This window comes from Arachis duranensis, chromosome 1, assembly GCF_000817695.3.
Source record: "Arachis duranensis cultivar V14167 chromosome 1, aradu.V14167.gnm2.J7QH, whole genome shotgun sequence".
NCBI lineage: Eukaryota > Viridiplantae > Streptophyta > Magnoliopsida > Fabales > Fabaceae > Arachis > Arachis duranensis.
Genome location: NC_029772.3, coordinates 95,431,188 through 95,487,192, shown reverse-complemented (window position 1 = coordinate 95,487,192; position 56,005 = coordinate 95,431,188). Strand labels below are relative to the sequence as shown.

At 32.9% G+C, this 56,005-nt stretch overlaps 9 protein-coding genes and 2 non-coding genes across 15 annotated transcripts; 4 read left to right on the top strand and 7 right to left on the bottom strand.

The window, feature by feature from the left end:
• Positions 1 to 3,095: 3,095 nt before the first annotated feature.
• On the bottom strand, positions 3,096 to 3,639 carry LOC107464300 (nuclear transcription factor Y subunit B-5-like). The gene has a single exon (XM_016083233.3). The coding sequence runs from the start codon at positions 3,637 to 3,639 to the stop codon at positions 3,250 to 3,252; it is 390 nt and encodes a 129-aa protein (XP_015938719.1). The 3' UTR covers positions 3,096 to 3,249.
• Positions 3,640 to 9,286: 5,647 nt separating this feature from the next.
• Positions 9,287 to 13,793, bottom strand: LOC107464281 (cullin-1-like). Its single transcript, XM_052258879.1, has 11 exons — positions 13,636 to 13,793; positions 12,910 to 13,009; positions 11,578 to 11,763; positions 11,356 to 11,403; positions 11,078 to 11,281; positions 10,911 to 10,988; positions 10,608 to 10,697; positions 10,430 to 10,510; positions 10,276 to 10,338; positions 9,996 to 10,082; positions 9,287 to 9,911 (listed from the first exon to the last, which is right to left on the bottom strand). Exons 1-11 carry the CDS (start codon positions 13,773 to 13,775, stop codon positions 9,663 to 9,665), a joined length of 1,326 nt encoding a protein of 441 aa, XP_052114839.1. The 5' UTR covers positions 13,776 to 13,793; the 3' UTR covers positions 9,287 to 9,662.
• A 719-nt stretch (positions 13,794 to 14,512) lies between these two features.
• Positions 14,513 to 23,421, bottom strand: LOC107464272 (uncharacterized). Of its 3 annotated transcripts, none has more exons than XM_052258884.1 (2): positions 22,898 to 23,421; positions 14,513 to 15,176 (listed from the first exon to the last, which is right to left on the bottom strand). In XM_052258884.1, the coding sequence occupies exons 1-2, from the start codon at positions 23,389 to 23,391 to the stop codon at positions 14,525 to 14,527; spliced, it is 1,146 nt and encodes a 381-aa protein (XP_052114844.1). In that variant the 5' UTR covers positions 23,392 to 23,421; the 3' UTR covers positions 14,513 to 14,524. The 3 variants fall into 3 exon arrangements, with proteins under 3 accessions (XP_052114844.1, XP_052114846.1, XP_020988959.2); XM_052258886.1 differs by having other exon boundaries at positions 14,513 to 15,276; positions 22,998 to 23,421; XM_021133300.2 differs by having other exon boundaries at positions 14,513 to 15,536; positions 23,258 to 23,421.
• On the bottom strand, positions 16,314 to 16,884 carry LOC107464255 (cullin-1). Its single transcript, XM_052258893.1, has 2 exons — positions 16,750 to 16,884; positions 16,314 to 16,667 (listed from the first exon to the last, which is right to left on the bottom strand). The coding sequence occupies exons 1-2, from the start codon at positions 16,882 to 16,884 to the stop codon at positions 16,314 to 16,316; spliced, it is 489 nt and encodes a 162-aa protein (XP_052114853.1).
• On the bottom strand, positions 16,807 to 21,727 carry LOC110273311 (cullin-1). The gene is made up of 11 exons (XR_008007004.1): positions 21,624 to 21,727; positions 21,281 to 21,477; positions 20,548 to 20,647; positions 18,340 to 18,525; positions 18,119 to 18,166; positions 17,841 to 18,044; positions 17,674 to 17,751; positions 17,374 to 17,463; positions 17,196 to 17,276; positions 17,030 to 17,091; positions 16,807 to 16,925 (listed from the first exon to the last, which is right to left on the bottom strand). It is a non-coding gene; the product is annotated as a cullin-1 (transcript).
• Positions 23,422 to 23,503: 82 nt separating the features above from the next.
• Positions 23,504 to 23,576, top strand: TRNAF-GAA (transfer RNA phenylalanine (anticodon GAA)). The gene has a single exon. It is a non-coding gene; the product is annotated as a tRNA-Phe (tRNA).
• A 71-nt stretch (positions 23,577 to 23,647) lies between these two features.
• LOC107464230 (COMPASS-like H3K4 histone methylase component WDR5A) lies at positions 23,648 to 26,184 on the top strand. Of its 3 annotated transcripts, none has more exons than XM_016083167.3 (3): positions 23,648 to 23,841; positions 24,366 to 25,084; positions 25,482 to 26,184. In XM_016083167.3, exons 2-3 carry the CDS (start codon positions 24,413 to 24,415, stop codon positions 25,773 to 25,775), a joined length of 966 nt encoding a protein of 321 aa, XP_015938653.1. In that variant the 5' UTR covers positions 23,648 to 23,841; positions 24,366 to 24,412; the 3' UTR covers positions 25,776 to 26,184. The 3 variants fall into 3 exon arrangements, with proteins under 3 accessions (XP_015938653.1, XP_020981827.1, XP_015938650.1); XM_021126168.2 differs by having other exon boundaries at positions 24,359 to 25,084; XM_016083164.3 differs by having other exon boundaries at positions 24,241 to 25,084.
• Positions 26,185 to 31,995: 5,811 nt separating this feature from the next.
• On the top strand, positions 31,996 to 36,812 carry LOC107464222 (uncharacterized). The gene is made up of 4 exons (XM_016083156.3): positions 31,996 to 32,179; positions 32,405 to 32,458; positions 33,173 to 33,997; positions 34,311 to 36,812. Exons 2-4 carry the CDS (start codon positions 32,417 to 32,419, stop codon positions 36,183 to 36,185), a joined length of 2,742 nt encoding a protein of 913 aa, XP_015938642.1. The 5' UTR covers positions 31,996 to 32,179; positions 32,405 to 32,416; the 3' UTR covers positions 36,186 to 36,812.
• Positions 36,813 to 37,904: 1,092 nt separating this feature from the next.
• Positions 37,905 to 39,439, top strand: LOC107464216 (uncharacterized). Its single transcript, XM_016083145.3, has 3 exons — positions 37,905 to 38,112; positions 38,327 to 38,451; positions 38,872 to 39,439. The coding sequence occupies exons 1-3, from the start codon at positions 37,962 to 37,964 to the stop codon at positions 39,160 to 39,162; spliced, it is 567 nt and encodes a 188-aa protein (XP_015938631.1). The 5' UTR covers positions 37,905 to 37,961; the 3' UTR covers positions 39,163 to 39,439.
• A 116-nt stretch (positions 39,440 to 39,555) lies between these two features.
• LOC107464210 (mitochondrial thiamine diphosphate carrier 2) lies at positions 39,556 to 42,702 on the bottom strand. The gene is made up of 8 exons (XM_016083138.3): positions 42,532 to 42,702; positions 42,155 to 42,319; positions 41,941 to 42,057; positions 41,731 to 41,842; positions 41,236 to 41,363; positions 40,574 to 40,726; positions 40,326 to 40,463; positions 39,556 to 40,112 (listed from the first exon to the last, which is right to left on the bottom strand). The coding sequence occupies exons 2-8, from the start codon at positions 42,269 to 42,271 to the stop codon at positions 39,900 to 39,902; spliced, it is 978 nt and encodes a 325-aa protein (XP_015938624.1). The 5' UTR covers positions 42,272 to 42,319; positions 42,532 to 42,702; the 3' UTR covers positions 39,556 to 39,899.
• A 5,469-nt stretch (positions 42,703 to 48,171) lies between these two features.
• On the bottom strand, positions 48,172 to 48,803 carry LOC107464464 (uncharacterized). The gene is made up of 2 exons (XM_016083385.1): positions 48,636 to 48,803; positions 48,172 to 48,525 (listed from the first exon to the last, which is right to left on the bottom strand). The coding sequence occupies exons 1-2, from the start codon at positions 48,801 to 48,803 to the stop codon at positions 48,172 to 48,174; spliced, it is 522 nt and encodes a 173-aa protein (XP_015938871.1).
• Between the last annotated feature and the right edge of the window lie 7,202 nt (positions 48,804 to 56,005).

Sequence of the window (56,005 nt, the reverse complement as noted above, 5' to 3'; positions counted from 1 at the left end):
TTTTTAATTTAATTTAAATTTTGATAATTAAACTAATTAAATATAATTAATTTTTTTAATTATAAGAGTTACAAAAGAGATTTTATTTTATAATTTTTTTAAAACTACACATGTATTAATTAGATCTAACAATACAAAAAAATAAAAAATAAAAAACTAAAAAAAATAAATAAAAAGAAAAATCAATAAAAGGCTGAATCATAAATATAAAGTAAAAGAAATAGATAAGGTATTAATTGGGTAAGAGTGAATTCAATAGTTATTAATGGAGTTGATATATAAATCGTGTGATTTTGTAGGTATAAGGTTTAAGTGATGGTTTATTATAATTAATTAGTTTAGTTGTTAAAATTAAAACTAAATTAAGAGTTAATTTTAATATTTTGATGATATAATTCATTTTATTCGATAACTATTAAATTTTTTTTAATTTAATTTAAATTTTGATAATTAAACTAATTAAATATAATTAATTTTTTTAATTATAAGAGTTACAAAAGAGATTTTATTTTATAATTTTTTTAAAACTACACATGTATTAATTAGATCTAACAATACAAAAAAATAAAAAATAAAAAACTAAAAAAAATAAATAAAAAGAAAAATCAATAAAAGGCTGAATCATAAATATAAAGTAAAAGAAATAGATAAGGTATTAGAAGTGAGAACTACTAGAATGAAACTGACTTGACATTACTTGAATAAGAGCGAGGAAGAATATTCTTTCATATTCTACAAGTTAATTAAAGAAAAAGTTTAATCACTAGCAACTTTATTAAATTTTGGCCAGCATATAATCAGCAAAAGAACAGGGATACTACATATCCATGTAATCATGTAACCAAGTTGGCCCAACACAAAAAAATTCAATACCATTAAATGAAACATGAAATATACGTGCCCAATACACACGAAATCGCCCAACGCTTTTTCTCCCCACGTTTCTTCTTCTTCTTCTTTTCACGCTCTTTTATGCACGGAGCGTCTTTTTCTTCTTCACCTTCTTCTTCGCGTTCCTCTTTCTCCTCATTCTCCTCTTTTTTCGCGTTCCTTCTTCTTCACGTGTTTTCTGCTTATCGACATTCTTTTGTTGTTGTTGATGCTGTATTTTTTTGTTTTTCCTCCTTCTCTCTGGTAGTGAAGAAGCAACAGAAGGTGAGGAAGAAGAATTTTGAATAGTGCAGAATGAACCGAACACAGTACTCATGGTGAACCGAACACAGTACTCATGGAGAACCGAACATAGTACTCATGGTGAACCGAAAACAATACAATTGTATAGTATTGAGTGAACGAAACATAATCCATCTATTATATAAAATAAAATTCAAATAGCTTTCTGTAGAATGAACCGAACACAGTATTCATAGTGAACCGAACACAGTACTCATGGTGAACCGAACATAGTACTCACGGTGAACCGAAAATAATACAATTATATAGTACTGAGTGAACGAAATATAATCCATTATATAAAATCAAATTCAAATATCTCTGCCTACAATTTACATATTATCAATTCAATTCAATTCAATTCAATTTAGTACACCTCCGTCCATTTAATTTAATTCAAATTAGCAATTGCATTCCGTTCAATTCGATTCAAAATTGAATAATCCAAACTTTGTCAGTTTGATTCGTTTCAGAAGAGTAACCCAAATCGCTCTCCTGTTTACCAAAAAATTATGAATCCCTAAACACTGAACCATAAACTCTAAACCTTAAATCCTAAACACTAAAACCAGAACCCTGAACCCATAAACCCTAAATCCCTAAAACCCTAAAACCTAAACCCCTAAATTCTACACCCTAAAACCTAAACCCTAAACCCTAAATCCTGAACGCGAACCCTGAACACTGAACTCTAAACCCTAAACCCTAAACCCTAGACCCTAAACCCTAAACCCTACTGTAAACCCTAAACCCCTAAAATCCTGAACTCTGAACCCTAAACCCTAGACCCCTAAACCCTAAACCCTCAACCATGAACATGGTGAACCGAAATTAATACACGAGACGAACCGAAAGTTTGAAACACACTGAACCCCTGTACACTGAACCCTGAACCCATAAACCTTAAACCCTAAACCCTAAACCCTGAAACCTATCGTCATTCTTTTGTTGTTGTTGCTGCTGTATTTTTTTGTCTTTTCCTCCTTCTCTCTCTGGTGAAGAAGCAGTAGAAGGTGAGGAAGAAGAGTTTTGAATAGTGCAGAATGAACTGAACACAGTACTCATGGTGAACCGAAATCTTAGTTATGGTGAATTGAAATCTTAATTACAGTGAAACAATTATATAGTGCTTAGGAAAGAAAACAGAACATATTGGTCTAATTTTTGTTAGACTTCTTTCTGCGGATCGAACCGAAAACATGAAAGTGATGAACCACCTCCTTAGTACTTACCGAACCGAAAAATTACTCACATTTACTCAGAGTTACTCACAATTACTGACACTCACAATTACTCACAGTTACATATTATCAATTCAATTGAATTCAATTTAGATGTAAATAACCTCAGTCCATTCAATTCACTTCAAATAAAATTAGAAATTTCATTCCATTAAATTCAATTCAGAATTCAATAATCCAAACCTCATCAAATTGATGCATTTGAGAAGAATCATTAAAATCGCACTCATTCAACTGATTTGAATTTGATTCATTCATTGTTTCAATTCAAAAGTGCAGATCGAAAAAAAACGAAGAAGAAGATGAACGGCGAAGATAATTGCGTTGAATCAATCCAGATCCATAATGCAGAGAAGAAAAACGCGAAAGAGGAGAACAACGAATTTAATTAGGTTGAAGAAGAAGAACACGAAGAGGTTTACGTTGTATGAAAAAATTTACGTTGAAAAACGTTGATAATGCAAAATAAGGATTCGTTATATAGGTTATAAGAAGCGTGTGTAAAACAAGTGGGGGTGTGAGGCGTGGAGTAAAAGTTACATGGATACCATCTATGTAATTTTTACATGGATGTAGAGCTTTTCTCGCAAAAGAAAAGTGAGTAATCTTACACTATTGGATGAAATCTCACACCACTAAAAACATTATTGATGATTACTTGATGACTACAAATTACAAAAGTTGCTGGTCCTCTAACACTCTTAAGATAGAGGTATGGCATTTCAGAATTGAAGTAATAATATGATGAACATGCAGATCTAAATTAAGCAGTAGCAATCATTAACCTTATTATTATTATCGATCGGATCAATAGTAACATAACAATTCGATCTGTCTATTCATCATCATCATCAAAGGTGCTATTCCGTGTATCTCTTTCTTGATTAATACTATTAGTTCTAGTGTGATGATGGTCAAGATCAAGTTCTCTAAATCTCTGCAAATACCTTGTGATAGGATGAACATAATCATCGAAGCCAAGAGAGGCCAAAGCGAAGCATATGTCATCTCCATTAACCGTCTTCCTCCGCTCCTTCCGGCACTTGTCAGACGCCTCGCTAGTCACGAAGCTGATGAACTCCGACACACATTCTTGCATGGTTTCTTTGGCTTCCTTGGAAACCTTGGCGTTGTGGGGAAGAATTTGCTTCATGATTCGACCAACGTTCGCTATTGGCACCAACTTCTCTTGTTCCTTTATGCTACTCTCCCCAATCTCATCCATTCTCTCGTCATCATCAATTTCTTTCACTTAACTATATATATAGATAGTAATCTCATTATGTTATCAACAGTATTTTTACCAACTTCTGCCAACTCTTATTTATAATTGTGTTTAATGAAAGTGTCTTTTTGGATGTGTCTAATAAAAATGTCTTTTTTATGACTCTATTTAATAGAAGTGTTTTTATATATATACTTTTTAGATATGTCTTTTTATATATGTATTTAAAATATAATAATTAATTATTATTGGCAATAAATTAGTAGATAATATATTGGTATCCTATATTTTTTCATTATAGATATACATGCATCCCCATATATACATATATGATGATAACTAATTTTATTTTAACAAAAAATACTAAAAGACTATCAGAATTTGTTGATTTTAGTCATCAATATTTAAAAATATAAAATTAAATATGTTATTAAATTACTAAATTAAAAAATTGGATTAATGACTAAGTGATGGTTAAAAACAACAAATTTTAATAATCTCTTAATATTTTTTTTATTTTTAGACGTTCTTTTGTGATTATTTTCGTTGTCATGATTGCTTATCATATCCACTACAAATAGTCACAAAAAAAATCACTATAAATATTTTTTTTCAATTTTATTTTACTCTCTAAAAACAAATTTAAATCATATTTTTCTTTTTTTTTGTTTGATGGTTAAAAGGTTTGATTCATTAAAAAATTAACTACTATTTAACCATAAAAAAAATTAAATAATTTTATACTATTAAATTTAATTTTATACCATTAAAAATATTATTAATGACTAATTAATAATTATAAAATATAAAAGTTACTGATACTAGCACTCTTCTTAATTAAATTGTCTAAGGTGATAATTAATTGAATGCGGTTTTTTTAAGATTATAAGTGTGTGTGGGGTATGTGATGATGATGCAGGTCATGATCAGTTCATAATAATTGAATGGAGTACACAGTCATGTTTTTGGTTGCAAAAAGTAGACAAATCCCACCCGGATAACCTTTCTATCTCATTGGCTTCTTATTTTAATTAATGGACGTTGACAAGGCATTTTTTTAACCTTGCCTACCTAGTCAACACTTTTTCTTTTATCAATATATATACTTAATATTTATAGAAGATTTTAATGTTAAAATTTTGGTGTGTTCATTGATACTAATTATTGAAAAGAGTGAAAATGAAAAAATAAAATAATATTAGCCTTTTGAAAGTTCTAAGATAGGAGGAATAAATCCATGGGTGTTAGTATATTATAAATAAGAATAAAAGAATGGAATTCACTAAATGATAAAAGTATATATATTTTTCAAAGTTACATTTAACAATAAAGGGTTTGTACTTTGTACTTGTTATAAACACTAGTGGGTGTTAATTAAATTAAACTATACTCATCGAAATTTTTTAATTAGTGGATTGAATCATTCTCAACTTATTACACACGAAATTATATTCTTTAATTTTCACATTAATTTCATTGCATGGCTTTTACTTTTATTTTTATGCATGTGGACGTAGTTAATAACTTATATATGTTTGACTTCTAACGTACGGATATATTTTCAATCTATTAGCAAGACTATATGACTACTAACACAATTTATTATTTTTAATTAGTAGTTAATTAATTAATAGTATTATTTAAAATTATTAATTAAAAATGATACTAAACTAAAAATATTAAGTTATTAATTAAAAATATCAACGAATATAAATTAAAATTATATGTTTATTCTTAAACTTTTCTCTTATACTAATACTATTATTGACATAGAATATAAAAATATATCAAATATTCATAAAATGATGCTTAATCATGGGATACAAAATTTGTTTATAGAAAGTAAAGGCGTAAAATGCTCTAAAATAGTTTATTTAAATGAATTATTGGGATGTGGACACAAACTTTTTTGTAACTTGCCTTTTTTTAAATTTCAATTGTTTTAACTTTTGCTTTTTTAATTTGTTGGTAGCAAAAATGTTTTTTAATTTGTTATTTTTTCTTTTTATAGTTTGTGAAAAAATGTTTAAACGTTTTATTTTGCTATTTACAAGTTGTGAAAAGCATATTATCTCTTGCAATAAAATGTATCAAATACATGGCCACATTCTTCTTCTTTTTTTTTTCCAGCAGGCTGCAAAAATCATGTTTCAAGATTAAAAAAACAATTTATATATGTGTATTACACCTCAGTTATTTTTTTGAGGAGTGTTAACTAAGGAGTCAGCAAGTTTTGTGATGTGTAGTTATCAATTAGCTATCATTCGTATTTTTAACAGTATGAGATTATAACTAATGGTGTGAGATTATTTATTTTTTTTGCTGTTAAATGTTGATTAAATTTTAATAAAAATGTTTTCTCCTAAACTTTCTCTTTTTTTTTTATTTAAGAATTACGCCATTATATCCCATTTAAGAATTAATTTGTGTAAGCATGCTTATTTATTTATTTTGTTTTAGTAAGGTTATCGTCATTCTACTATACGACAGCGGAGTTTTGTTTTACAAGGTTGTCGAAATTCAGTGGGTGGAATCGGAATGTATGATCCGTACGACGACGGACCAACTGTCAATGAGTTCGTTCCAACTTCCAAGGTCGTTGGGAGTTTTCAATTTCCACTTTTGTTGCACCTTCCAAAATAATCCATTTGGCAGCAAAACATATTAGCAAAAATTATTTTTAATATGGAAATAGAGATGGTGTTTTGGTTGAATGTTGACATTTGAAGTGTATTATAGTATTGTGGAAATTATTCAACACGCTCTTCATGTGTTTTGACACATCTCTTACGTATTGGCCAAGATGTTGCCACATGTCCAACACACCCCCACCTGTTGGCTAGGATATTGTTACGTGTCCAACACGTCCCCACGTATTGCAACATGCCTCACCCTGTGTGTTAACTTTTCACCTGCAAAATCCACTGTAATTATACCAAATAATCTAATTTCCAACAAAAAATTAATATTTTTTTCATATTAAAAAAAATCAGCCTATTATTATCACGTATATTTAAGTAAATGTGGGATTTATTTCGAATCTTATCTTATACATGCAGTAATTTATTAATCAGTAAAAAATCTTTAAATAGAATTCTAATTCATGATGGATTAATTTTTTATCTATCAGATTAGAGAATACTACAAAAAAAAAAATATTAGCACGTATTTCATCATTTAAATTTGTTAAGACAATTGAGTGGGAATAACATAGTTGTAATTTTCTTTCAGAAAAAAGGACATAGTTGTAATTAAATTCAGAGAAAAAATAATATGTGAAAGTCACACAAAATATGCATGTTTCATTGTTTTTTTTCCTTTTGTTATTACTTAAAGCTTGATATATCTTGTATTGGCCATTGGGCATATGCACAAAATTCAGGTCAAATGAGATTAAGACTTCTAAAGAGATACCATCAGTTGCATATTTTTTTAATGGTGCCGGCTACAGTAGTTTTTTTTTTTTTTAAAGTTCATTGATGAATGTGTAATTTTCAACAACGTGATAAGTTATGACAATCTGAAAAATTTTCTATATATATTTGGTTCCTGTTTAGTAAATATTTATTTTAAAATGAAAATATACACTAAATACACATAAATATTATCTTTAATCTTTATCTTTATTATTCTCAAATTACCGATGAGAAATTCCAAGGGTATATACACTATGTCGCTTATGATTTAATAAAGTAATGACTAATTAACATCAAAGAACAAAAAGCTATTGTAAACTGTTAATAAGTTATAATTCAAATGATATAATCTTCTTTTCTTATTTAAAAGTCTTAGATTCGAGTCTCACTTCTAATTTTAAAAGAAAAAAAAAAGCTATCATGAACTTAATTCATACATTTTTTATATATATCGGTTCAAATTATTACACAGATAAGTGACTAACACTATGTATTCTCTCATTATCAGTCTTTTAATCTTATAATAATCGAAATAAGAAAGAAATTCACTATAATAATAATAATAATGATGATGGAGCATGCATGCACATACATTATTGCAAAATGCAAAAAAAAAAAGGCCTTGACGAAGCATTCCTTTGACCCACTATATGAATGCTAGCTAGGCGAACAAGATTGGATTATTTGTCTGGTGGAATTTTGTCAAGAGCGACTTTGTTTTATGCCTCGCAACAGCCTATGACCATAGTCCAACTTTCAAAGTATGCTATAGAGCTCATTGATATTCCTTGATGTTATCGATATTAGTTACAGTTTTTTGCCTAACACAAAATAGTATAATCACTAATGAATAGAGAAGACATGTCATTTAAGAGAATCATTGATGAATGAAAAAGTATACCTAAATAAAGCTTTGGTTTTTGTCAATTTGTTTGCTGTTATACGACAAAGAAACAGACGACGCAATAAAGCTAAACTCTTTAAGACACTTTCACTTAGGTAGCGTTTGGAAGAGAGACAGAAATTGGGAGACTAAAATTGAGAGATAAAGACTAAGAAACAGAGACTGAAATATTGGTGTAAAATGAGAGATAGAGACTCAAATAAAAATGAAGCTCTAATTTAATTTGTACAAAGAATAAAATTGAAATTAATTAATTGAAATAAGAGTATTTTAGATATAAAATGTTATTAAAGTTTCAGTCTTTGTCTCTAAAAATTTCAGTTCTTGTGTCCCATTTTTTAGAGGTACTGAAATACTGAAATTTTGAGGATAGAAACTGAAATTTTAGTACTAATCTCTAAACCAACAAACATAATACTAAGTCTCAATCTCCCAATTTTAGCTACTTGAGAGACCTAAATTGAATCAATCTCAACAACAAGTTTCAGTCTTAGACTTGATTGTAATATCATCGGTTTCATATAAGAAAATTCAACTAATCATGATTGGGTCAGTGAATGTGGTACAAGTTAAGCATACTATGTCTATTTAAGCTACAACAACCAAATAGGCCCAACTTTCATATCCTAGCTCACATGTAAACATTCCATTAACGCTTTCTCATATTCCAGATTAAGTGCTTGATTGGTTAACCAAGTTGAGTTGGTCTAATAGTTAGTTCACTAGTCAGCTTAAGTAAGTATTGTGGGTTCAAAACCCGCCTTGTCCATACAGCGACCAAATGACTAGCGACAAACCCTTAAATAGAGTTCAGTACCGCGGCGGATTAATCCTTGACCTGCTGGATTAGGGGAAATCGTGAAAAACCAAAAAAAAAAAAGTGTCTATTTGGTTTGTTGTTCATCCTTTCCCAATATACATTAAGTTTGCCATGAATGATTTTGGACAATTCTTAGTTGATTCAAATGTGGATTGATTTTTTGCTCTAGACGTACTTTTGGTAAAAGTAACAATTTTTTTGCTTTTCCATCCTTGAGAACCACATTGAAATACTGATAAAATGTTAAATATCTATTTTAACCTGTTATATTAAAAAGTGATAAGTTAAATCTTAAGCTTTTACTTCTTTTTTAATAATTTTGCATTTCAGTAAAATTTTAGATAACATCATCCAAAAAGTATTCATGTTTTAGAAATCATGTTTGACAAAATATGTTCAAACACAAACCACATTGACATTAATCTGATTTTAATCAAAAATGATTTTACAAGTATATTCATACTAACATTCATTTGTAAACGTTAATCCAAACATTCTAAGCTTCGCATCCATAATTTCTTGTTGGGAACATCCCAAAGTCTCAAGGATATATGACACATAAAGGGTAAAAAATGTTTTTTCTTCCTAATGTTTGTGAATTTTTTTAAGAATATCTCTAATGTTTAATTTTATTCAATTTTGTCCGCTGGGGGGACAACATCCCCATGAATGACGAGCTTCCCAGGGTCGAAGCCGGGCACCCGGCAGTTGAATTTGGGCTTTCAAGTTGGCAACCGCTTGGCCAGAAGGGCGCCCAAACCAACTTTCTCAAGCTTAAGTTTCTCCTCCCTGAGCTTCTTGACCTCCACCTCCAGCCTTGCTCTTATCAGCCAAGGCCTCCTTCTCCTGGTTAGCCAACTTGACCAGATCCCTAAGTTTCTGGTTATCCGCCTTCGCCGATTCCAGTTTGGCCTCCGTGGTGAGCTCGGCGTTGGCAGTCTCGGCAGAGTTGACTTTGGCATCCCTCAAAGAACAATACCCTAATTGGTTCACTTCCACTTCCTTCACAATCTTTTAAACAAGACCTACTAGCTATAAGAATGTTGGCATCAGAGAATGTGGCAAGCAGTTCAGTGCTCCAGCTCCCAGCAACAACTTTATTGCAAAAGACCTCAAAAGACTCCTTCAGAGCCTATATATTTTAAGACTTTCAGATTTATATGCACATATCAATCCACCATAACAATTGTAAGTAAAGTCAATCTCTGATCAATACCCTGTGGAAGAGAGTATGATTCTGGAAACAGTCATTTACATATGACAGGTACTTGTCATGCAGCTCAATCACTTTCTGGACAAAATCCTGAACAACCAGACCAGCTTTAGTTTCCACAATTGCAATTATATTCATAAATTCAAACTTTTCAGACAAACAATATCCTTTTTATCTGCCTGTAGAGATTTGCATTTAACAGGATAAGGAAAACAGGCAATAGACAAAATAAATTCAACCAATAATAAGCAAAACCAAAATATTAACAAGTTCAGTAACAGACCATTTTGGTACTAGCTGCATCTTCAGCCTGCTTAACCAATACGATACCTTCAGTGATAACATGCTGGAAAATGTTACAAGAAAAAGTTTTACAAGCAAGTTAGCAAGATAAGCCCAATTTTGATTGGCATAGTGATAGGTTCACTACCACCAACCTGCTTAAATATACTGGAAACAGGATCTAAGCCTTCAGGTATTTTAGAAAATAGCCTGAACATCCGTGACAGATCTTCAACCTACACATTTAAGGAAAAATATGACAACATTATACTCACATTAAATTACTAAAAGAAAAATCGTAACCATAACAAGTTAGAAGAATTTCAAGAGTACTTTGCCATCTCTAAGCAAAGCATGACATCCAGAGTGCTCTTTCTGGAGGAGTTGGTTTGCGTACACGGATAGCAGCTCATGTTGAACTTTCTAGAATGATATTCCGAGGAGGAAAAAATAAGACCAAGAGAAATGTTCAGAAACTACAATATGTGAAGACCACATTTTATACTGTCATTGCATCAAAATTAAACTCTATTTTTGTCACCACCCCACTCTTTCTTTTAGTTGCCTGGCAATACTACACTCAACATGGGTGAAGACCACATTGCTGAAATAGCATGAAAAAGGCCAAGAATAAACCTCTAACAACTTTGGCTCGCTACTGGAGTGCAAATATTGAGCAACTCTATCTTTCTCACGTTTTAAGCACTCCTCAACCTGTTATAAAAGACATAACAACAAATGCAGATCAGGCAGTAATGTAAATGAGAAACCAAGTTACTGCAAGGACAACTGAGAAACCACACCTTGAGCATGTAATCAGGACAAGAATCTTCTAGGATCCAATTAGAAGCCTTTTGAGAGTAATAAGCAGAGGTGTCTTTAAGCATTGCAGATTCAAAATCATTCTCATAGTGATCCATTTTCCCCATCCCAATTTCAACAAATATGTCTAATACATTCTTTAATAAAGTCCGATCAATCTGCTCTCCTTCACGTTCTTGATCAATCTTTAAACAGATAAGGGTTAGTTATCTAAATTTGTAAACACTTAAATCTAACATAACAAGGAAGAAAAACCTACAATAGAAATAACTGCATCTCTAACTTTCCCATTTAGCTCCTTGTAAACCTGTAAATAATAAACGCAAAAATTTATTACGTTACGAAAAAATGGAATGACAATAATAGGAAAAACATCTAATCTGTAGTAGCATTACAAAACTTGTCTATATTTTTAACATGGAGAATAATAGTTAATTGAAAGAATTAACATAACACTATGTAAGGTTCGCCGTAACATTACCCAATCATAGAAGCAAGTTAAGCCAACTTCATTAAGGGGTGGGAGTGACCTCCAGGCAACAATGGAGGTTTCCAAATAGCGAAAGAAACAACAAAGCCAACCAACCATAATTTTATGGTTTGCCCACCTCTTTACAAGTTCTCTCAACATAAATTCATCATGCTTCTCTCTCAAAGAAGGTAATACCTGAACCAAAGGGGAAAGAAGTTACTCATTTGAAAAGAAGCACGAAAAAAAAAAAAAATAGTAATACAAGATACAACCGTCACAAGTACTGAAATCATGTGGACATATTTACAGTTAAAATGTACAAGATAAGTCAGATTTTACACCCCATCCATCAAAAAAAGGAAACTCAATCACACTATAAAATATATCACCTATCTTGATGAAAGATTAGTAGGTTATACAACAAAAGGAAACAAAATCACTATAAAATATATCACCTTCTGAATTGCGTCGATACTAGTGCATTTTGAGCTGGAAGCTCAGGCAACTACACTAATCCATTTCAAATCCTTACCTCATACACCCCCTACCAAATATACACATCCATCTTGATGACGAGAGGATGAACTAATGGTATTTTTGTTTACACTGGCCTCAAGAAGAATAAGCAAACCGATCTCTTGTTCAGTTTATTAAATTTTAAGACTTTAGCATTTACCAACGAGTTACATTGATAGGTTAAACTAGTTACCAATACAGACCTTACGTTCCCATTTCCTCTCTAATTGATCAACCAAACAAGAGGTAGGCAAAAATTATTTTTCCAATCCATCTCTTTGGTTCCTATCATATCTTTTTAATAATGTTAAATTTAAGCATTAACTTCATTCCATGTATTTCCTTCTTTACAATGCTTTCACTCGTCTCTCTAGCCTAGTATATATCATACTCTCTATTTTCCCGCTGCAGCATCACTTCCGCTACCTACAACTTGTTCTTGGGCAAGATACGTGAGCAGATGCCAGTCAATGGCATCCTCTCACTCTCAGCTTATTACCCTCCACTATCTGACTATAATATGTGATTTGAATTGTGGCTGCTGGTGGCCAAAGCATTTGTCACCCAGGTTTGCTTCCAAGAATCAATAACAATGACCAAACCAGTTACTCTTAGAACTACCATGAGACCTATGTCTACATGATACAAATTCTCCATCAGTCCCTGGAGCTTTAGAGTTTAGACAGAGACTAAACCATTCAAATTATGCCGGTGATCACAATCAATACCAATATACAGCACCTAGTCACCTACCTAACCCTTATAAGCAATTAATGATGACCAACCGGAAACAATCTCAAATGACAATGTTATAGTTATACTCACTGTTGATTGGATGTACTCTTCAAATACCTCCTTGTACTTGTCATAGAGTTGTTGGGAATAGTCATGAGGAGGCTTTTGGGTGCACATGGTATAGATGGTTCTGCATATCATTATACAAAAATGGTAAAAATAAGTGTTTTGTTGGATTAGCTTTTCTTGTTAAAAAAAAAAATTCTTTCTTTTTGAACAAAGTACTGTTATTAAGTTTTAAACATGTTAAGATACATCTTAAAAAAAGTTTTTAATTATTTTCTTTTCCAAAAATATCCTTTACCATAATTAATACTATATTAACATCTAATTTTCCCTCCAAATCCTAAATTTCTCCTTCGAATCCTAATTTCCCTCCACATCTTTATTTATATTTTCCCTCAAAGTTTTCTACACTCATCATCAATTCAATTTAGGACAAAAGAACTTTCTAAAGTACCTTCAATCTCATACAGAAAAAAAGTTGCTTTCATAATTTTCCATACACAAATTTAATCTTGGTTCACTTGCTCTTCTTCAACATCACGTATCTTCTTTTTTATGAATTTTTTTAAAGTTTCAGTTTAAAAATAGGGTCTTTTTTATTGTTTTAAATGTCCAAGGGCTATGCATTCTTCTACTTTCTTTTTTTTTTTTTATTCGCCATTTGAAACAAATACACAGAACCAAATCCACCGTGGATGAAATTGAAAAAAGTGAAAGATATGCATCAAGAAGAGGGAATAGATGGTTTACGTGTAAAGCATGATGTTGTCCTCGGAGCTGAAGTGAGGTTCAGGCAAGCCTTCTAGAATATTCTTGAGCTTGGTGATGCCCTTCTGCATGAAGTCCCATCCCTGCTCCAGGTCGATGATCTTCCCCTCACTCGTCGACATGAAGATGAAGATGGCAAGCTGTGGATTTGAAACAAAAGCTGCAAAGAACAAATGGTGACGGCAATTGCTCAATGCAATTCCATTTGGTACAAAATAGAAATCGGGGAAGGTTGATGCAATTGTGGATTGGGAGCATGAGAGAAAGAGCAAACCTTGATATGGAGTCACAGGGCACACACTCACAACACTCACCTTGAAATTAATCAGAGTTGACTGAAGTCTTTAATTTATATCCACACACCATATTGCAAGGAAACACCTACGCTCAATAATTTCTTAGCTACCACCTGCCAGGTTTGAAATTTCTATAAATCTGTTCCTATATGTTTTTACTTTTTTGAGGGGAGAGAGGGGTCAGGGCCATGTCAATTTACTATGGCTAAAACAAACTGCTTGCTCTGGTTTTGTACAGGCAAATTTTGTTAGGAATTCAAACAAGATTCAATTCCGTAATTCCTTTGAACAAGTCCACTTCTTTGAACAAGAATACACAACAAAACCAACAAACAAGCATGGTGTACAAAGTTATCTCTGAGCACAAAATCATTTATACCCCTTGATCAATTACTTATGAACAATCAAGTAACTGATTCGGGTAAGATCTATGTGTAAAATCTAAAATGCTTTCAGCCAAGCAAATGAGACGGTTCAATCAAATTAGTATCCAATCATAGACTAAAGTGACATGAAGAAACAAAAGATTGCTTAACACAAAATATGGGATCAAGAGTTGACTAACTCAAAAAATGCTAACACCCTCCCTGATATAGTGTTAATAGGCGAGACCTATCTTTCTCCTCAAAACATGTGATACACCTCTTGAGGAACAGCTCCTCAGTCAAAGAAAACGGTGTGATTATGCTAGCATTCTTCTTCATTAAACCATTGGAGAGAAGATATTTGACAACCTTAGCTCTAGGAATAAGCCTCTTCTCCAAACTGTATCCAAAAAGCATCGGTCTAATGCGAAATGCCGAAGAATCCCAGCCGAGATTACTGATCCAAAAGCTCATCACTGCATTGAGTTTGTCCTCGGAACGTAGCATAAACTGAGGGTGCCTCCTATAGGCCTCTGAAAAATCTTGTTCGGACCAGCCCCATTTCTTAAGGACATGAACTTTAGCATCCCATCGGGACTTAGTTACGGCCCTTTTGGTGAGCAACACCACACTGAAATAAGACTGTGAAGGATCAAACCCCAATTGCTTCACTTCCTCAACTGTTTTCTTCAAATCAGCAGAAGACAGCACAGAAGGCCTAGTTCTAAGCAAATGGTGAATGTTGGCATTGGTCAACCCTTCATCAAGCAGCATTTTCACATTTTGAGCCACACGAACATCAGCAATGGATGATGGGCATCCAGTTAGATAAGCAATGGCTTTAAGATCAGAGGGAGAGAACCTCCTTACCAATTCGTAGAAGGATACTATATGGTTAAGGCTTCGAAGCAGGAAGTTGGGACTCCTTGTGGTCATGAGTACAATGTCAGAGGGAGAAGCACCTTTGGATGCCAAAAATTGAAACTTTGGCAAGATCGCTTTGGTAGGGTCATATGTGAGTACCACGGGAATCTTGCACATGATGGTGGCGATTTGGGAGAGGGAGAAACCATGGGCTTTGAAGAAGGAGATGACGGAATCTGGCTTGACGGGGGTGTCAAAGCGAACGCGCTTGTTTGCTCTGAGAGCGTCTTCATGGGAGAAGCCGCACTTGGTGGTGAGGTAGGAGACAGTGAAAGAGTGGTGGTCATCGGAAGTGGAGGTGGTTGAGTGGCGGCGTGTTTGTGGCCGAAGAAGAAGAAGGTAAGATATTGTGGATGGCGATGGAAGAGGGGGGTTGTGGCTGAGGATTAAGAGAAGAGCTCTTCTAAGAGAGTCATGCTTTGAGTGAAACATGACGATGGAGATTGTGTGCGGCAGGCGGCAGCTCCGTGGTCAGGTTCGTGTATTTTAAAATTTAAATAAAAGCTTAATTGTATGTATTATTATTTGTTTTGTTAAAATGTTTAACTACAAATGCGGGGATAGCTCAGTTGGGAGAGCGTTAGACTGAAAAGTGATCAGTTAAATCTTAAGCTTTTACTTCCTTTTTAGTAATTTTGCATTTAAGTGAAAATTTAGATAACATCATCCAAAAAGTATTCATGTTTTAAAAATAATGTTTGACAAAAAATGTTTTAAGTACAAACCACATTGACATTAATCTGATTTTAGTCAAAAATAATTTTACAAGAAGTACATTCATATTAACATTCAGTTGCAAACGTTAATCCAAACATACTAAGCTTTGCATTCATAATTTCTTGTTGGGATCATCCCAAAGTCTTAAGGATATATGACACACAAAGGGTAAAATATATTTTTTTCTACTTAATGTTTGTGATTTTCTTTAAGAATACCTCTAACGTTTAATTTCATTCAATTTTGTCCGCTGAATGACAAGCTTCCCAGGGTCGAAGTCGGACACCAGCAGTTGAATTTGGGCTTGCAAGTTGGCAACTGCTTGGCCGGAAGGGCACCCAAACCAACTTTCTCAAGCTTAAGTTTCTGCTCCCTGAGCGTCTTGACCTCCAACTCCAGCCTTGCTCTTATCTGCCAAGGCCTCCTCCTGGTTGGCCAACTTGACCAGATCCCTCAGTTTCTGGTTATCCGCCTTCACTGATTCCAGTTTGGCCTCCGTGGTGAGCTCGGCGTTGGCAGTCTCGGCAGAGTTGGCTTTGGCATCCCTCAAAGAACAATACCCTAATTGGTTCACTTCCACTTCCTTCACAATCTTTAAACAAGACCTACTAGCTCTAAGAATGTTGTCATCAGAGAATGTGGCAAGCAGTTCAGCGCTCCAGCTCCCACCAACACCTTTATTGTGAAAGACCTCAAAAGACTCCATCAGAGCCTATATTTTAACACTTCCAGATTTATATGCACATATCAATCTACCATAACAATTGTAAGTAAAGTCAATCTCTGATCAATACCCTGTGGAAGAGAGTATGATTCTGGAAACAGTCATTTACATATGACAGGTACTTGTCATGCAGCTCAATCACTTTCCGGACAAAATCCTGAACAACCAGACCAGCTTCAGTTTCCACAATTGCAATTATATTCATAAATTCAAACTTTTCAGACAAACAATATCCTTTTTATCTGCCTGTAGAGATTTGCATTTAACAGGTTAGGAAAACAGGCAATACACAAAATAAACTCAACCAATAACAAGCAAAACCAAAATATTAACAAGTTCAGTAACAGAACCTTTTGGTACTAGCTGCATCTTCAGCCTGCTTAACCAATACCATACCTTCAGTGAAAACATGCTGGAAAATGTAAAACGAAAAAGTTTTATAAGCAAGTTAGCAAGAAAAGCCCAATTTTGATTGGCATAGCAATGCAATAGGTTCACTACCACCAAGTCACCAACCTGCTTAAATATACTGGAAACAGCATCTAAGCCTTCAGGTACTTTAGAAAATAGCCTGAACATCCGTGACAGATCTTCAACCTACACATTTAAGGAAAAATATGACAACATTATACTCGCATAAAATTACTAAAAGAAAAATCGTAACCATAACAAATTAGAAGAATTTCAAGAGTACCTTGCCATCTCTAAGCAAAGCATGACATCCAGAGTGCTCTTTCTGGAGGAGTTGGTTTGCGTACATGGATAGCAGCTCATGTTGAACTTTCTAGAACGATATTCCGAAAAGGAAAAAATAAAACCAAGAGAAATGTTCAGAAACTACAATATGTGAAGACCACATTTTATACTGTGATTGCATCAAAATTAAACTCTTTTTGTCACCACCCACTCTTTCTTTTAGTTGCCTGGCAATACTACACTCAACATGGGTGAAGACCACATTGCTGAAATAGCATGAAAAAGGCCAAGAATAAACCTCTAACAACTTTGGCTCGCTACTGAAGTGCAAATACTGAGCAACTCTATCTTTCTCCCGTTTTAAGCACTCCTCAGCCTGTTATAAAAGACATAACAACAAATGCAGATCAGGCAGTAATGTAAATGAGAAACCAAGTTACTGCAAGAACAACTGAGAAACCACACCTTGAGCATGTAATCAGGACAAGAATCTTCTAGGATCCAATTAGAAGCCTTTTGAGAGTAATAAGCAGAGGTGTCTTTAAGCATTGCAGATTCAAAATCATTCTCATAGTGATCCATTTTCCCCATCCCAATTTCAACAAATACGTATAATACATTCTTTAATAAAGTCCGATCAATCTGCTCTCCTTCACGTTCTTAATCAATCTTTAAACAGATAAGGGTTAGTTATCTAAATTTGTAAACACTTAAATCTAACATAACAAGGAAGAAAAACCTACAATAGAAATAACTGCATCTCTAACTTTCCCATTTAGCTCCTTGTAAACCTGTAAATAATAAACACAAAATTTATTACTTTAGGTAAAAATGGAATGGCAATAATAGGAAAAATGTCTAATATATAGTAGCAATACAGAACTTGTCTATATTAGTAACATGGAGAAGAGTAGCTAATTGAAAGAATTAACATAACACTATGTAAGGTTTGTCGTAACATTACCAAATCACGGAAGCAAGTTAAGCCAACTTCATTAAGGCGTGGGAGTGACCTCCGGGCAATAAAGTGGCAATCCAAAAAATGAAAGAAACGAGAAAGCCACCTAACCATAATTTTATGGTTTGCCCACCTCTTTACAAGTTCTATCAACATAAATTCATCATGCTTCTCTCTCAAAGATGGTAATACCTGAACCAAAGGGGAAAGAAGTTACTTATTTGAAAAGAAGCACGAAAAAAAAAAAAAGTAATACAAGATACAACCATCATAAATACTGAAATCATGTGGACATATTTACAATTAAAATGTCAGGTTTTACACCCCATCCATCAAAAAAGGAAACTCAATCACACTATAAAATATATCACCTATCTTGATGAAAGATTAGTAGGTTATACAACAAAACGAAACAAAATCACTATAAAATATATCACCTTCTGAATTGCATCGATACTAGTGTATTTTGAGCTGGAAGCTCAGGCAACTACACTAATCCAAATAAAAATCCTTACCTCATACACCCCCTACCAAATATACACACCCATCTTGATGACGAGAGGACAAACTATTGGTATTTTTGTTTACACTGGCCTCAAGAAAAATAAGTGAACCGATCTCTTGTTCAGTTTATTAAATTTTAAGACTTTAGCATTTCCTTATAATCAGTTACAATGATAGGTTAAACTAGTTACCAATTACAGACCTTACATTCCCCTTTCCGCTCTCATTGATCAACCAAACAAGAGGTAGGGAAAAATTATTTTTCCAATCCATCTCTTTGGTTCCATATCTTTTTAATATTGTGAAATTTAAGCATTAACTTCATTCCATGTATTTCCTTCTTTGCAATGCTTTCACTCGTCTCTCTAGCCTAGTATATATCATCCTCGTATTTTCCCACTGCAGCATCACTTGATTCACTTCCGCAGTTCCGCTACCTACAACTTGTTCTTGGGCAAGATTCATGAGCAGATGCCAGTCAATGGCATCCTCTCACTCTCAGCTTATTACCCTCCACTATCTAACTATAATATGTGATTTGTACTGTGGCTGCTGTGGCCAAAGCATTTGTCATCCAGGTTTGCTTCCTAGAATCAATAACAATGACCAAACCACTCACTCTTAGAACTACCATGAGACCTGATGCGTGAGCATCTTTCCTATTTTTCCTAGTGAATTTGCATTTAATTTGTTGAGTTTAATCAAGAATTAAGTATCTTTTAGCCATTATGGATGCTACTTTGATTTGTATGCAATTCTATTTATTTTAGGTAGCATTCGGATGAATTTGATGGAGTTTTCGCAGAAAAAGAGAAGAAGGCAAATGATGCTGTCAATCCTGACCTCTCTGCACTCAAACCTAAATAACTCGAGCTACAGAGGTCAAATGCGAATAATATTTGGATTGAACAGAGAGTTCTGCGGGGGGTGTGCTGGAAGAGTGCCTTGCGCACGAGCAAGCCCACGCGTGCGCGTCACTTGCAGTTTTGGCACCCCACGCGTAAGCATCTAGGACGCGCACGCGTGCATCAGGGAATCGGCGTAAATATGTTTTGAACAGAAAGTTGTGATGACCTGGCGCTGGCATCGTGTGAGAGGCACCAATCGACTCACGCGTACGCATCCTGACGCGTATGTGTCCCTCTCGTTCTCAGACCACACACGCGTGCGCATGCCTGACGCACACGCGTCGCATGCAAATTTTGATTCCTATGCTACGCGCGCACTGCACAACAACAACACACAAGATTGGTTCATGCTGCCAAGCCCAAGTTAGGCGTGGATCCTAGTGAAGCCAAGTGGTCCCCATCCATCAATTGAAGACGTGTTGATTGCTTTAACTAATTCTGATTTAAATTTAAATTTTAAAATAGGAAAAGATATTATTTTAATTTTAGAAATTAGATTTTAAATTAATTAGGATCAGATATAAAAGAGAAAAGAAACTTCTCTTCTAGGATTCGATTCCACTTTTCATTCCACCTCAGCTCAAATTACATGAGACCATGAGACCTATGTCTACATGATACAAATTCTCCATCAGTCCCTGGAGCTTTAGAGTTTAGACAGAGACTAAACCATTCAAATTATGCCGGTGATCACAATCAATACCAATATACAGCACCTAGTCACCTACCTAACCCTTATAAGCAATTAATGATGACCAACCGGAAACAATCTCAAATGACAATGTTATACAGTTATACTCACCGTTGATTGGATGTACTCTTCAAATACCTCCTTGTACTTGTCATAGAGTTGTTGGGAATAGTCATGAGGAGGCCTTTGGGTGCACATGATATAGATGGTTCTGCATATCATTATACAAGGATGGTAAAAATAAGTGTTTTGTTGGATTAGCTTTTCTTGTTAAAAAAAAAAATAATTCTTTCTTTTTGAACAAAGTACTTTTATTAAGTTTTAAACATGTTAAGATACATCTTAAAAAAAGTTTTTAATTATTTTCTTTACCAAAAATATCCTATACCATAAGTAATAATTACAATTTATATTAAATCCTAATTTTCCCTCCAAATCCTAATTTCTCCTTCGAATCCTAATTTCCTTCCACATCTATATTTATATTTTCCCTCAAAGTTTTCTACACTCATCATCAATTCAATTTAGGACAAAAGAACTTTCTAAAGTACCTTCAATCTCATACAGAAAAAAAGTTGCTTTCATAATCTTCCATACACAAATTTAATCTTGGTTCACTTGCTCTTCAACTTCACGTATCTTCTTTTTTATGAATTTTTTTAAAGTTTCAGTTTAAAAATAGGGTCTTTTTTATTGTTTTAAATGTCCAAGGGCTATGCATTCTTCTACCTTCTTTATTTTTTTTTATTAAACATTTGAAACAAATACACAGAGCCAAATCCACCGTGGATGAAATTGAAAAAAGTGAAAGATATGCATCAAGAAGAGGGAATAGATGGTTTACGTGTAAAGCATCATGTAGTCCTCGGAGCTGAAGTGAGGTTCAGGCAAGCCTTCTTCTAGAATTATCTTGAGCTTGGTGATGCCCTTCTGCATGAAATCCCATCCCTGCTCCAGGTGGATGATCCTCCACTCACTCGTCGACATGAAGATGAAGATGGCAAGCTGTGAATTTGAAACAAAACCTGCAAAGAACAAATGGTGAGGGCATTTGCTCAATGAAATTCCATTTGGTATTAAATAGAAAGAGCAAACCTTGATATGAAGGAAGAAGATAAAGAAAGACGAGAAGAGTAACTCCGACAGGGCCCTGTCGGAGTCACAGGGCACAGACTCACAACACTCACCTTGACATTAATCAGAGTTGACTTAAGTCTTTGATTTATATCTACACACCATATTGCAAGACTCGGAGTTGACTAAAATCTTTGGACTTTCATTTGTATCCACACACCATATTGCAAGGAAACACCTACGCTCAATAATTTCTTAGCTGCCACCTTCCACCTGCCAGTTTTGAAATTTCTATAAATATGTTCCTAAATGTATTTACTTTTTTGAGGGCGGAAGGGCGTGGGGGCCATGTCAATTTACTATGGCTGAAAAAAACTGCTTGCTCTGGTTTTGTACAGGCAAATTTTGTTAGGAATTCAAACAACATTCAACTCCGTAATTCCTTTGAACAAGTCTACTTCTTTGAACAAGAATACACAACAAAACCAACAAACAAGCATGGTGCACAAAGTTATCTCTGAGCACAAAACCATTTATACCCCTTGAGTAATTACTTATTAACAATCAAGTAACTGATTCAGGTAAGATCTATGAGTAAAATCTAAAAAGCTTTCAGCCAAGCAAATGAGACGGTTCAATCAAATTAGTAGAAATCCAATCATGGACTAAAGTGACATGAAGAAACAAAAGATTGCTTAACACAAAATTTGGCATCAAGAGTTGACTAACTCAAAAATGCTAACATCCTCCCTGATATAGTGTTAATAGGCGAGACCTATCTTTCTCCTCAAAACATGTGACACACTTCTTGAGGAACAGCTCCTCGGTCAAATACAATGGTGTGATTATGCTAGCATTCTTCTTCATCAAACCATTGGAGAGAAGATATTTGATAACCTTAGCTCTAGGAATAAGCCTCTTCTCCAAACTGTATCCAAAAAGCACCGGTCTAATGCGAAGCGCCGAAGAATCCCAGCCGAGATTACTGATCCAAAAGCTCATCACTGCATTGAGTTTGTCCTTGGAACGTAGCATGAATTGAGGGTGCCTCCTATAGGCCTCCGAAAAATCTTGTTCGGACCAGCCCCATTTTTTAAGGACATCAACTTTAGCATCCCACTGGGACTTAGTTATGACCCTTTTGGTCAGCAACACTACACTGAAATAAGACTGTGAAGGATCAAACCCCAATTGCTTCACTTCTTCAACTGTTTTCTTCAAATCAGCAGAGGACAGCAAAGAAGGCCTAGTTCTAAGCAAATGGTGAATGTTGGCATTGGTCAACCCTTCATCAAGCAGCATTTTCACATTTTGAGCCACACGAACATCAGAAAGGGATTGGCATCTAGTTAGATAAGCAGCGGATTTAAGATCAGAGGGAGAGAACCTCCTTACCAATTCGTAGAAGGATACTATATGGTTAAGGCTTCGAAGCAGGAAGCCGGGACTCTTTGTGGTCATGAGTACAATTTCAGAGGGAGAAGCACCTTTGGATGCCAAAAATTGAAACTTTGGCAAGATCGCTTTGATGGGGTCGCGTGTGAGTACCACGGGAATCTTGCACATGATGGTGGTGATTTGGGAGAGGGAGAAACCGTGGGCTTCGAAGAAGGAGATGACGGAATCTGGCTTGACGGGGGTGTCAAAGCGAACGCGCTTGTTCGCTCTGAGAGCATCTTCATGGGAGAAGCCGCACTTGGTGGTGAGGTAGGAGACAGTGAAAGAGTGGTGGTCATCGGGAGTGGAGGTGGTTGAGTGGCGGCGTGCTTGTGGCCGAAGAAGAAGAAGGTAAGATTTTGTGGATGGCGATGGAAGAGGGGGGGTGTGGCCGAGGAAGAAGAGAAGAGCTCTTGTAAGAGAGTGATGCTTAGAATGAAACATTGCAACGGAGATTGTGTGCGGCAGCTCCGTCGTGAGGTTCGTATATTTTAAATAAAAGCTTAATTTTATGTAATATATATTATTTTCTGTTGTATTTTTAAAGATATCAAATGCGGGGATAGCTCAGTTGGGAGAGCGTCAGACTGAAGATCTGAAGGTCGCGTGTTCGATCCACGCTCACCGCATTTTTTTATTAGTTAATTTTATTTTATCCTTCAAAAATCAGAATAGAATAGAGAAGATCAAAAGAGAAATCAGAAACCAGTTTCTCCCCCTCTCAGGCTTCCCCTCACTCAGAGCTCTTCCCCATTCTTCCTTGAAAACCCTAGCCTCCACTGCGCCGCTGCTGGTCTCACCGTCGCCGCCAGCTTACCAGTGTTCGCTGCCAGCTTCCCGTCCCCCGTGGTCCGTCGCTCTCCCTCAAATCTCTGGTCACTGCCCTCGCCGAAGGTAATGCCTCGGATGCTCAGTCAGTGCTCGGTGCTTTTTCTTGGTTGATTGGCTCTGCACACTGCTTGATGATAAATTTTAACTCTGTTACTGCCTTGTTCTTGCTTGTTTTGGGCTGATTAACTCTGTTACGGGCTTACTGGTTGATGATAAATTGTTACTGGCTTGTTCTTGCTTTTTTTCCCTTTCCTGTTGTTAGATTTTGTTAAAGTTTCTTGATGATAAATTTTGTGCTCATTGCCTAAATGAATACTTGTAATTTAATCACAAAATGAAACAAATTGTGTATTGAAATATGAACTCGCATAATCATCGTGTTACTGACATTTTCGTAACTATGTCAGAAACCAGGCAATTATCATTTCCGTCTGTGTTAATAGTTAATACCTTTGAATACAGGGAAACACTGAATGATATGTGATTGATCGCTACTACGTCAACTTGAAAGTAATTGTGTGCAAAGTTTAAATGTTGTTAATTTCACTTTATGCTTAATACCAACACGCCTCACTCTTAGAAAACAGAACCCTCAAGTTTTTATTAGAGGAACAATCCACAGACCGAGAGTAAAATGACGACGGAGCCATCGGAATCGTTCAAGCCATACACCCTGTCACAAACCCTAACTGGCCACAAGCGCGCCATCTCCGCCGTCAAGTTCTCCTCCAATGGCCGTCTCCTGGCATCGTCGTCAGCGGACAAGACCCTCCGCACTTACGCCTTCACCAACTCAGACTCTGAGTCCGGCAGCCGCACTCTGTCGCCGATGCAGGAGTATGAGGGCCATGAGCAGGGCGTCTCCGATCTGGCCTTCTCCTCAGACTCTCGATTCTTGGTCTCCGCCTCCGATGACAAGACCCTCCGCCTCTGGGATGTACCCACCGGCTCCCTCATCAAAACCCTCCATGGCCACACCAACTACGTCTTCTGTGTTAACTTCAACCCCCAATCGAACATCATTGTTTCTGGTTCCTTCGATGAGACTGTTAGGGTTTGGGACGTTAAGTCCGGTAAGTGTCTTAAGGTCCTTCCAGCACATTCTGACCCTGTCACCGCGGTCGATTTCAACCGCGACGGTTCTCTTATTGTTTCTAGTAGCTACGATGGGCTCTGTAGGATTTGGGATGCCTCCACTGGCCACTGTATGAAGACTCTCATTGACGATGAGAACCCTCCTGTTTCCTTTGTCAAGTTCTCCCCTAATGGCAAGTTCATCCTCGTTGGCACGTTGGACAACACTTTGGTAATTTTCAATTCTGTTCATTCTTTTATTATTTTCCTCAAGATTATAGAAGAATAGTGTTAGTTTTGATCTTGAATGCCGTTGGGTTTTTCAATTTCAGATTTTCAGCCTGAGCTTTTCGAGAATGCTGTGTCTCTTATTGATTAATTGTAGTATGCATATTTGGTCTTAGGAAGAAAAAGCATATATAAAGTTTAACTAGTTTTTTGGGACTTGAGGAATGATGAATGAGATGGTAAGTACTTAAACTTATTAGTTTTTCCTTTTATTTTTCTTCTTCTTAATTGAGGACTAGGTACTAGCCAATGTGCCTTGGATGTTAGCTCAGTTGGCTAAAACTGACTTGTTCAGTTTATTAATCTTTTTTGTGCTTCATTCAATTCTTCTCTCCTTGCAGAGGCTTTGGAACTATTCTACTGGCAAGTTTCTGAAGACCTACACCGGTCATGTTAACTCAAAATATTGCCTTTCATCCGCGTTTTCTATAACAAATGGGAAGTATGTTGTTGGTGGCTCAGAAGATAATTGTATATACTTGTGGGAACTGCAGACAAGGAAAATAGTGCAGAAATTGGAAGGCCATTCTGATACTGTTGTATCCGTCTCGTGTCACCCGATGGAGAACATGATCGCTTCCGGTGCTCTTGGCAATGACAAAACTGTGAAGATCTGGACCCAACAGAAAGACTAATCTTGTGATGAGGACTTCAGGCTATCGTTCAATGGATTAGTGAAAGTTGAGTTTAGGAGAAAGTGACTTGTGATGAAACCCTTAGGTCATGTTGCAGTAGAGTTCACTATTGTATTAAAGAATGATTTCATTTCAAGTTTCAACCATTGTATCGTCACGGAAGTCACTCTTTAAGGGTAATTTGGATGGTAGGTTCAATTAGTTGGGTGTCCCTATCATTTTCTTGTTTATTAAATATGGAAGTTGGGTCTTAAGATAAGTTTCGGATGTAAATAGACAAAACTCGAATGTCTACCCTAATGGATTAATCCCACGGCAGTAGCCACCACTAACTCATTAAGGTTCTTGCAACTTGCTGTTCTGGTGGTGACAATATGAAGAGAAATGAAAAGCTGTTTATCCTACTTTATTAGTTGGGATTATTATGTATGATTCAGTTTTAGAAAATTTAAACAAAAAAAGTGTTTGTGTAAATAAATAAATAAAAATCAAGTTTTCTAAGTTTTACTTCACAATACATTTAACTAAATAGATGTATCTAAGTCAATTGTGATATCCATTGGTTTGAATCAAACAAACATGATACATATACTGTTGCTAAAATGTGCCATTTATAATAGCTTCCATACATTGGTTCTTGATGGTCCCGAATTGGTTTTATTTGATTATTTTTTCTTTTTTTTTAATAATGAAAACACACATACCAAAGCTAAAATCAGTCACAACCTCAGTCTCTTTAGCTCAAAATATTTTATCGCATATTTGTTTTTGTCACGTGCATTTTTTCTTTTTTTATGGAAGTGCATGTTTGATATTATCATTTTTGTTTCTTACATTACAAATTTCATATTGATATCATTATATCAAAGAAATCTGTTTATATCCTTTATGTTTTTGGACCTTATGTTTATTTTTAGAGTAAATGACAAATAGATCCTGACTTTTTATATCAAAGATAAATAAGTGATGGACGAAAAAATTTAAAAGTCTCATATTTTAAAAAGTTAAAAAAAATTGTTTGTTCAATTAATCAGAAACTTATATCTTTAAATTAAAAAATTAAGGACCTATTTTTTTCACTTTTTATTTTTATTATTGAGATTGTGGTGGTGTTTTTAAATAATGTGGAGAAGTGGTGTGTTTTTTTTTGTATAGATAATCACAAAACTGAGGCACAGTTTTGTGTATTTTAATTTTTTTGTTATACCACAAATCTGACTCATTTTTTTTTCTACAAAACTGACCCACCAGTTTATTTATCCTTTAAAAAAATTTTCAGCTCATACAAATCTAAGGCTCAAATTTCTCTATTACCCCAAATCTGACCCTAAATTTTGTTTTCAAAAACAAAATTGAGCCTCCGATTTGTAAATTTCAATTTAAAAAAAATTATCTCTATATCTATAAAAAAACACACAATTTTTTTCATAATTGAGCATAACACATTTTAAACTTCCATAACTAAAAAAATTAGCCATTTTTTCCCTTATTTTTATGTCTTTTTGTGTAAAGATTAAACACTAAAGAGAGAGAGAATAGATAGTGTTGGAGGCAGTGATATAAACAAACCGTTCTGTGCATGGATGCCTACCAATGAATGGAGTGGGCCTATTGTTGATTGTACCACTCTGAAAATTACTAAGACTTTTCTTTAGCTGCCAAACCTAACCAAGTTTTGCACAATCATAATGACTACGTTTACATGTCAAAATGTACCATTTATTTTTCTATTGTACTTGTTAATCAAAGCTTAAGCTAAGAAAACACTTGTACAATTTTAAGACCAAGAAACTTATTTAAATTCATTAAACATTAATGAAAAATAAATAAATTTCAAATAACTCATCATGAAGTAAAAAGAAAAAAGAGTTTGGAGGTACAAATTTTTATACATTAACAGAATAAAAACAACTTCATATTGTTATCCAATAAGTTTTAAAAAATTGCAACATCTTAATAGATAATTACCACTTCTATTATCACTTGGCAATCTGGCGTGATTTTATAATATTTTGAATTTTATTACTTGAACATGTATAGTTTATGTAAAAGTTAATCTCCATTATGTTTTTTAATTATATAATTCATTATATACGTTTTTCACTCATTAAGTAAAATAGGAGTAAATTTTGATACAATATATCAAATTTAATTATTTTGAAAATTTTCATTTTCCATTTTTTATAAATATAGTAAGCCATATATATTACAATAATATGCTTCTTTTTATTAGGGACGCTGTATTATTATTATTATTTGACGTGTTATTTATTTTTCTTCAAAGAAGGGCGGGACGTGTAAAAACTATAAACTGAGTTCAAGCGTTCAACCATGTGACTTTTGTATTAAAATTTTATTAACAGAAGAGCGAATTTCCATGAAGAGTATTATTAATTATTTTTTATGAGTAATGTTATATTTTTAATTTTTTTATAAATTAATTCCAACTAAATTAAACAATAAAATTTAAAATAATAATGATCATAATTAATTTTTATTATATTAGATTAATTTAGTTAAATTTAGTTAACAAAAGGATTTAGATGTATAGACTATTTAAATAATGGATATAAAAAGTAAGTTGATGATAATATTATTGTGTAGTTTTTTTAGACGTTTGTCCGCGTTATTAACCCAAAAAAAAAAAGGTATACTTAAAGTCATTTTTCTAAAATTCTCATTAAGATATATTCAACTCAAAAGAAGTATACTAACAATGTAAGGATTATTTTATGGTGAGTTTTATGGTGTAGAAAGAAAAAAATTTCTATACCTATAGATATGTGTTGGTTTATTGGAGAGCTTGACAAGTGTTTAAAGGGGGACAAAATCTGTACTCTTTGCAGGAGAAGTACAAAGGCCTTGTTTTTTCTACAAGTGGTTAGGTCAAAATTTTGATTGACTAATTATACTAATTAAAATTAAATTTAGTAAGATGATAAACCTCACCACAAAATTATTTTTTTATCGATCTTTAACAACTACAATAAAAGACTTCAGTTTATATATTTTATTTTGTTTGAACTTTGAATCATTTTAATCTTTTAATAAACTAACTTATTATTTTTATTTTTAATCCATATTTATTATTGTTATTACTATTATAGTAAACTTTGTTAAATCCAAATAAAAATTTAATTATTTTGTTGGTTTCTATAATTTTGCAAAATTTTCAATTAGGTCTTTATATTTTTTTAATTTGGTTTTTGCATTAATTTTTTTAATTAGGTCCTTTTTTACCGTATAGAGACTCAATTAAAAAAACTTTAGAGCAAAGATTCAATTAAAAAAAATATATAAAAACTTAATTAAAAATTTCATAAAATTATAAAAATCAATGGAATAAATAAGCTCCAAATAAAAAATATATTCATTGTGTTATATTGTAAGCCAAAATACAATTGTAATGTATTCCAGAAATATGACTCACATATTACATAATTAGTCATACTAACAATATCCATTTGTAATTAATTTTTTTTATATTATGAGCAATACATACTTAATGATCTTTTTATTATTAAAATAAAATAAATTACACTAATTTTTGCTAGCATCTAAATTCACTAAATACGTTTAATTAAATTAAAAGTTAACAATAAAAAATATTATTTATTATATTGTTATTTACAATTTTTAAATTTTGTGATGGTAAACATACTTTTAAGACAATTTAATAATATAAAACTTATGACACAAATATTTTTTTTATTAGATATCATACGACCCTTTATTTTTAAACAATATTGCCATATAAAATAATTTACTATATATTTTGTAAATAAAAAATAAGTTTAGATTAAATGGTTAATAGCTTAAACTGAGTCGTTATTTTTCGAACAATAATAAAACAGAAATCCAATTTATGATGAGGTCTATTATTATGTCAACATAATTAGTCATAATGAAAATAATTACTTACTTAAATTCTATATAAAAAAGAGAATTTTTTTATATCATTCCTACAAAGAGTATAAACTTTGTCTCCTTCTTTAAACACTTGTCAAACTCTCTAATGAGCCAACACATATCTATAGCTGTAGAAATTTTTTTCTTTCTACACCATAGAACTCACCTTATTTTATTCTATGCAACTAAATTTTCCTATATCATAATTTTTTAAATAATAAGCGTGAGCATTAAATATTGGAACGGAGTAATTATGAACTTTGTTCCTTGAAATATTTTTAGATATTAAATAGGTTGTTGTTGTGGTTTCACATTGCTGGTTCTTAATTTTTTTTTTTTATATTTAATAGTTCCTTGGAAGTTAAAGATGTGATATCAATTTGGCTCTTATTATATAAGCCACAGGCGACATCAAATATATCTCAAGTTTTATTCTAGAAAGAATATTGGATTTATTTGATATATATCATCACGTGAATCTTTTAACAAAATTTTATATCTTCGGAAAGTTAATATACATAGAGATTAACTTTGAGAGTATATCTTTTACATCTGAAATAATAGAGTTTGAGAGGTAGAATAATTGATATGTAATTATGTACACATATTATTTGAAGAATTAATATATCAAAATAAAAATAAATTGAGAAGCCTCACGTGGAGTAGAAGTAGATAATTCTCACCTTATAATAACGCAAAAATAATAATGAAAGCTCCATCTCCCGATCGTATTCGTATATAGTAGATATACTATAATAGATTAATATCCATATTCTGCTGCTAATTTATTTATTTATTTATTTCATGTGTTTTCTTCTATAGGCAAAACTGGTGAGGGGTATTTTGGTGAATTCATTAGACGTCCCAATTATGGCCACGTAAACGCGCTACATGTAAGGGGTATGACACTGTGGGCTGTGGGGCTTTAGGTTTAAAGTTTAAACTATGTTTAATTAGGTGAATTATTTGAGTAATTAATTAAAAGAATTTCAAATCTAGAAACTTTCAGTAAAAATTAAGATATTTAAATTTTAAAATATGGGATTTTAAATTTTATTTATAGGGAAATAAATATTAGATTCCCGTTTTTACTCTGTTAAAAATAATGTTAAATTGTCTTAAAAATTGAAATACAATATTTTGTGGACGAAGATATAATCTAATTATTGTATTCAAGTCATATGCTTAATAGTATAACTAACAATTGTTTTTTCTAAACATAATATTTTGAAACTTATGAAAATTAATTACATACAGCATTATTTAACGTTTCTTATGCTTGATTCTTTTAAAAAAATTAAAATATTTTATCTAAATAAACATTTAATATATCTATTATTCACATTATTTAATATTTTTATTATCTATCTATATTTTTTCTTTCTTTTATCTCGTTATCTTTTTACACTTTACATGTAAAATATCATAACGGTTATGTTTGAAGAACGACATCCACGTATATATTTTCGTTATGTTTTACAAACTTGGATGGATAAAAAAAATTAGATGTTAACATTTTAAAAAAATAAAAAATTTAAATATATTTTTTAATCTTCAAAAATTTAAATATTTGTAGAACAAAATGTTAGGAATTTATTTGTGTGTTTTTTTTAAGGAAAAACAAGATTTTGATGGATCAAACCGTTTAAAAGGATAAGACTACCAGATCCAGTTGCTAGTTGGGATTAGTTATTATCTCTCTCGGATGAAGTATGTAATTATTAATATATCGTTAATGAAGATTTGAAAATATGTTCAACGCTTACCTATTAACTAATGTCTTGAGTTGAGTTTCCTGACACACTGTACACATTACAAGAAAATAAAATCTTACTTTATACATTTCCATTTTACTGACAAATATTTTAAATATATCCTCCTAAAAACACTAGTTAAAATATATAATAATATTTTTACAAAATTTAAGTAGTTAAAATTATATATAATTAAATTACAATTATAATGTATTACATAAAATTAATAGTTAAAAATTATTAAATAATTTGACTAATTTCATTAAATTTTTATGTAACAATTTTTAATTATTAATTTCATGTAAAATTGACCTAACTAAAATTTCACCAAAAAATTAACAAAGGTTGAGAAGTGGGAGGGATGAGAACTACAAATGGCAACGGCGAAGCAATTTCACGCAGTAGGATCTCCTCTTCTCACTCTCACTCACCACACTCTCTATGATTGGAATCGGAATCTCCATTGCCACGTGTCACTCCGTTTCTCACGCGCCATAAGCGCGTCCCGACCCCTTTCTCTCTCCAAACTCGTACTACTATTTTTTATTATTCTATAATATTATTCATATTAATATATATATAATATATCTCTATTTTCTGTGTTGTGTGTGCATATCAATCAGCGTGCGTGAGGAGGAGAAGAAGAAGAAGAAGAAGGTGTTTGGTTTGGTGAGAGAACACAGTCATCTTCAATTCAACCTTCTTCGTAGCCATGAAACCTCTTCTTCTTTGTTAACGCAGGTACCACCACCACTCTCTTTCTCTCTCTACTTTGTGTGCACGACTTCGTATTTTATTATAATATAATAATAATAATAATAATAATATGTATAGATTAGTGTTTTTTTCTGTGTGTTGTTATTATTTTTGGTTCATCATCAAAAACTATGCTTTCTTCACGTTTTCTTTATTTCCAATCTGCAACTTGGCCAATCGGTGCGTAACCACCACGACCCGTTTTTGCAGCTTCGTTTCTTCATGTGGGTCTCACCGACTGCTGCTGCTGCTTCTTCCATGGAGGTAACCGCTTCCGCTAACTCCCAATCTTCTCTCTCTATCTCTCTCTATCTCGTTGTACGGTCTTTCTTAATGTACTTGCTGCTGCTCTCTTATCGTAGTAAATAATAACTCGAATTTTCTTGGATCATATTGGATTTCTCACTGTGGAACCTGTGCCTCTGCTTGTCTTTTTCTTGCTGCTTCTTTCTTTTTTTTTTATTTAATATATATAAAAATATATATAATATTTTTATGTCGTGTTCTTCTACTTGTGCCTTGCTGAGGTCGTGTTTCAGCTTTGAGTGTTGGTGGTTTCGTAGAGATTGTGTTGCTTTCGGCATTCAAGAGTAATGTAGCTAATGGGTTCTCATGCATTTGTGTAAAGTCTTCAACTTTTCCTCTCCTTTCGTATCTTACTTCATGAAACGGATCTGGTTCATTTATCTCAGCTTCTGCTTGCTTGTCATAAATTAATATAACATCTCTACTCCTTATTACGGTTTATTATTATGATGTAGAGGTGGTTTGGTTGGTATGAGATTCATGTATATATAGTTAAGAAATAAAAAATGAAAAATTGGAGACTCTGCTTGAGCTGAATTAGTTCAAGTTTCATTCTTAAATGCTGGTGTTTAATTTACTTTATCTTGACCAATTCTCTTTCTTTTTTTTTTTTCAAGAAAAATATGTATACATATATATGTCGATGAGATTTGTGTTCAAATTTTGTTGCAGGTGGATGAGGTGCAAGTGAATAAACTTGTGAATTGTGTAGATGAGCAGGCAGATGAGCAATCACTTACTCCAGAATTTTCTGATGATTATGACAATTTCGGTGATCCAGATGTGTTTCCTCGAGTGGGCCAGGAGTACCAGGTCGAGATTCCATCACTGATATCAAATTCTGATTATTCCTGGTTACAAAAGAATTCACATGAGGCAGAAAGCACAGTTAGTGCTCTCCATGCATTTCGAGTAGGATTACCCATCCCATTGATTCGGCTTACAAATGAAGTTGGAAACTATAATCATGATCATCTGAAAAATGCATGCAAGTCATCAACTGGAGTTGGCAAGAAAATTGAATCTTCAAAACTTGAATGCGTCAAAGAGACTCAGGGTGGTCCGGACTATGAAAAACTGAATCCGAAGCTCGAGGTGACTGACAGCACATTGGTGGATAGAATGGAATTGGGAAATCCCAATGTTAAGCAAGAGACGAAGCACGGAGTGAAAGACCTTCGTCTGGTTCCGGGGGCTGCAAGTGACACCTGGAATGAAATTGAAGAGAGCAGTTTTATCCTTGGATTATATATATTTGGGAAGAATCTTGTTCAAGTGAAGAAATTCATTGGCAATAAGAAGATGGGTGATATATTGTCATTCTATTATGGGAAATTTTACAAGTCTGACAGATATCAAAGATGGTCTGGTTGCAGGAAAATGAGAAGCAGAAAATGCATTTTTGGGCAAAAGATTTTCACAGGACCAAGGCAACAAGAACTTTTGTCTCGTTTGTTACCCAACATATCAGATGAATGCCGCAATAAATTACATGAGGTACTGATTTATGTTTTTACCTCATTTCTTCACTGTCATGGATGAGATCTATCAGTTGTTTATTCCTCAGTGAAACATTAGTTTGATAGCAAAGATGTTATTTCTGTTGAGGATTGGGTTTACTTTCAAAGCCATAATTTCTTTCGAAAAAATTTGTAGTAGATCACTTATACCGACTTGGAAAGTCTTTATCTAATGAACCTCAGTAGTTGTATGAAAGCCATCTTGATGAGTTTGCTGCCTCTTAATTTATAATTATATTATATTTACTAGGAATGTCTTATAATTATATTCAAATTGAATTACTTGGTAGGTGTCAAAGACATTTGTAGAGGGGAAAATACTTCTAGAAGATTATGTTTTAACTTTAAAGGCCTTAGTGGGGCTCAAAGTTCTCGTTGAGGCAGTAGGAATTGGTAAAGGGAAGGAAGATCTAACAGGTCTCGCTGTAGATTCTATGAAGTCCACTCAGGGACTTCCTCTTCGCCCAGAAATACCAGTTGGCAAAGCATGTTCAATGCTTACATCTGGGGAAATAATAAGCTTTCTAACTGGTGATTTCAGATTAAGCAAGGCTCGGACCAGTGATCTATTTTGGGAAGCTGTTTGGCCTCGTTTACTTGCAAGGGGATGGCACTCTGAGCAGCCAAGTTGTTACAATTATGCTGTTTCGTCCAAGAATGCTCTGGTCTTCCTTGTCCCTGGAGTCAAAAAGTTTTCAAGGAAACTAGTGAAGGGAAATCACTATTTTGATTCTGTCAGTGATGTCTTGGGTAAAGTTGCTTCTGATCCTGAGCTAATTGAACTTGAGAAAGTTGCAGATAATGGTTGCACTGAGAGGGATGGGAATGGGTGGTGTGAAGAAACAAAATTAGACAGGGAGAATTCCCCTGATCAGCCACGCCATTGCTATCTCAAGGTAAAACCTCCAAACCGCAGCATGGATGGAATGAAATTTACTGTTGTAGACACAAGTCTGGTTAGAGAAAAGATGAAAATGGTGAGAGAAGTGAGAAGCTTACCATTTGAAGTTTTAAGAAGTTCTGCTTTTGAAAATGATTCAGATACTTCAGAGGAACAAACAAATGAATCGGAATCTGTCAACACCATGTACTATGATAGGAAGAAGGCTGGAGGCGGAATTTCTTCGGACTTGCATGGTGTAGAAAGCAATCCTTCTAAAGGGGAGCTTTCGATAAGCAGCATGGATTCTACTGCTCTATCTGCTGCCTCCAAGGACCAGAAGACAGACTTACCCAATAACACACAGAGAAGAGATGGTATGAAGTGCCAATCGCTACAGAGAATGATATCTGACAACAAAATAGATTTAGTCCCCGCTGCAAAAAGACGGCGGAGATTAACTGCGTGTAGCCGTCCAAAGAAAAATGTCAACACAGCTAGTTTGTTTATAGTTCCCAGAGTAAAACAAGAGGAGGCTAGTTTCTATCCTGACACCCCGAAACAAAGTGCGAATGTAACTGCCGGTTTATTTTTCACTCCAGCTGTAAAACAAGAGAAGGCCAGTGATCATGCTTATAACTCTGGACTTTGTGAGAATGTTCCTTCAATTAAAATTCCACCTCAGGAAAGTAACTCATTATTTGGTCTTCCAACCCAGGGGAATGAGACACTAGCAGGTCCAGTGTCAAATTCCAGCTCAATTATCAGCACAGAAGCTATTCCTGCTACTAGTTCTTCAGGTACCAAGGATCGACATGAGAAACCTCTGCTGCGGACTCTAATTGACCTTAATTTACCTGTTGCGCCTGAAGTTCAAGGCGATGAAACTTCTGAGAATGAAGCTTCTGACGTGCAGCAAAAGAACACAAGCAAGGAATTAGAAGAGCTCAGTGTAGCAACAGTCTCCAAACCTGTGGATCACTCTTACCATCAGCCTGACATACAAACCAGGAGACAGAGCACAAGAAACCGCCCTCCCACAGCAAAGGTGCTGGAAGCTTTAGCATTTGGATATCTTGACAGAAAGGAGAAGCGAAGTCGTCGGGATTACCACCAAGACAGTTCCAGACCTCCCCGACGTCGCAAAGCGGCAGGTTCTGGCAGTGGTGTCACAGGTCTTGAAAAAGATGAAAAAGCAAATGTTGTCTATAATGGTAATGGTAACGATAACAGCAGCAGTAACAGCAATGTGTTATGTACAGACTTCAAGTCTACTGAAGGATAAAAGGAACCGAGTGTCCAAGCTTCTTTTATGACTGACAATGGAGAATAATACTTCCTTGATTTTGTGCCCTGGATGATTGATTATTGTTGCCAGTTTGGTGGGGTCAAACATCAGAAGGAAGGTTTCAGTTTTACAGCTTTAGAGATGTGAAGAATTTCCATGGGGAATGTTACCATTAACTGCAAAGAGAGACATAGAGATCCCTCAGGTCTCTTTGCACTCAAACAAGATCTGAGAAAGTGCTTTCTTTCAAGTCTCTGGAGTTGAAGTTCTATGCTGTGTTCCCACCTGTCAATACACACTGCAAGACAATGCACATTATGATTCTAGTTTCCTTCTTTTTCTTCTCTTTTGTTCATTATAGTTACATGTTTAACCTTGCCAATTCTGTCAAATGAGGACAGAATGAAGGAAAATGGAGTGGTTTTCAGAAGGCTTTTCCCCTCTTTGGGTGTGTCCTCCTGAATGATTACTCCAAATATTCATTATACATGCATATATGAAGTGATTCTCATTCACAATTACTTGCCTCTTGTTACTAGTGATTTGCCTTCCCCTCTTGGATTCCAATAATGGATTGGAGGGAATGAAAGGGGTATTTTACATAGATAAATATACTTTTCCTTACACATTGAGTAGATACATTTTCTTCAACCTTTTTGTGCAGTCCTAATCCAAGTTCCTATTACATTATTTGAGAGTTGAGACTATCATCAGGAGCTGAATTGTTTACCTTATCCAGAAAATTTTGTGCACTATCTTATTTGACACACTGTTTCAAAACAACCGTTAGTTTTCTATTGTGCTTTTGCGACACTTGTTCGTTTAATTTGTCCTTTATGATCTGCTCTTTATTTATTTATTTATTTTTAATGTTTCCGTTCCCCAACTAACTTTCGGTCACAAACATAATAAATTGTGTCGCTTCCAAGTGTAAGGAGGATTAATTGGATTGCACATTTCAACCAGATATTGTGTGCTACTTGTAGTTGTAAGTTGAGTTTTGTGTAATAATGAATGTCTCCATCGTTGTTGTTCCCTCAACAACGGAGCCACTTGTCACTTGTCACATACTTTCGTAGCGGAATTCATTACTACATTTTTTTTTATCTCCCCCTTCTCGTAAAATCAGTTTACCAAATTACCAAAATTATTTATCTCTAAAAACTAAGTACTGTAAAATTTTTAACATTGTAAACTTATTTAGACTTTTTTATTTACCAATTTAAATTAAAATACATAAATTTATCAATTTGTGTATTTTAGTTGTGTTATCGCTGACAAAAAAAGGTGAAAACAAAAATTAAAAAAAGGTGAATAATTTTTTTTGCATTTTTGTTATTGCTGCCAACGAAAATAGACAAAAAAAAAAGAGAGGAGAGAAAAAATGATTGTTATCATTGTCAATTGAATTATGTGCAAATAAAGAGGGGATGATAATAATTTATTAATTTTCTCTCTCCTATGCTCATTTTTACTGGAAAAAATGTGGAAGAAAAAAATTGCTCAACTTTAATTGGCAACATCAACGTAAACATTGTAATTTTTATATTCGTTTTTTTCATAGAAAACACAATTAAATGTTTAAAATTGTGTATTACGATTTATTTGAATAAATGAGTAATTTATTTTATTTAAATAAAAAACTAACTTATTCATACTGAATAATAAAATTCATAAAATAAGTATAAATAAATTAAACAAATAGTCGCAATAGGAAGGTTTAAGAGGCGAGACATAAAGGAAAGTGCATTTGAAGCGGTGAGAGGGTGAGAGATGGGTCAGGCATTTCGTCGAGCATCTGGAAGAATACGAGCTTCCTCCGAAGCCGATATTCCCAAACCTAAGAAGGTCGTCGATCCACCGCCGCCACGGAAGGTGGATGTTTCCAAGGCCACCGCACAACCGCAGGACACACTAAACGCCGGTAAGTTACTTTAAAGATTTGCGGTTCCCAGAAATTTAGCTCCTTTAGTTTTGTTTCTTACTTAGAAACCATACAAGGTGCTCTGTATTCAGCAGTTATTATTTTTTTTTACCTTTTTTCTTTTTAATTGTGGATTTTGACTCTGCGAACTGTGAATTTGTGATCCCTAAATGGGGTTGTTTGATGGCATTGGTGGTGGTTGTGTTCGTTTAAGATGGTGGCTCTAAAGTTAACTTGGAGAATGTTCTGGAAGAAAGAGATCCAAAATACGATGCCATGCTTGGTCAAATGCTTGGTAGAATTACTGCAAAACCTGGGGGGAAACCCGAAATGGGTGAGGTCAGTTTCTTTTCCATTTTAATTCCATGCAAAACTTGTTAATACTGCTTCATCATCAACAATGGAATTAACATTGCGTATGATACAGAAATACAAAATTAAGAGTATAAATAGGAATAGCTTCATAGTGATTGGTTTATTAGTGAATTGTTATCATTGAGTTTTGATTCATTGATTCTTCTCTATGAACTGTTACTCAGTTCTCCCTATTGAGCTTGGGTTCATTCTTACTCTTGACATAGTCAGATTCTAGTTTGTTTGAGTCTTCATTTGAATCTACCAAGTTTGTTAAGGCACTTAGTACTCTAAAATTTACCGAGTTCATAGTGAATAACACAGCTTGAATGATCTAAGCATTGCTCATTGCTGCAAAATTTATTGTGTGGCAGCCTCATCATGCTGATGATAATGTTTTTACAGGCTTTTGTGGTAGAGAAATCTAAGAGGCCTATGCCAAAGTTGCGAGATACAAAACCGGATTCTGGTAGGTATGAAGAAAGGCCTGTTCCTACAGGCAATTTGAATGTGGCTCAGTTGCGCCATATCTTCCTCTTGCATGAGGGCAGGGATGAAGATCACAGAGGACCAATGGACGTCCACAAGATTGCTGAAAAGTTCCGGATTGAAGCCGTGCAGATTCAGAGGATCTTCCAGTTCCTGTCACTCCCTCCGGAAAATAGCAACCAAGAAAAAAACAAATCATCAAGATAAAGCTCTACAAGCATAGCTAACAGGTTTGTTTGACAGGGGATAGCTTTGAGTGCATTTGTGGGAGGATGAGTTTCAATAAGGGTTTGGTATGACCAACAATGTTCTTTGTTCTTTCTTCTATGCTACCAAGTTTTAGTGGCAACATTTTTTTCATTCAAAGCTCTAAAGTCTTAACAGCAGCAGCTTAAGCTATCTTACTCTGTAAGATACTGTACTTGTAATGTAATTTCTTATAGGAGAGTTACCTGAAATATATGGTTAGATTTCTTTCTTTTTACTCACAGGTTAGTAGCATTAATCTATTCTGTAGAACACAGTATGCAAAATAATCTGCATAGCTGAGGTCTCAAACGAGAAACGATAACTAGCGCTTCAATTTACCTCTTCAAATTCAAATCTAATGTAACACATGGATAGGTGTATCATATTGTAAATTTACATTTGCAATTCAAGAAAAACATTAGTTAGAACAACCACACCTCATTCAGGCAAGGCTATATAATTCAGTTCCCAAAAACAAAAAGGTAAACACGTATTGATGTATGCTAAGATCCTCCTTCATCCTAAGTTTCCTCCATCTAAAGGAACATTACTCTTATGAACTACCGGTGTAACCAAAATCAATTAGGTCATCCCTCGTGCTTTCTTCCTATTCTATGAGGGAATCAACCTCATATTTCAAAAATGAATGGGTAATTAAAAAAAATGAAAAGAAAAAGAAGTGTGGAAATTCAAGTTTAAAGGGACTCTAGCCAATCAGAAGTCAACTCATATGCAACAAATGTTACAGCCCCAGCTGGTGCGGCTTTAACGGTTGATGGTATTATCCCCTTGTATAGACCGGCCCAACCTTCCGACCGTATTATCTGGCTCAAGGCATCAAACATATTCCTGTATGCATGAAGCTCAACTCTTGCTCCATATCTTGGATGCCTCTGAAGCCCCTCAATCTGTAGCAAACAGAGTAAAATTAATAATTACATCAACATAACGTATGCAACAACAAAACATTTAGCTTTCTAATTTCTTCAATATCCTCAACATGTTTCAGAATGACACAGCTTGCATATGCACCAGTGGTTATCACAAGTTAACATTCTAAAATTTAATTATTTTGATGTAATGATAACAGAAGTAATAATTGAAATGGGCAGAAGTTTTACCTGAAACCTTTTCTTGACTACATCAAGCGGATGACAGACAAGTTTTGCACATGTTCCAGCTGCCAACCCACAAACGAAAAGTTCGAAGCTAGAGAGGTTACCTCCTGTGGTGGTATTGGAATATCTATGGTTCCAAGCCTACAATTTCATACAATGCTTAATAAATTAATAATCAGAACCAATGAATGCGGATCATAATTATGTCAACTATTAAGTAAGAAATTTTAAATATGGCAACTGAAATTTACCATGGCCCAACGCTTAAATGTATCATAGGTGCCAAATTGTAGGCCTGCATAAGGTATAATCTCAACTAGCGTCGGTGACAATCCAGCATACAAGCCTTTGTAACCTCGAGTCTGGACAATATCAAGATATGCTGACCTCATGTTTGGATACACCTGATGGTTTGGCAAGATATTAGCAAGCAATTGCAATGTGAAATAATTTCGAAAGGGCCAAAACAACATCGGAGATCAGTACATCAGAACAAAGCAGAGAAGAAGAGCAAAAACAGCATATTCATGTTAACAGAAAACAAAATTCACAGGAAGGGATAAATAGAGAATGTTCAAGAATTCATTAATGAAGGCTTTGGCTTCGCCCAATGCAACAAAACAGGATATAAGACGACAAACTAAATTTGGCAGTATAACTATAATTAGACAAGAAGGAATGGGGAATCAACGGGGAGAAGCCAGAAGCACACTCTTTGCAACGGGTAAAAAGAACAAACAAAATAGAACAATGCCAACTTAAAATTTTAAGCATATCATGGTAAGGAAAAATGCATATCAGCTGGCAGAGGGTGTTCAAAAACAAGACCAGTTATTTGATTCACTAGCCTTCAAAGCACTTAAGTATTACACAGGTTAACTTTGAAATTGCATTATAACCTTGTTTCCTATACCTTTGGCTCCCCCTGAGAAGCTAATATGGTTCGGAGAAGATCAAACGGGTAAGACCCTATTGTAGCTGCACATCCAGCTAATGCCCCACTGACATAGGACAGATAAGGGCTCAAACTACTGTGATCCTCTGCAGCCAACAGAAAAAGAAACCAATGAACAATATAGACCAAGAATTGGATAAGGTATGAGATATTTCCTGACAAGTAATTGCATCCCTAAAACGTACACCATGCATGGGCAAAGATTTTTCTTGCATACAAACACACATTAACCGACAACATCCTCCTACTCAATAAAGCCTCGCACAAAGTACATTTGGTAAAATCAAATCCAGCGACATATCCGCAAGAGTTTCAACAGTTCATGAAACAATAATTTAGAAGTTGTATAAGTGATAATGACATGATAACTGATAAAACACCGCCTAAGTCTTCAAAGAAATACTTTGCTAATAAAGCGAGTATATTGCAACACTGAGTAATAAAGTAAAATACCTGACTTGGAAGAACCAGAGGCAAGAGTTTTCAACTTATGTAAAACTGTAAACTGTATAGCTGTATATGGCATAACCATAAGCAATGCCGGTACATTCCCCCGCCAAAAACCCTGTAAATTTATCATAGAAACTTATGCTGATAAGTGATAACTTAAAAGAGAAAATGCACTTGAACAGAATTGGATAAACTGTGCGCTATTGTTTAGACCTGAAAACCTTCTTCTCTGAAAATATCTTTAGATGCTTGAAATATACCAGTGTATTTTGATGGTGCAGCAAGATCCTTGCGTAGTAAAGCCCATGAAGATGTGGGCTCTAGTTGAACCTATCATTGCCAATGAATATGAATATTGAATAAAACATCATTTTTTGAGGGAAATAAAATAAACTTGAAAGGAGGCAACGACAAAAGAATAAACTACCTGGAACCTAATCTTAATAACATCGAGGGGAGAGGTTACTGTCCTTGAAATTCCACCGGAAATTGCCCCAGCAGAGGAATCAATAATGGCACGCTTCAATTGACTATGCTCCTCCATTGCCACAAACACCTTCCCTCTCCCTTCCTTCTAAGACTACACTATAACCTGCAATGTGCATAAACCCTATTAAACGAAACTTGCATAGCCCATAGCCATATACAACATTGTTCAATGCTTGATGTAACGAAAAGAGAAGCAAATCCACGATTCTTCGTTAGCTGAAATCCCTTCAAATTAGGGGTTCCTTTCCATTTTAATGAAAAGGGCAAAATCGGAACGGTAAAAAAATTCAAGCTTTAGGATCGGCGGTAACGTACCTGCAGAGGAAGATAAAGAAGGTGGGCAATCAAGAAGAGAACCCACATTACGGAGAGAGAGAGAGAGAGAGAGATTGCAGAAAGGGTTTTATAATTAAATTAATTAATTAATAATTAATTAACAATTTGCCGCCTTATTTGATTGAGATTGCAGGAATTTAGCGGAGACAGGGATTTCAGGGCGCAATTTTTTTGCCTTTCTTTTGTGGCATGTAGTGTACTTTCGCAATTAAAACGAGAGATTTTAGCTTCACAATTTTTATTTTTATAATATATACTTTTAGAATTTAAGATTGAACATTGATGTGCCTCTTTGGTAAGTAACGTATAATCTTTGATTTTATCGCAATTAAATTCCAAAAGTCATATGTGTTTTATAGTATAAATTAGTGTATATTTATTTTTCTATATTTATGTCTGAATTTTTTTACGATATTTTTTAACTTGATAAGTTAAAAAATAATTTATCGTAAATTAAAAATTTAAACTTATTTAAATAAACTAATAATAAGTTAATCATTAAATTAATTTAAATTGATTCTAAAATATATTTCTAAAATAAGTTATTCATGAATATATTTACTTTATATAAAATAATTTCATATATTTTTTGTTATTTATACTTTATAATTTTATATTATAATATAAAAAAAGCTTGGCAATAAGCATTCAAGCATTATCATATAAAAAACTCAGCATCCAATCTCATTCGAGTTATAACCACATTTTTATAAAAGCTCAATTTATCTACACAGTTACACAAATTAAGTTTAGGAGATATGTGTTGGAATAAATTAATTTATTAATTCAGATCATTCATATTGGGTCATCAAAAATATATCATAATGCAGAAACGTACCTTTATTTATAAGAGTCAGAAATTAATGAAAGGATTTGAATCTTGTGGTTATTTCAATCTTCATCAACCAAAGTCTTCTGTATTCTTAGGTGACTGAACTGCAACTCTTTTGATGAAGAAAGAGCAACAAATGCGGCTTTGGTATATTGGAGACCGAAACCCTGAAGGTCTATTTATATTTGAGCATAGCACCCATTAAACCCCAAATCTCAAATAAAATAGTATCTAAAATCCAAAAGATAATATATCTAAAATAAAAAAAGATAATTATCTAAGGAACAAAATATAATATCTGGTTTTATTCTCATTTAATTCCAAATCAAAAGTAATAATGACTTAGTGTGTGTTTGGATTACAGTTTACAAACGGGAGTTTGTATAAAATTGATTTGCAAACTTGATTTTGATGAAAAGTAAGTTTGTATTAAAGTGATTTATGTTTGGCTATCTTTATATTAAAATGGATTATAATAAAATAAATATTATTTGGAGTATACTATTCAAAATTACTTTTAGATGAAAAATTACAAAAAATAACATATAAAAATTAGCAAAATATATTTTATATTAAAAATAAGAAATATGAATTATATATATAAGAGTATTTAATCAAATATATTACATTTTTTCAAATTTTAAATATTAACGTGAAAATGTTAATTTAGTATTTTTTTTACATCGTATTTTTGTTTTAATTTTTTCAATAATCTGATTCTTAATATTATTTTGGAATTCAACGTTTATGATTTTATTAATACCTATGATTAATTTTTTATTTAATTTATCTTTTTTTAATGGGATCATAATTTATATTATAAAAAAATTACAATAAAAAATTATATATACCAAAATTATAATTATACAAAAAAATACTAAAAATAATAAAATTAAATATTTATCCTGGAAGAGATGGAAACAAATCTAAAAGTTTTTGATGATGTATTTTATATAGTATATTTTTAGTTGTTTTAGTACTCTTTTTTAGTACCTATAGTTTTTTACTATTATTATTATTATTTATGGTTAATTTTTTTAATTTACTTTACCTAATGTGATCAATAAATCATATTTTGAAAAGATAATAATAAATATAATATACAAAAATCACAATTATAAGAGTGTATAATGTCAAATAAAAATTTAACAACAAAATAAAAATAATAAATAAAAGAAAAAGAGAGTTCATATAAAGAGAAATAATAAGAATTCCATAAATAATCCAATAACATGTCTTAAGGATAAAATTGGTAAAGAAAAAATAGATGTTTAGTGTAAATGGCTAAAAGCTCGTTAGTGAAACGCAGAAGCTAGAAATTGTTGCTTCTGGCAAACTTGGGTTTGACATCAAAATTACTTCTGCGTTTGCCAAATCAAAAGTTAGCCAAACAAAAAATTGAAACTTTCAATAAGCTTAAACGTATTTTTTCTCTTCAAACGGGTTTGTCAAACACACCCTTATTCAATTTAGCATTTATAATAATAAATGAGATCACCATTATATAAGTCATTTAATTTGAAATAGCATAATTTGTTATTATAATTAATATATGTATTGCCCACAAACAATTTATGAAATTAAAATAATTTCCTAACAATCTCCCACTTGGGCTATACATATATTCTTTCTTGACATAATCACACTTTATAAACTTTATGCACGTATCTGAATGCTATTTCTCTCGTTACTTTAACAATCTGGTCTGTCTCATACATTAGATATGGAACTACCGCAACTTTTATCACATTAATGTCGTGACTAAACCACGACAATCACCATCCTAATATACTCAACGATATAGATCAAATTTGGATGAGTAATATGGAAATTACATGCCAAGTGATCTCATGCATGTCTATTTTCAACTTGTCAAACTTTAAAACTTTATTGAGATCAAACACAATACAAATATTGCAAAACGAACATTTCACATTAAATAAATCATCAACTTAATTCTGCAGAAAAATAGCTCAATATCTGTCATAGGACATATAGCATAAAATAAACTCCCACCAAACCAAGGCATCACAAATATTGACACCCATCCGAGTTGTATGCTCATGAAAGACTTTAGGGATCAATTCCTTGGTTAGTGAGTCTGCTAGCATATACTCTGTTCCTATATGTTTTATGAAAATTTATTTTTTTTAACATTTCTCCTTGACAACTAAGAACTTGATGTCTGTATGCTTCGATTTTGTCAAGCTCTTATTTTTATTGGAGTATAGTACTGCTGACTTATTGTCACAAAATATCTTTAATGACATTTCAATGTCATCTACTATACGAAGTTCAGTGACAAAGTTTCGCAACCATATGTCATGAAATCGAAACCAGAGTACCTAATGATCTCTAAATTTTCTGATCTCCGATAAGTAAGCATGAAATCCTTTATTCTCTTTAAATAATGCATTTCACGTTTAACAGTTATTCAATGATCTATGCCTGGATTGCTCAAGTATCTACCCAACACTCCCACTATAAATGATATATCGGGACGTGTGCAGATTTGAGCATACATTAAGCTCCCTAGTACTGATGCATAAGGTTTATCATGCATTGTTGTCATCTCAACATCATTTTTAGGACATTGCTTGAGACTGAACTTGTCTCCTTTAGTTACGAGTGTGTCCATTGGTCTACATCTTTCCATGACATATCTACTTAAATTTTTTTTTTGATATAGTTCTTTTGTGATAATCCAAGAATACCTTGAAAGCGATCTCTTAGTATCTCGATTCTTAATACAAAAGAGGCATCACTAAGATCTTTCATTTCGAATTTGTTCGATAGAAATTTCTTAGTTTCATGCAACAAGCCTATATCGTTACTAGCAAGTAGAATGTCATCAACATGTAAGACCAAAAAAAATGTATTTACTCCCACTGAACTTGTGGTATATAGACTCATCTATGATATTTACCTCAAAACCATGAGGTAATGACTTGATGAACTTGTGATACCATTGACGGAAAACTTGTTTGAGACCATAGATGGATTTTCTCCTTTCTCTATTGGATCTCCTTAATGACATTTCTTGAGGTTGTTGAGCTTGCTCTATGGGTTGGAGTTGAGGAGAATTCTCATTATTTTTCGGTATTGTATCAGTATCTTGAGCAACAACAATATTCTCATTGTTCTCTTGTACTATAACTGGATCTACAGCAGAATTCTCATTGTGCTTTTGTACTATAACTGTATCTTGAACAATAATAGGCACAAGATCCTTATCATTGTCAGTTATAAAATTCTCATCAAAAGCAACATTCCTAATATTTCCTTTCCCCCCAAACTCAACATCTCTCGCATTTCCCGTTTCAAAATAGACCTTGATGCAAGATTGTAAAACTTGTACACCTATGAACGCTCAGTGTAACCAACAAAGTAGTAATTATTTGTCCTTGAGTCCAATTTTCTTTCATGCGGCCTATAAAGTTGTGCCTCAGTTGGACATCCCCAAATATGCAAATGCTTTATACTGGGCCTTTTCCCAGTCCAAATTTCATATGGGGTTTGTTAACTGCTTTGCTTGGCATCCTATTAAGGATGTACACTGCAGTCTTTAAGGCTTATCTCCAGAGTGATTCAGGTAAGGATGAATGACCAATCATACTTCTCACCATGTTCTTAAGAGTTCGGTTCCTTCGCTTTGTAACACCATTCATGCTAGGTTTGTCTGGCATGGTGTATTGCGGAACCATACCACACTCCTCTAGGAGAAGAGCGAAAAGTCCGGGACGTTGCTCACCTGAACCGTCATATCTTCTGTAGTATTCACCACCACAATCAGATTTGACAGCTTTAATTTTCTTTCCAAGTTGAAGTTCAACTTCACCTTTGAAAGATTTGAAAATATCCAAGGCTTGGGACTTTTCATGAATTAAATATAGATACCCGTAACGAGAGTAATCATCTATGAACATAATAAAGTACCGTTGTCCATTCCAAGAGACATTAGAGAATGGGCCACATATATTAGTATGTATCAGTTCTAAGACATCTTTAGCTCTCTCGGCACCTACTTTTCTTTCGTTTGTCATTTTCCCCTTTATGCACTCAATGCAGACTTTAAAATCCGCTAAATTTAGGGGTCCAAGAATTTCATCTGACATGTGCCTCTGAATTCTCTGTTTAGAGATGTGGCCTAGGCGTTTGTGCCATAATGATGCCGAATTCTTATTTAGTTTTTGTTTTGTACCTGTTTGTAATATTTCATTATTATAGGAATTTAAGTCAATCCTATATAGATTATCCACCAAATGACCAGAGAAAATATTATTCGACTTATAAAAGAGACTGACTTTATTGTCTCCGAACGAACAAAAATAACATGATTTGTCCAAACAAGAAATAGAAACCAAATTCTGTCTAAATGATGGTACATAAAATGTCTCTAATAAATTCAAGTAAAATCCACTCGTGGAACATAATCTAAAGATTCCTATAACTTCGACTGCAACTATATTGTCGTCTGTCACATAGATGTATCTTTTCGCATCACTTGGCGGTCGGCTCTACAAGCAACCCGGCATAGTAACACTTACATAAGTAGTAGCAGCAGAATCTACTCACCAAATATCAACAGGTGCATAACTTAAACTAGACTCAAAACAAACGAAAGTAAGAATTATACCCTTCTTTACACGCCAAGTGGCATATTTGGTACAATCCTTCTTCATGTGTCCCACCTTCTTACAGAAGAAACAAGTTGAAACTTGATCTTATTTCTTAGCCTTTTTCTACTGAGAAGGCACATCCACAGTAGTATCACACTTTCTTTTATACTAAGAAGAGGAAGCCATGTGAGCACTTTCAGTCTTATCTTGCTGTAGCCTCTCTTCTTCTTGCACACTGTGAGATATAAGCTCATTTAAGGACCAAGTATCCTTTAGAGTGTTATAACTCACTTTGAATTGCCCAAAGTTTGTAGGAAGGGAAATCAAAATGAAATGCACGAGTAAGTCTTCAGACAACTCTAACTTTAGTGCTTTCAATTTTGAAGCAAGATGAGACATTTTCATAATGTACTCTCTTATGTTCCATTTACCTTTATACCTCATGGAGACAAGTTTGGTCAAAAGACTACTTGCCTCCACCTTTTCATTCTTAGTAAAGAATTTTTCAACATCCTTTAGAAACTATTTGACATCTTTATCCTCAGTAATTGAGCTCCGAAACGACTCAGAATTGAGCGTTTCATGATTATAATGCTCATTCGATTGGATTTCTCCCACTTCTCTATTTTAACCTCATTGAGATTTTTCGGAGTGGAAGTGGGTTTCACCTCTCGAAGAGCTATATCTAGATCCATACAATCGAGGACAATCTCTACGGTATCCTTCCGAACTTTAAAGTTTGAACCATTCAGCATAGGAATACTGCTAATTTGTGCAGAAACATTAGTAGCTAAAGCCATAGTTTCTGGATTAGAACAAATGAACATGCAGTAAACATTAGTTAAATAATGGGAAAAATCCGTATTGAGATATCTAGGATAACATTAATTTTCAATCTTTGGATAGAAAATTAACTGTAAGTGATACTCTCATTGCAGTAATCAAATATTGTCAAAATTCCTGTCACACATTAAACCTTTCTTTGGACCGACTTAATGCGCACATGAAGACTTAAAATTCGCAACCTATTTATTACCGCATATATTTTCTATTAGTTGGCTAAACAATAATCTTCTTTTGGGCCGATTATTGACCGCATAATTAATAGAAAATAAACAAAAGTGTGCAATGCTTATTATTTGGCCAAACAACAAACTTCCTTTGTGCCGATTATTGTTCGCATAAATAATCAGCATTACTTTATTCTTAATTAGTTACCCAAATATGTATTTACTATCAATATGTGTATATAATTCGGCAAAATATAGACATTTCTTTGACCTGAACATTCGCATGAATTATATATCGTCATATTCCTTATATTTTGAATAAATCAATTTTCACAAAGAGGCTAATTTGGTAGTATAATGTCCAATCAATTTATTTTAAAACCAAATCTTTATAAAATAGATGGGTATAATAATCCAAATTGTTACTAGTTTTCTTATGTAACAATTAATTTTTATTATTATTATTATTAATATGTACACATAACTTAGCCAAATATAAATCTTTTTTTAGATTAATTAATATTTGTATAAATGACATATACATATTAATCCTTATTTTTTAAGAAAATAATCCATTAATTTTATATCAAACTAATGGCACACACCATTAAATTTGAGACAATTATAATTTAATAAATACAAAATACATATATTCAATTAATATATTAATTGTCATACTTGACGTAACAGGATTAAAATTTATAAAATTTTCTTCAGAACCTCGTGATATATATAAATTCACAGTATTAATATATAATTTTTTTTATTCAATGTATATAATATCATTCCATTAATAGATATTGAAATCCACTCTTAGCCAAGAAAATAGAAACCTTATGTCCACAAATTTAAATCGAAAAATCGAATACAAACAAAAAATAAATTTATTATTTTTTAATAATTTAATTATAGATGACTCTGATACCATTTGTTAGGATAAATAAATTTATTAATCCAGATCATCCATATTGAATCATAAAAAACATATCATAATGTAGATACGCTATCTTTACTTATAAGAGTCAAAAATTGATGGAAGGATTTGGATATTGTAGTTCTTTCGATCTTCTTCAACCAAAAGCTTCTGTATTCCTAGGTGGATGAACCGTAACTTTTTTGATGGGAAAAGAGTAACAAATGCGGCTTTAGTATATTAGGAACCGAAACCTGAAGGTCTATCTATATTTGAGCATGACACCCATTAAACCCTAAAATTCAAATAAAATAGTATGTAAAGCCCAAAAGATAATATATCTAAAATCTAAAAAAAGATAATTATCTAAAAAATAAAAGATAATATCTAAAAAATACTTGCTATAATTTTTTACATTATAATTGTAAATTTGTCACTTCTTATTTTTTAATTATATTATTTGTAGCTGATTTTATTTGCTGTTGAAAGAACATGATGTATTATTGCTTAGTCGTAGCAAAAAGAAAAGTAAAAGTGATAAAGAAAAAAAAAAGGAAAGAAAGAAAGAAAAAGTAGTGAATTATTAGCTTTATTTGCAGGTCTTGCCATACATTAAGATTGTTATTTGCTTCGTTTTTATAACAACTTGAGCACCTTCAGTGGACACAATTTCTCTCGAGAAGCAGTGCAAATAAACTTTGTAAAAGTTGTTTTGGAATCTAAAATTGTATGGCTATCTTTTGTGTTTATTCTTACTAGGAATTAGACCAGAATTAAGATGTGTATGCTTCTTCTTTTCCCTTTCCAATTATGTGTTTGATGAAGAAATAATTGACTCCCGTGTATATTTAATAAAAATTACATTTTAGGGTGGTTGCGGTAAATATATAATTTTAAAGTAATGTTTTTCAATATTTGAAAATACTTTTAATTTTTTGAAAAATAAAAAAAATATTTAAAAAATATAACAAAAAGTGACATTAAATTTAACAATCCTGTTTTAAGTATTATCAAATTTGTATTTTATGGTTATAATAATAATAATAATTAGATTTTACCTTAATAAATTAAAATACTTAGGTTAAACGGATGAATATAAACTGATAATATTATTCAGTCTTGTATGCGAGTATGTTAATTTTTAACCTTGGATGAAACCATTACATACACTTGGCCTCTTTTATTATTATATTTTTTTACTGTTCAGCTGTCATAATTTTGTCTTAATTAATCAGGTTTCAATTCTGGTTGTGTACCTAACTATAATGGGTGAATATTCTTGAAAATAACTTAAATAATATCCCCTAATTTTTTTTAGAAATGAAAAAAAATTGTGTGTAATTCAATATCACAGTTAATTAGTGTATTTTTCTTTGATATGAATTTTAATTTTTTTATTTTAAATAACAAATTGATCTTTAGATTTGAGAGATTATCCCGTCAAATTTTATACCGCACAAATCAAAGAGTTCGATTTGTGATAAAGTAAATTTTTTTTACTGTAAAACAAATTGGAGGGTCTGATTAGCATGTTTAAAAATTTTTTCAACACTTAAATACAAATTTAAAGGTCAAATTTGTATATTTAAAAAATTTTAAAGTAAAAAAAAATTTGACCTTCATATTTCATATTTATAAAAAAATAAAAATCATAAGTCTAACCCTTAAATTTGTATATTTACAAAAAAAATTAAATTTCACAAATTTGACTTTCATATTTATAGTATCCAAACAAGAAAATAATACACCAAATTTTCACATGGTTAGAAAACACCACTAAAACTACAGCACTAAAAATAAAAAAACGAATAATATCAAGTACTCAAATCGATTTTGCGTTGGCTCATAATATTTTATTAATATATATTATCATTAGGTGAATTCTATCAAACTCTCTCTTAAATAAAAGATAAATTATCTTCTATAACATATTTAATAACTATTGGATAAAATAAATGATGCCATCATGATTAATATTAACTCTTAATTTATCTGAATTTTGACAACTAAACTAATTAAATATAGTAAAACTTTTGTTTTTGTAAATTATAAGAATTACAAAAGAGATATTATTTTATAATTTTTAAAACCACATATATATTAATTAGATCTAACAATACAAAAAGAAAAAATTAAAAAACTAAAAAGAACAAAAAAAAATCAAAAGGCCAAATCACAAATTTAAAATAATAAAAAAATAAATAAGGTGTTAATTGAGTAAAGGTAAATTCCATAATTATTCATAGAATTGATATAAAAATTATGTGATTTTAAAGGTATGAAGTTTAAGTAGTTTTACTATAATTAATTAGTTTGGTTATTGAAATTCAAGTTAAATTAAGAGTTAATATTAACTATCTTCATGACATGATTTATTTTATCTAATAATTATTAAATTTATCATAAAAAATAATTTACCCTTTATTTAAGAAAAAATCGGATAGAATTTACCTTATCATTATTATTTTAGTATTTGTGTACATAGGCTATTTTTTTCATATGAAAATAATTATGATAAAATAGACGTGTATCAAATATTTATGTTGTTATAATGTCAATCAAAATCGCAACCTATGTTTTGCTTTTTCACTTTGTATTTTTTTTTTGTTTATGAAACAAATCAATCGCAACCTACGTTTTAGAATTGTCAGCTTTTTCTTTTTTTTTCAAATAAGTAAAACGCAAGTTGTGTTTTTAAAATGGTCTTTTTTGTTTGAAATACCAAACATAGGTTGCTTTTTAAATGTGTAGAATTTTTGTACCAAAAACTACTAAATGCAACTTGCATTTTGTACAAAAAAATATTCTAATTGAGAGACTTGCCTATAAATACGAAATTCAATTCATCCAGACTTGTACCTCACTTCTACTCTCATTCCTCTTTCTTTCATATATTTTATACTTGTGATTTTTTTTTTACAATTAGTTGTATAAAAAAAAAGTCAGATTAGGTGAAGTTGAGGTTATGGAAGGTATTGTAAATTTGCGAGTGTATTATAACGGTGAGATTATACTAAACATACACGAAAGAGTGACTTTTGTTTGTGAATGTCCATTTTCATTTTCTATTCCATGCACCACGAGTTTTGTAGAGTTGCAAAATGATCTTTGTGAGAATATACAAAGTCACATTTCGAAAATGGTGAGCAATATTTTATACAGGAATCCTATACAAGTATTTGGTGGGCTGATACAGTTTCAAATAATGTCCATCACTGACAATGCATGTATATAATTATCAACAGACTCGATTTCATGTGCCGATGATAGAGTTGTACGTTGAGTTTGAACAACATACGGGGCTGGACGCGGTTGGCAAAGAGGTCAATGTTGATGAGCTCGGGGATATAGAATGGGAAGAAGATAACAACGACAATGAAGAGGAGTTCGAAACCAAGTACGAAGTCAATGACGAAAACGATGACGAAAATCTGGCAGACAATTTGGCGGTGCATTGAGTGGATTATGTTGAGTGGTGCCTAGTTAATTCTTTTGGTGCGAAAGTGGGCGGTGAATTGAAGACAAAGTTGTCTTCTTGTCTTCATTCACTTTATAATTGATATCAAGGTGCAGATGAAGGGAACCAAGATGATACCCTCTCCCAACTGAGTGCAAGTGATAAAGCCAAAGACATTTATGATATAGGGTTATATCGTCGATCAACTAGTTGCAAATCCAATCTTAAATCTGAGCTTGATCGTTATTTGAATGAAGACTGTGAGTCAGATGATAAGCTTTTGGATATTCTAGGATGGTAGAAGGCTAACTCGAATTGATTTTTCGTCCTAGCAAATATGGCCACTGGACATATTGGCTATACCAGTTTCAACAGTAGCTTCCGAGTCTGCTTTTAGTATGGGAAGAAGAATCATCGATCAATATCATAGCTCATTGACTCCTAAGATAGTAGAAGCCCTTGTATGTACCAAAGATTGGCTTAAAGAATACTTTTTCTCTTCTCTTGCACTTGAGAATTTCAAAGAGTTTGAAAGGGTCAAGTAAGGTAAATTGAATAAAATTAATTATGTAGATTCAAATGATGAATAAATTTAATTAAATTATTCTGTTAGTCTTTATAATTTTTTTAAATTTATAATTATATTTTTTTTGTGCAGATTTAATTTTATCAAAGGACATTACTTGTTCAGTTGGTCCAGATTCAATTGCGCTTGAAGATAACTAGAAAGTCTTGATTGTTTATGTTTTCTTTAGTTATGTACTAAATACTTAGGTGGTAAAGATATTAGACTTGCTTTTTCATATATGGTTAGACTTGCTTATGTTTATGTTTATGTTTATGCTTATGTTTATGTTGGTTTGTTTGAGGCACAACTTATAGCAGTTACAATGTCATTTTTGGATGGAAATATTGGTGTCAACAATTATAGCAGTTGGAATGTCATTTTTTAGCCTCAATGGGATTATATCCACAGTGAATTTCTTGTATAGTTTGGGGATGCTGTTGGAATTTTGCATCATTTCTTTGGCTTAGGAGAAAATTTTTATCATTGAAGAGGCCTTTTGAAGTGCCATTGGGAATGAAGGGTTTGATCCTAATGTGCCTTATACCTTCTTTATATTTGGTGTATGTGATAAGTGTTGCCATCTAAAGTTTAGAAAAGTAATTACTATTTATAATAGAAGGGATTTCATTATTTACAAATGTTACTTGTATTATTTAGAAAAAAATTAATTTTTAGATTAAAAAATCAATTTAAAAAAGGTAAAAATTTGGGTTTTTGTATATGAAAAAATTAATTTTTGTGTAAAAAATGATTTTTAGGTGTAAAAATCAATTTTTGGTATAAAAACTAGTTTTTTGGTGTAAAAATCGATTTTTTGGTAAAAACCAGTTTTTATACAGTTATTTTTTAAAATCGGTTTTATTTTAATACCCGATTAAAAACCGATTTTAAATTTTACTAACCGGTTAATAACCAGTTTTATAATGAAAAACCAATTTAGTTAATAATCAAGACTATATTTTTGGTTAACCAAAAAATTGATTTGATTTTTGGATTAACCAAACCATGAACACTCCTAGTGGTGCAAAATAAAGCATATGCGATTGTAAATTAGCACTCCTTTAGTGTTTCATCTTTTATGCAAATTCTGAATCTCGCAGTCATGAATGCCCCGAAATTTTCTGAGTATGCGAACATGGGTATGTTATGGTTATTAATTAAAGTTATCACTACTATTTCTTTTATTTTCGTTGATCGACTAACGGTGGTTCGCATGTCATAGGTGAAGGCAATATTGTGGCGGAAGATGGTGAATTTACTGTCGAAATAGAATTTGGTTCTAGAGAATCGGTGATATCTGCAATCAAAAGCTACACCATCTCTAGAGGAGTTGATTACACGATGTATGAGTTTGAGTCGTAAACATTCTACGCAAAATGCCAGGGTTATCGTGCAGGGTGATTGGCTTATCCAAGTTAGCTTGATTCAAAAGAAAGGTTGTTGGGAGATCAGGAGATATAATGGCAAACACATGTACATCATGGGGACGATTTCACAAGATCATGCCAAGTTGAACTCAGACACAATTGCAGATGCTATTAGGTCGTTGGTTGAAGCAGACCCGTCGATAAAAGTGAAGTCTATTATTGCAAAAGTTTAATCTAAGTTTAACTACATTGTAAGTTACCGCAAGGTTTGGTTGGCAAAGTAGAAATCTATCGCAAAATTTTTTTTATAATTAGAAAGTTTCTTACCAGACTCTGCCAGTATAGTTGAAAGTAATGACTGCGAAGATGTCAAGATCTTGTATTTAAATATAAACATTTTTTGATTATTGTGAGAGTGAGAAAGTTTAAGGTGTAAGAGTTTTTCATTGCATTTTTTAAAGCTTCTATCTATATATTATTATAGCATTTAGACACTGTAAATTATTAATGCAGATTAATAACACACACCTATACAAAAAATATAAAACCATTGGTGCACTTTTAATAATTAACCACAATAATATCGGTCACAATAATAATAATATATTAATAATAATAGTTAATAATATGTTCAAAAAATAATAATAAGAATATAAGAATGATATAATAAAAATATATCATTATCAT

Bases quoted from the DNA above. Each gene is read 5' to 3' on its own strand.
- LOC107464300 (XM_016083233.3), bottom strand. From the start codon at position 3,639: ATGGATGAGATTGGGGAGAGTAGCATAAAGGAACAAGAGAAGTTGGTG.
- LOC107464281 (XM_052258879.1), bottom strand. From the start codon at position 13,775: ATGTCGACGAGTGAGGGGAAGATCATCGACCTGGAGCAGGGATGGGAC. The intron at 11,404-11,577 runs GTAATGTTACGG...TATTATTTACAG, and splicing joins TAACTTGCTTCTATGATTGG to GTTTACAAGGAGCTAAATGG. The intron at 10,989-11,077 runs GTGTGGTTTCTC...CTTTTATAACAG, and splicing joins GTCCTGATTACATGCTCAAG to GTTGAGGAGTGCTTAAAACG.
- LOC107464255 (XM_052258893.1), bottom strand. From the start codon at position 16,884: ATGAATATAATTGCAATTGTGGAAACTGAAGCTGGTCTGGTTGTTCAG. The intron at 16,668-16,749 runs GTATTGATCAGA...GTTAAAATATAG, and splicing joins ATCATACTCTCTTCCACAGG to GCTCTGATGGAGTCTTTTGA.
- LOC107464272 (XM_052258884.1), bottom strand. From the start codon at position 23,391: ATGTTTCATTCTAAGCATCACTCTCTTACAAGAGCTCTTCTCTTCTTC. The intron at 15,177-22,897 runs GTTCTCTCCCTC...ATTGGTAAGGAG, and splicing joins TTCTACGAATTGGTAAGGAG to GTTCTCTCCCTCTGATCTTA.
- LOC107464230 (XM_016083167.3), top strand. From the start codon at position 24,413: ATGACGACGGAGCCATCGGAATCGTTCAAGCCATACACCCTGTCACAA. The intron at 25,085-25,481 runs GTAATTTTCAAT...CTCTCCTTGCAG, and splicing joins GCACGTTGGACAACACTTTG to AGGCTTTGGAACTATTCTAC.
- LOC107464222 (XM_016083156.3), top strand. From the start codon at position 32,417: ATGTGGGTCTCACCGACTGCTGCTGCTGCTTCTTCCATGGAG. The intron at 32,459-33,172 runs GTAACCGCTTCC...ATTTTGTTGCAG, and splicing joins CTGCTGCTTCTTCCATGGAG to GTGGATGAGGTGCAAGTGAA. The intron at 33,998-34,310 runs GTACTGATTTAT...ATTACTTGGTAG, and splicing joins GCCGCAATAAATTACATGAG to GTGTCAAAGACATTTGTAGA.
- LOC107464216 (XM_016083145.3), top strand. From the start codon at position 37,962: ATGGGTCAGGCATTTCGTCGAGCATCTGGAAGAATACGAGCTTCCTCC. The intron at 38,113-38,326 runs GTAAGTTACTTT...TGTTCGTTTAAG, and splicing joins GCAGGACACACTAAACGCCG to ATGGTGGCTCTAAAGTTAAC. The intron at 38,452-38,871 runs GTCAGTTTCTTT...ATGTTTTTACAG, and splicing joins GGAAACCCGAAATGGGTGAG to GCTTTTGTGGTAGAGAAATC.
- LOC107464210 (XM_016083138.3), bottom strand. From the start codon at position 42,271: ATGGAGGAGCATAGTCAATTGAAGCGTGCCATTATTGATTCCTCTGCT. The intron at 41,364-41,730 runs GTATTTTACTTT...TGTTGGCTGCAG, and splicing joins CTCTGGTTCTTCCAAGTCAG to AGGATCACAGTAGTTTGAGC. The intron at 40,727-41,235 runs GTATAGGAAACA...CCAAACCATCAG, and splicing joins CTTCTCAGGGGGAGCCAAAG to GTGTATCCAAACATGAGGTC.
- LOC107464464 (XM_016083385.1), bottom strand. From the start codon at position 48,803: ATGGCTTTAGCTACTAATGTTTCTGCACAAATTAGCAGTATTCCTATG. The intron at 48,526-48,635 runs GTTAAAATAGAG...GATGTCAAATAG, and splicing joins CTCCGAAAAATCTCAATGAG to TTTCTAAAGGATGTTGAAAA.